Source organism: Candoia aspera, chromosome 2, assembly GCF_035149785.1.
Source record: "Candoia aspera isolate rCanAsp1 chromosome 2, rCanAsp1.hap2, whole genome shotgun sequence".
Classification (NCBI taxonomy): Eukaryota; Metazoa; Chordata; class Lepidosauria; order Squamata; family Boidae; genus Candoia; species Candoia aspera.
Genome location: NC_086154.1, coordinates 241,095,250 through 241,167,338, shown reverse-complemented (window position 1 = coordinate 241,167,338; position 72,089 = coordinate 241,095,250). Strand labels below are relative to the sequence as shown.

The 72,089-nt window shown below is 40.9% G+C and overlaps 1 protein-coding gene across 1 annotated transcript; it reads right to left on the bottom strand.

Annotated features, from left to right (window-relative positions):
- Positions 1 to 16,291: 16,291 nt before the first annotated feature.
- Positions 16,292 to 45,435, bottom strand: ANKRD55 (ankyrin repeat domain 55). The gene is made up of 11 exons (XM_063296745.1): positions 45,393 to 45,435; positions 40,650 to 40,772; positions 36,999 to 37,129; positions 36,019 to 36,128; positions 31,069 to 31,129; positions 29,509 to 29,637; positions 27,886 to 28,070; positions 25,534 to 25,701; positions 21,944 to 22,605; positions 20,818 to 20,919; positions 16,292 to 16,963 (listed from the first exon to the last, which is right to left on the bottom strand). Exons 1-11 carry the CDS (start codon positions 45,430 to 45,432, stop codon positions 16,701 to 16,703), a joined length of 1,974 nt encoding a protein of 657 aa, XP_063152815.1. The 5' UTR covers positions 45,433 to 45,435; the 3' UTR covers positions 16,292 to 16,700.
- Positions 45,436 to 72,089: the final 26,654 nt, after the last annotated feature.

The window sequence follows — 72,089 nt, the reverse complement described above, 5'->3', positions numbered from 1 at the left end:
TTAGAAAAGACAGAGGAATTAGGGACCAAATTGCCAATATCCGCTGGATCATGGAAAAAGCCAGGGAGTTTCAGAAAAACATCTATTTCTGTTTTATTGACTATTCTAAAGCCTTTGACTGTGTGGACCATAACAAATTGTGGCAAGTTCTTAGTGGTATGGGGATACCAAGTCATCTTGTCTGCCTCCTGAAGAATCTGTATAACGACCAAGTAGCAACAGTAAGAACAGACCACGGAACAACGGACTGGTTTAAGATTGGGAAAGGAGTATGGCAGGGCTGTATACTCTCACCCTACCTTTTCAGCTTGTACGCAGAACACATCATGCGACATGCTGGGCTTGAGGAATCCAAGGCTGGAGTTAAAATCTCTGGAAGAAACATTAACAATCTCAGATATGCAGATGATACCACTTTGATGGCTGAAAGCGAAGAGGAACTGAGGAGCCTTATGATGAAGGTGAAAGAAGAAAGTGCAAAAGCTGGCTTGCAGCTAAACCTCAAAAAAACCAAGATTATGGCAACCAGCTTGATTGATAACTGGCAAATAGAGGGAGAAAATGTAGAAGCAGTGAAAGACTTTGTATTTCTAGGTGCGAAGATTACTGCAGATGCTGACTGCAGTCAGGAAATCAGAAGACGCTTAATCCTTGGGAGAAGAGCAATGACAAATCTCGATAAAATAGTTAAGAGCAGAGACATCACACTGACAACAAAGGTCCGCATAGTTAAAGCAATGGTGTTCCCCGTGGTAACATACGGCTGCGAGAGCTGGACCATAAGGAAGGCTGAGAGAAGGAAGATAGATGCTTTGGAGCTGCGGTGTTGGAGGAAAATTCTGAGAGTGCCTTGGACTGCAAGAAGATCAAACCAGTCCATCCTCCAGGAAATAAAGCCAGACTGCTCACTTGAGGGAATGATATTAAAGGCAAAACTGAAATACTTTGGCCACATAATGAGAAGACAGGACACCCTGGAGAAGATGCTGATGCTAGGGAGAGTGGAGGGCAAAAGGAAGAGGGGCCGACCAAGGGCAAGATGGATGGATGATATTCTAGAGGTGACGGACTCGTCCCTGGGGGAGCTGGGGGTGTTGACGACCGACAGGAAGCTCTGGCGTGGGCTGGTCCATGAAGTCACGAAGAGTCGGAAGCGACTAAACAAATAAACAACAACAAGTAAATTCCTAAGATACTTTTCTGTGTACATCAAAATTGGGGATGTATAGGCTGCCTATGCCTCTTCCCCAGTCTTGGGTGCAGCCATCAAAGTCCCTCCAAAGGTTTTGATTGAGTTGTTATTTTACTTGGTTTATTTTATGTATATCCTTTCTAGTGAGAAGTACTAAGGACAGCTAACCAAACATATTTTTTAACGTGACAAACATTCATTAAACTCTTGGGAATGGCAGTAAACATCTTAACGATTTAATTCATTTACATTCAACAAAATTTAGATTGAAATAAAAATAAGTTTACTATTTTGGGAGTATGACCTCTGGCATGCCAATATAACCACCACAATCTATCTCAACAAAGGTTATGAAGTTTTGATTTAAACATACTTCCTCAGTTCGACTTGAACTTGGTATCTTTAGCCATCTCCGTATGGGCCACACTGTGCTTCTTTGTCTTGCTACGTGGAAGGAATCATACTAGGAACTGGCTAAGTTTCTTGGAGACAGTAGCCTTCCCTCTGCTCCTACGATACATGTACTTGAGGAGCAAGCTTCATCTCTCCCTCTTTTTGTGATTCGCTAGAAGCGACAGGGTGAGCTCCCATTGTTAGTCTCAGCTCCTGCCAACCTAGCAGTTTGAAAACATGCAAATGTGAGTAGATTAATAGGTACCACTTCGGTGGGCAGGTAACGGCGTTCCATTTAGTCATGCTGGCACATGACCACGGACGTGTCTCTTCGGCTTTGAAATGGAGATGAGCACCACCCCCTAGAGTCGGACACGACTGGACTTAATGTCGAGGGAAACCTTTACCTTTTAGAAGCAAGTTAGCTTCTAAGGAACAGACTGGAACTTAAGAGGCAAGAAGTCCAAGTAAATAGCTATACAAGAGCTAACTGAAAGCTAAAGATTACATGTCTTGCCACGACTGGCTTCAGCTTTTTACTAGACTTTCATAATTCCTGTACAGGCAGTCCTCATTTAGTGACTGACTCATTTAGTGACCATTTGCAGTTACAGCAGTGATGAAAAAGTAACTTTGTGACCAGTCCTTGCATTTATGACCTTCGTAGGTCTGTAAAGTAAAGGAAAGCTGAAGGAAGATCATAAGCTCAATCACGGTTTCATTTAGCAACTGCTTCACTTAATGACTGTTGCCAGTCCCAATTGTGGTTGCTAAACGAGGACTACATGTAGTTCAAAACATTTAAAATTGTCTATGAGCCTTCTCAGGTTTGTTCGTCCATGATGGAACGCAGCTCCCTCAGTCAGTATCATGGGAGCTAAGCCACCTCTGGAAAGTGCCAGGTTGGGGAAGGCTGCTCTAAAGCTATGGCTAGGACGGCTGAATTCAGCTGAGAACCCTTCCTTTGCAGTTTAATCGTTGCGCAGGCTGGAGTTCCTGACGTTTCCTGTTCTGCACAGCTCTTAAAGGTTGTTGCCACCTGGGCACTGCCTATAAACCACTTCAGCTGGCTTACCGTAATGCAGCGTTTCTCAACCTCAGCAACTTTTAAGATGTGTGGACTTCAAGGCTGAGAAACACTGCTGTAATGTAACTTTGGTCCCATTGGTTATACACACAAGATGCTACAAACCCCTTACGATTTTTGTGTTTTTTTCCTGTTTTCCTTGTCCATTCTCAACACTGTAGTGGCTGTGTACCCTCCCTGGACTCAAAATATAGCCCACTGTTACAGGGCTGCAACTGGGGGGTGGGGCAAGCAGGGCATGTGCCCCGGGTGCTGTGCTGGGGAGGGTGCCAAAATGAGTGCTGGGGGGCACCAAAGTGGGCGTGGAATCCATGTCTGCCCCGGGTGACACAGACCCTAGTTGCGGCCCTGCACTGTTACTTTGGTAAGGTCCCCCCTTCCTGCCTCCTTCACTTACTGGATGCTCTTGGCAGCATGCACTCCTTTTGTTTCTGTACCATTTCTAGTCCTGCCTGTTGTACTCAGATCGTTCCTGTTCTAGGTAGAGTACGCCTCCTTCAATCTCATCTCTCCTCCTGCTCTACATGGCTTGATACTCTGGTTTCCAGTTTGTTTATCAACATCTAGTTATATATTCCCGGCCAAGCAGCTATTGTCTGGAATCTGTCATTGCTATATTTCCCTTAAATCTATTTTTGTCATTATTGCCTAGGGGTTCCCACCCTATTTAGCAAGCTTTGTGGATATCAACTAGCTCTAAACCCACCGGGAAATCATTTCTTTCGACAGCACGTACTTAAGAGTTGGGCAGAAAATTTCCAAAGCTTTGGAGACAATGATGACAGTTCAGATATGTGGACAATTTGCATGCGGCCGTGCCTATCCTGATTGGTTCCCATTGATGGGATGGTGATTTTAGGGTTAATTTGAAGAAGGCAGCAGAAACCAGCTGCCCTAACTGCCCTAACCTATTTGCTTTGAACATTTCAGAGGCTAATAGATAAGACTGGAGCTCTTCCTGGCTGTATCTGTTAGCCAGGTGCAAGTAGATAAAGGCAAGAAGCTCCCCCACCAAAGAAAAGCTGGAGAAGGAAGGGAGGAGGAAGTGGTCAGTTGTGCACACAATGGGAATAGATAAATAACAGCTGACTTAGATTTCTCCACAGCAACAGCAAAAGTGCTCACCTTTTGGGAGTGTTTTGCCTATAATCATGTACCTCTTTGTTCTAAACATGGACAAAAGTGTTGATTTGCAACGTTGGGGGGACTTACGGAACTAAAGTCATGGGTGCCCTTTCTTCTGCAGAATAAACCTATGAAAGAGATGTCTACGTTGCTTGTTAATTGGTGAAGCATGCCAGGTTTTAAAGAACTCAGAGTTCCTGGGACAACACCACCCACCTCTCAGTAGAAAGAAACCAACAGCAGGAAAAAATCCTTTCATTAGAAATCCAGGTGTATGATTTTGATTCCAGTTCAGGAGATCCAGTTGTTTTCCTAGGATAGGGTGCCTCTCTACTCAGCCTTCAGAGGGCCATGACTGACAGCTTAGAAGGATGAAGGAGCAGCAGCCAAGGACTAGGCGTGAGCCAGAAATGAGCAATCCCCTCAAAGCTGGTTCTGCTTGCTGTACCCCTTACCTGCCAAGAAAATCATTGTTGCCTAATTTAGATAACGCCCGTGCATAAATTCTTGCTAGCAAGAGCAACTTGAGAGAATGACTAAAGGGTCAACATGCATGTTTTATCAGTTTAAGATCTAACTGCAATTCTGTGCTTTTATAAGAGGAACTAGGGGTCTATTCTACTGGGCTATTAAGATATCTCTGCACCTCACTACTATCACACTGAGCCACTGAATTTTAGTAGACTCCAGGTTTTAGGGGGTACTGGGAGAGGAACAAGCTATTGATTGCCTGATGTAATGGCCATATACACCACTGCATCCATGGACATTTACTTTTCTATCCAAGGCTTTTTACTTTTCTATCCCATGTAGCTTTTTATAGATGCTCCCCCCCCCACCAGAGAAGCTAACTATGGAAGGAAAGCCTTGCAATGGCCAGCATGAGCAATTCCTTCACTTTGTTTTCTCCCCTGGGACTTTAAGGCAGCCAGAAGAGCACTGCACCACACCTGGTCTCCAGTTGTAAAAGGAGAATGCAGAAAGCACACAGGTGTGTTTGGAGGAAGATTTGTGTCCTGTGGGAGAGCAGAAAGGAAAACTTCGCAGCCATCCCAACTGATGGGAAAGCAGGAGCAGGCTTGGATTTCAACAAAGTAGTAGCAGAGATGCTGAAAGGATAAGCAGAGCCCATCAGCTTCACCACTCCAGCAGCCATGCTGAGAAGCTACAACCAGCCAGCAGCTGGTAAAGCATCTTCCTTTTCTCACCCTGGCACAGACTGAGAAACTGCCAAGCCAAAGATTCAGCAGCAGCTTAGAACAGCAGCTGGCAGCAACAGAAGCCAATCCAAAGGTGGCTAAAGACTTTGCTGTAAGCTCAAACAGCAAGGAAGAATAGGCTGTTTAGGAATAACCTATACACACAGATGTTAGTATAGGTATAGTTGAAGACAGCATAGGCTTAGTAATAAGTGGCAGGGTAGAAAATAAGTAAGGTTGTTAATTTTTTATAATAAAAGCTTCCCTGGAAACACAGGGAAGATTAAAAACACTGTTTCTTGCTGGTCTGTACCATTTCCCAAAAGACAACCCCCCCCCCAATAATGTGAAGTTGTTGTGGCCTTCTCTGATGGATCTTGTAAGACTAGTGTGTGTACACTGTCATATAAGCAACAAATATCATCTCACAAATATACTCTGCTCTATAGTGTGTTGTTTGGTTGCCTGCTTCTTCTGGCTGAGAGAGAGTGATTGGCCCAAGGTCACACAGCTGGTCTTGTGCCTAAGGTGGGACTAGAACTCCATCTCCCATTTTCTAGCCTGGTGCCTTCACCACTACTCCAAACTGGCTCTTGTCGTCGTCATTGTAGAATGGTGTGCTTTATTTTGCAAACCTTACCTGACTTCTTGGGAACCCTAACCTTTGCCTGAATCTAGGATTGCTGTAGTGTTCTAAGCCATGATCCCTAGTCTAGAACTTTGTATGTCTTCGTCCTTGGATCTGGTTATGCCTTTGTCTAATAGTTTTTACTGTGAGCCCCTCTTGTACTATAGACCTTGGACTGTTTGGCTATTCTAAATCTTTTGGTATAGGACAAATGCAAAATGCTACTTTTTCGTATCATCTCCGTTTACAAGAATGCTTCTGGGTCCTGTATATTCCATAGGCATCTTTAGAAATGGCCTATTGTCCCCCTTCCCCCGTTTTGTAACTCAGACTGGCCATGCCCATTATAACAATCACTTTGTCTGCAAGCAATTTTTTTAGTCATTTTCAAAGACTATTTACAACATGTTCTCAAAATCCCATATGTGTCCACTGATCTAAAAATGTTGCCTACTCTTGTTTTAGAGTAGCCAATAGTCTGACAGCTCTGAAGTCTCCAGCATGTAAATAAAAAATTGCAAAACAGAACTGTGTGCAACAGGCACCCCTTTGGAAGTGAAGTGGGTGGATGTTGTTGACTCACAGGGCAGCAGTTGCCCTGTGCCTATAAAGCACACTATGAAATGAAAAGTGAACACATTAATATGGGTGAAGGTGAATTGTACTAGCATTAACTAATGCAGACTTCATTGGCAGTAGGAAGGAAATACGGATTGAGTCTTCTTCCTATTTTAGTGTGATGTATCGTGCTAAAGATAGATTATACCCACATAGCAATGCAGCTTCCTGCTAAGAGATTTTTTTTCTGTTTAAAACCTGATCATTTGTTCATGTTATGTACCAACCATTCCACATACATATTGTTTATTTTGCATCAAAAAGACTGTTTTTATGTTACTATTATTACTGTTAGAAATCAGACTTTTACCAGACTTTGCAGTGGTCAAAACTGGCCCAGTAAAGGAAACTCGAACAATGCACAGGATTGTTATGGCTATGCAGGGGTTTCATGATATTTCAAGGGGAAAATCGAAACTACCTGGAAATAAGGCAAAGTCTCACAGCTCTTGAACAATAGGCAGGCTTGCTCTGGCAAGTGTAACGTAAGTAGTTAATATTCCCCAATACGCCAAACTCTATGCATTTGTGTACATGTAAAAATTAAAGAGCATCTTGGAGGGAAAATGAGAGGGAGGAGCACTCTGAATTACTGTACATATGAGGATCTCCTAGCAGAACCAAGACAGGGAAGGAATTCAGCCATTTGATGTGTCCTGTAGTTGATAGGTGGGACTTATCTAATAGTTTTTTCTTGGCTACTGCTAAAAAAGGAAGGCAAAGACCACAGCCCTGAAGTTCTGCCCCACTGGAATGTCTCAGGCAGCAGCAGTTTCATGACCATGTACAATGAGTCTCAGCTGCTCTACCACAATCCCTGCATTCCTGAAGAGTTTCTGTTCTTTTTGATAAGCAGTTCTGAACCTGTTATTCCACACCGTGTAACTTTGAATTAATAACCTGAACCAGGGCTAGAAAAAAAAATCTCTCTTTTTTAGAGATAGCTTAGTATTTCTGCCCAATATTTTGTAGTATGTACTAGAGAATTTCCATCAGCCAGGAAAAAATACTGCAAAGCAAGTCTTTTATAAAACCTGATTGTCCTTAACAGTTAAATCAGATACGACAGTAAATCAGTCCCCAAGTTATTTCCTAAAGTAATAACCTTGGGTTTAATAGTGGTCAAAGGCAGTATGTTTACAGAAATAATGGTTATATGTAGAGAATTATGATCTGCCTACCCTCTTCTTTATACTGGGGACTGTGAACATTAGTCAAGTGGCTTGGATCCCTGTATTGTTTTTCCATCTTTTCTGAGATCAGTTTGGTTAGGGGGAAAGATGCCAGCAATGCCCTCCATTCTGCTGTTTAGCACTATTTTCTGGATTTTGGATAAATTGATTTAGAAGCTCTCTCATTTCCACCCATATCCCAGAAGACCCAGATTATTCTTGGCTAACCAGAAACTTGAGAATTTCTGATTTGGAGTAGAAAGGCAGAACATTCCCACTGACTCGACAAAATATATCACTAACACTTGTTTCCAAAATTATATTTGCCATATTAACAGGAAAATAAGTAGTTATGGAAGAGGTTTAACCAGAAGGATGTTTATCTCCTCACATAACATAGTTCTTTCCAGTAACTGAACCTACCCACCCCGCTTTTTCCCTTACTAGAAGCTCAACTTCTGATTTATACACTTAAAAGGCTTGATGTATTTCCAATATCATGGAACATTTGCAGGCTGGGAAAAAGCAAAATATTGCCCTGACTGTCCTTCCAGCATTATCACATTAACTTTATAACGGAAACAAGCTGAAAATCCTGTGCTCCTTCATAATAGGACTAGCCCTACTATTAGGCAGGGTGAGCAATGGGATGCTGAAGGCATAAATTGGGCATACGTACTGAAACTATCTGAGAAAGAGAGACTTCTGAGCTGTTTCTGCAGAGTTCCTAAAATGTTGCATACGATGGGTGGGCAGAGCTGCATCGATTTCATGGCTGTTTCATCACCTATCAGACCAGTTAGCTTCTGCATATGGAACAGAGAAGGTGTTTTCTAAGCCAGCTAAACATCTTGAGCTGGCTCTGCTTTGTAACTTTAATTCCATCCTTTATATCATTTATCAATGCCAAAGTCAAGGAACTAGTTAGGAAATGCAGTAGCATTTCAGGGAAAGGAGCATTCAGAAGAACGATACAATGCTTCTGAAGAAACTTTTTTAAAATAACAAAATCTACTGACCAAAAGAGTCATATATTCACAAAAATATTTTCCCATCTAACTTTCCAAATACCACTTCAGTTTACAAGCCAAACTCATCTATATTTATATCACCATTTCTCAGCAGAGCTGATGAGAAGGTCAGGGATCTTGGCAACAAAGCGCTTGCATTTCCCAGGAAATTAATCTGTGCTGGAACCAAGGACCACAATCAGCAAAGAAAAGCCACACAGCAGTCTATGCTTTGTCAGTTTACCACAGCTCAAAACATCAAGACTGGATTTAAGAACTTTGCCTTGTGGGCCAAATATTCAAATGCCAATCCACTGCTGGACTCTGGAGCTTGTGGGGCGGAAGACTGTCCTTAACTAGTAGACCTCAAATATGTTTTCAAAGCCAAATTTTGTACCGGGGCTATCATTTTTATAAATTATACTTTTAACCTACACTAAGTATCCAAGGATGGGAGAATAATTCAAGATAAAATGCATGTTTGGCCCAAGAAGTTCCCAAATTTAATTCCTGGATCTCAAGCATTTAAAAGGCTATTTCTTATGATCTAGAAGAGAAGCCACCTTAGTGCCATCAGTACTAGGATAAATGGCCTGCATTAGTGTAAAGTATTCATGTTCAGGTATCTCAAGAATAACTGGATTCATGATTTTAGAGAAATAATGTTATTAAAAGTTTAAGAGATTAACTTTTTCATATGCTTTTATATCCGTGATGAAGCTTGGAAGTCACCTGTCTTTTATACTTATCTGTCCTTGCACTGCTTTAGTTTTTTTTTTGTTTCGTTTTAGATCTGTATTCTATCTGTTTTATATTCTGTATTTTGTATTTTAATTATACTTTGAAAAATATTCTTCTCAATCTTAAAGCTTTATTAATGACTGGATTCAGCCAATCTCATACAAGGGAAGAGGAGAAAGGGTTTCCAGTCTCATTTACCTGGGTGGAAGGTTGAAATGCTTCTTTCATCAAACTAACTATTCTACATTGATGAACAATGAGGACTTGTTCCCAAACCCCATTCCATGAACACCAATGCATCCTTTTGCGTGTACAACTTTTAATTAGCCCCAGGACCATAAAGACAGGCTATATGGCTCTGAAACCCCTGTTGGCTAACTATCACTTCTTTGCTTTAACAATGGGCCTCCCGCTATTTTACTTCAGTGCTTGATTTCCTCTTGTTTTCTGCTGTTGTTGAGTCATTGAAACATTCCTGCCAATTGGAGCCTGAAACAGAGAACCTTAAAAAGGTCACTGCCGTTTTTATGCAGTATAAACAAACTATCTCCCTGTGTGCTTGTGTATGAGTATGTGAGAGAGCCAGAATGAGAGAGAGAGCATGCACATTTGTGAATATGCATACTTTTTTTGGGAGAGCAGCTGAGTCTCAAGCCAAAGCAGATATTATGGCCTGATTCGTGCAGCCCTATTGAAGATATGGGTGGGAAATGATACAGTAGAATAGACAATTTACAGCAAAGAAGGCCAGCAACTGCATTATGCCATATCCTTATACTTGATCTTGAGGCTCAGCTAGTGCAGAATGCAGCAATCAGAATGTTAATACATATTAACATAGAAGAGAATATACCATATGTAGCTCAGGGTTGAACTGTGGAGTCCTTGGTGCTCTCTGAGCTTGGTTGTTTGCTTGCAGACATTTCATTACCCAACAAAACTTACCCCCCCCCCCAAAAGCAACTTACAAAAAAGCTTGAACATCTCACAGAGGGGAGCAGATATTCTATCAATTCCCCACTACTGTGCCAAGTGCTCCACACATTAACATCAATACTGAAGCAAGTCCACTTGTTGCCTATTATGTCACAGTGTTGAACTATTGCTGTTTAAAACCCTGGAACAATTTTGGATGAGGGTATGAAGTCTACCATTTAGATCTTTGGAGGTGCCTGGCAGGTTGACCTGCAGATTGTCTTCTACCATTTAATGACTTGTTGATCCAAAGGTTCCTAATAGCTGAAAAGCAGTTAACAAGCAATTTCTTAAAGTTATTAGAAAAGGAAGTATGCAAACCCAGTGTCCTTTCAAAGGCACCAACTGTGGTTTGAGCAAGATGGCTGTTCCCTCATCTCCCAGAGTTCTAAACTCACTGGAGACTATCTTGTGGTCTCCTCACAAGAGGCAACTGTTTGGAGCACTTGTGGGTGATCTCAGGTCCTCTCCTTGTCTGGAGAGGAATTATGAAGAGCTGGTCTACTCGCTGGCTCTTCATTCCACCACAGTTGTCAGCTCCGCTTTTCGTGGACCCATCTTCAGTCTGCCATTTTTTCCCTGGAAGTCAGAAAATTTGACCTCCTTGATGCTGGAGAAATGACTTTGTTTCTTTCATTTGCAGCTACCTCAGCAACTTTAAAAAAATGTTCATAAAGCTCTAAATGATCAGGTATGCTGTAGTAATATTATGGGCAATCTTAAAATGGAAGCACGGTGGAATACTTTCTCCATCCCCTCTCTCTCTAAATGGATGCCTGAAGGCATTTTAAGTGGGTGTGTTTATTTCATGGTCCCATATAATCCATCAGATTTGGCTACATTACTAATAACAAAGTTTTCACTTTGCCCTCATTCAGAATTGGAAACAGAAATATAAACTTGTTATGAAGGTAAGATACTTTGTCTTCCTGTTTCAACAGTTTTATTTCCTTGTACTGCATTGGAACAAGATTTTGTTCCAATATAGTTCTAGAAGTACTTAAAGCACAAGTAGCTGCCACAGAATTATGAATAAATAAATGCGTAAATACAAGAAATAAGAAAATAAACTAAATATATTTTAAATATATATGGTTAAATATATTCATTTCATGTGCAGCCTTCATGGATATGAATACATATTATACATGTAGTTTATTTTGGTGGGGGGATGGCTTCAAGTCAGTGTTGACTCCTGGCGACTGCCTGGACTAGTCCCTGCAATTTTCTTGGCAACGTTTTTCGGAAGTGGTTTGCCATTGCCTCCTTCCTAGGGCTGGGAGAGATGGACTGACCCAAGGTCACCCAGCTGGCTTTGTGCCTAAGGCGGCACTAGAACTCACAGTCTCCCAGTTTCTAGCCTGATGCCTTTACCACTACATCAAACCGGCTCATATATGTAGCATATATTACATATATTACATGTACTATATCTATTACAGATATAACACTTTAGTAATACAAGTATTTCCAACTGTTGCCTTTTTCTCTTTCTGGAAATTACTTAGACTTGCATCTACTCCCTTTATATTTTCCAGAGATCAGCTTGCAAGGCATATATTTTACCATGTACAATATGAATTAACCCCAAACAGCTAATGTGTTCCTATTCTTTTCTAGTCACTTCCCAAAACTCAATGCAAAATATGAATAGTCATAATCACTCCATTTGCACAACATATTAAATCAAAGTTATAAGAATTCTGTTTAATCATAAACAAGCCACATCTGGCTACAAATTACCATTCACTCTCACTTTGTTCCTCCTGCCAGATGGAGCAGTGAAACCAATCATGAAAGCTTCTACAGGGGCTGCTTTACTAAGACCTCTGAACCAAGACCCCTAGCTTGTTTCTCACAAACAAAAGACCAGAAGCTAACAGCAAAACCTGGCTTCTAACTCTTTGTAAGAGAAGGAATAAGCCAGGGGTGTTCTTTGGTCACAATGATAAATCATAAAACAGCTTTTGCAACTTGTTATACATTTTGCTAACAAAAGTGGAACTGATTGAGTAGCTTGTTTATTTTTGTTTAAGCAGAATTCTGACATAAAATTCAACTATCAGATTATGGTATATCTAGACATGCTAGCTGAGTGAAATTCCCATATTAAGAACATGTATTTCTGAATGATCAAATCATGTAGACAAAGGGAGAAGTCTTAATGACTTCTGTATAGCCTTCTGGATGCATGGGGTTGAATGATGTAAGAAACAAGATGGAATAGATTTAATGGTGGACAATGTATGGTCTTTTAGAAGTTGCTTGATTACATGATCATTAGCTGTTCTGGCTGAGGCTGGAGGATCACCTGCTTCCATCCTTGAAAAAGACAGACCTTATGTCGAAACTTAGTAGTCAGACATGGAAAAGATACTGTAAAAAAAATCTTAGGATAGCAAAATTGTAAATAGACTTTTTTATTACAGGATGAAGGGAGCTAAGAAGTTATTGCAGGGTTCTTATATGACATTTGGGCCTTTTCCGTGTGATACTTTGGGAAAGTATCTGCAATTTCAGCAATCAAAGGTCAAGAAATAATAGCAGCTTAATATACAAAAATATTCATAATAATGGTGGAGACAAATGTCTAAATTGGGAGTGTCAAGCTATCAAACAGTTGTCTTGTTCGCCTATTAAAGTGTGGGCAGCTTATCACCCCAAGGTGGTTTCTAGCTCCTTCTTTGTGGGTGCCAGCATCTCTGGCACCATTGGTAGCATGGCTTCCAGATATTTCCCCAAATCTTGGAAAACATCTTAAAAATCTAATTGATCCTGTGTTTGTGGGTTGTGCCTGTTTTGCACTACTGCCACATACATTGTGGCCTTCTTTCCTCCTCACTTTAAATATAACTCCTTGAAGGTAAAATCTAGGTATTTGTCTATGCTGCGTAACAACAAAATTAAGGTAATTTCTGACAATCTTGGAGAAGAAAGTACTGAAGCTGACCTGCATATTTTCTAGTAGGGTTGTAGAGTGATTTAAGCTTCTGGAGCTTCTGGCTCCAGAAGGGAAAAAAGTAGAATATTCAACTCAGCTTTCCCAACCTCATCCTATCTAGATACATTAGATTATATCTAATATATCATAATCCATAGCCAATACTTAGCCACTGTTGTTGGAGATTATTGTTGTTGGAGTTCCAGCAGGTTGGAAAAGGCTGATACAAATCATGACTGTGGAGGGATAGGGATTTGTCTGTGACATAAGGGGCATCCTAACAGTCAACTATTCAGCAGTCTACCATTAAGAAAAGTCTTTACCTCTTATTAACTATAGTAAAATGCAATCTGACTTTCTTTCAAAAATGGGGAAAATTAATCATAACACAATAATTATACATACCCATACCACTGTATGCACACAAAGAAGGCAATTGCAGTAGAGGCAGAATCTTGCCAAAGCACAATCTTTTTTTATAGTAATTTTATTAAAGATTACAATTTGAAAATATACAAACTAATGCAAGCTAAAAAAAGGAATAAAAAGAAAAAATAGAAGGTGCAGAAAAGAAAAATAGAAAAGAAAGAAAAAATAATATGGTAAAGAAAAGGAAAAGAAATATATAAAAAAGTGACTTGCCCCTTCATCACAAGTGTAAACAATTTAGTAACTAATCGCCTTCTCTTCAGATAAAACAAATGATCTCTTCCTCATTCATTCAAACATGAGTGAATCCCCAGTTTTTAAAGAAAGCTGAAAACAAAATACTGTTTTGTGCTGAGCACTATATATTTTCTGAGTTGACCGTTACGAATTTAGAGGACAGGCAACATTTCCTCCTTCCTGTTGCTTTTGTTTCTTTTGCACAAGTTGTATACTTCCCCGCTGTTTTCCAATCACGGGACTCATCCCATCAGATTTCCTTTCCACTCATTCAATTATATTTGCCCCTTTGTTTCCCACACTCTGTTAGTGTATAAAAAATGATGACCATGAATTTTATGAGCACTTGTGCTGATTTTTTATTGAGTAATTTAATGTGCCCAATGCAAAACATTACCACTATTTTCTACAGTGCGCAAGGTCCTTGTGAATATGTTTCTAACTCCCACAGGATTCACTTTTAAACTTTCCTAATCAGGCTTGCTGTGCTTCAGCCAAATGGGTTTTTTTAAAAGTTCTTGTATGGTATTACTCCTAGCAGTCTGTAATCTAGATAATTCAAGTATCTCCCATTAAAACAATTTGTGTTGCTAGTCATTCACTTGCAGTATTTTAAAAAAATATTTTGGGTCCTCTTCTATGGACTGGAAGGGTGGATGGGATCTGGACACGAGCCACCTCCAGGGTCATGAGTTTCCTTCCTAGACTCTCAAAGTCTACGATGATATGGTTGTAGCTGTTCTTTGTAGTATCATTTCCCCCTAAAGTATTAGCAGGAAGGGATAATAGTGGACTTGAAGTTCTAGAAGATTTTTTGTCACTTCCCTGATCCTTGTTCCTAGCAGCACAGTTCATGAACTGTCTGTATAATTCTGAGTCACTGACTATGGTGATTTTCCCCTCTTCTTCCTTAATGGATCCACTGTCCTGTTTCCTTTTAATTCCCCCAAAGGCTCAGAGCATTTCTTCTGTTGTCAAAACTGTAGTATCAGTGATGCAAAATATCTTTTACATGGCTTGCTTTTGGTTATTACTCTTGTCCAGTGAGCTTGCTCTTTTGTTTCATTGTGTTCCTTAAGATAGTTGGATTCACTAACAATTGTTTGGTCTGAAAAAAAACCCTTCATCCTTTCTTATCAGCTGAAGCAGGGCCATTCTCCACTCCAATCCTTTGACTTTTGTTTTTTTAAGGCTTAGGATAACCATATTTACATACCATTCAAAAGAGAAAATAAAAAAGCTAAGAAAGAGAGAAAAAGACCAGAACACATCCTCTCCAGTAGCCAACACCCAGATAAACACCAGATAAACAACGAAGCAGAAAACAATACCCTAATCAAGGAACTACCAAGGAGAAAACCACACTCCCACCAACACTGGCAGGGCAAGCTAATGTGTGTAAACAGGGAGCAAAACCCACACTCACACTTACGATGTTACCTAGTTGGGTAATGAAACATCTGCAAGCAAACAACCAAGCTCAGAGAGCACCAAGGACTCCACAGTTCAACCCTGAGCTACATCTATTCTATTAGTTCTCTCTGACTATATTAGAAATAGATCACTCTAGGTTTATAAAAGATAGAAGATAAAACCTGTCTGTATGTTCTCTATTGTAGTCAGTGTAATAGCAATATCCAATTTCTTTGAATATCAGAGTACTACAGTGGAAACTTGGACATATTGCCAGCAGAACTGATGTTCTCCTATCTGTTAATATGAGTAGTATTAATCAATATGGATGAATTTTTGGTCCTAGATTTTTTCCTGCTATCTCTTCTTTCTTCTAAAGACACTAAAAGCATTTGAAAAATTAAGTATTACTGTTATTCAAGATGGCAGCTCATCAGTTTGAAATTCTGGTGTGCTTGAGGATATTGAGCATGTGCTTAGTAGTTTGTGTTACTCAACATATGGATCTTGAGAATAGTTTCAGAAACTCTTCAAATGCAGTGAATTCCTTTTATGTAGCAAAATTCCACAGGACTTAGCAATGCTGTAATAAGTTATAGGACTTTTAGCTGGTAGTAACAGATGTTTTCCTCTCACTTCTTGTGATCATCAGTTCTATTTTCAGTTGTAAGTCTACTGACAAAACTTATATCTTTGTGAGTTGAATATTGGTGTATAAATTATATACAGTATGTTTTATTATTAAGAGTGCCATGCATGTCTTTGTAGCAAAAGCAACAGTGCAGGATTATTTGATCATGAAAGTGCAGATAAGCATTAAGTAGCTATGAGTAACACCCAAGAGTAGCTGATGAGCCTTTAAAATATTTGTGTGGAAAATCTCTAAATGGGTGGATATATGCATTTGCTAATTTATGCATTTTATTTCTTTGCAATTAAAATTACTGGAAGAAGAATGTTGTTATTTGGTTTCATGTGGTCGATATTTTCAACTCATGGATGTCACAATAGCCAATAGTTCCTAGCACAAGAAGTGAAACATTAAGTCATGTTGAAGTTGGTGTTTATTTAGAATTGAGAAAATAGCAACATTCACTCTCACTATGTTACAGCACTTATTAACTCAGGTTGTGATGAGAAGAAAATAAACTTTAACCTCTACTGAAATCAGCAACACTTTAGAGGTGAAAGGGTTTTAACTGATCAGATATATGGGAATATTATATTTAGCAACTTCTTCGGCTTTCTTAGACTTGTACTGTCTGTCTACTTTGCAGCTATAGCAAAACCTAGGTAGCAAAGTAACATTGCATTTCATTTCTTTGTCCTTGTTTGTCCTTCTGTTTGCATAATGTTAGCACTTTCCCAATATAGGATGAAATTAAATGTGTCAATAAATTGCTGTAATAAATATCTGCTTTTAAAATATCAGTTTGCTAACTCTCCAGCAGTGGATTAGGAAGCAAACGTTTAGTATTTTAGTGCTTTTTATTCACTTCCACCACCTGGGGCTCATAGGCTAGTGGTCACTGATTGAGTCTCAATGTGATTGATCAAGCATCTCACTTGTGAAGCTGGATCCTTTCTGGCTTGGAATGGCTGGCAGGACTTTACTAGTTCGGAGAGGCTCGGTTGATTGCAGTGATAAGAACGAGTATGGGAAATAATTCTGGGAAAGCCCTGCTTTTGTGGACTTGGTAGCAAATGTTGGTGGCAAAACAGATGTGCCAGTTCTCAGTGGATTTAAAGAAAATAACTTCAGCTCTTTGGCACCTTGAGGAGCTTGGTTGGGTGATAGCTGGACTGGAAAAAAGGGCAAAGAGAGACATCAGAAACAAATAATAGATAATACTATAATAGATAAAACAATAATAGATAAAAGGAGGAGGGCCTTCTCTGCCATGGCCCCTGCCCTTTGGAACAAGTTACCCCCAGAGGTGAGACAGGCCCCACTCTCCCGGCCTTCAGAAAGGGGGTTAAGACTTGGTTGTGCCACCTCGCTTGGGTGGGAGGGTGGATAGTCAATCATCGGGGTGGTTGGCACCTTGATGGAGCCAGTGATAACACCGTTATTCACCATGTTGGACTGTACATTTTATATCTTGCATTTTTATATTTATGTATTTATATTTATATTGTATTTATCATAATGATATTTTAATCTTTGATTTTTAACTGTTTGTAAACTGCCCAGAGTCTTTGTAATATGAGATGGGCAGGGAAGAAATATGATAAATAAATAAATAAATAAATACAGGCTGTGTAAATTGAAGTGAACAATGATGAAGCAAGAGGCAGGGTATATTTGTGTACTAATTACATATAACATTCTTAGTTGCACCACTGCAATCACAGAATCATAGAGCTGAAGGAACCTATTTAGGCCACCAAATCCAACCCCTAAATTAAAGCCCCTCCCTAATACTTCTGCTTCAATACATCTAAAGAACCCCCCACCTTATTAGATAATTGGTTCCCATATTCTTATCTGCAAGAGTACTGCATTCTACATACTCCTATGACCCTTGCTTGCCATTGTCCTTATTTTTGTCACCAGTTTTATTTTTTGCCTTGCAGACCTACACACCTGGGGGTAGTCCTTCATTCTGCTGGCAGTAGGAAAGCCCATGGGGACTAGTTGCTGAAAATGCACAGAGGAGCTCATCTGCCATCCTTAAATACCTTAAGATAAGAGGTGCCATTACATACTGCAGCTGTCAAGTAAGTTGAATACTTACTTGCAAGCCAATAACAGAATTCTATGGTGGCCAGCTGGGCCCCTTGTCCAATTCTGCACCATTAGAACTTGAACAATCCAATTTTTTAAGGTCAGCCCTTCAAGTCCCTAATTGTGTCTCTAATGCCATCCTGCGACTAGAGGCAGGCTTCATGAAAGTGGAGGCTAGAGTGTGGGTGACCATACTCAACTATAGGCTCCCCTGTACCCAACTAATGCTCATACCCCTTCTTTTAGATTTTCACTTTTTATATATACTTTTAGTTTTTAATTCATATATCTAGCTTTTCATTATGCTTTTAGATTTTTATTTTTTACTCATGATATATTCTTTATGTTTTTTTAATGACTGTACTCCACCTTCCTTATGCTGGTCTATGACCATAATAAAGATCTAATTTGATTTGCAGACCTACAGTGGAATTTATTTTGGGAAGGTTTGATCTCTTTCTCTCATTCCTGAAAGTTAAGAATTTTGAATTTCTGAGTGAAGATCATAATTCTTGCCATTTGCATGTATATAAATACTAAAGCAACATTTTGCAAACATCTGTAGATCCACAACTGCAGCTGGTAGGTTTATTTTGCACTTGAAGATGATACAGTTATGATCAGTGTTATTTTAGAATTACTTTTATTTCTTTTAAAATCATATAATCACTAAATGAATTTCTTTTTTGGTTCTCTGAACAGAAAATGCCAGCGCGGCCCTTTTTCTTCCACTCCAGCATAATTCGCTGTGAAGCATATGAAATATTTCTGAATGCGTTCAGATTGTAACTCTGATAACAATTGTGAGTACATGCAAAGTCGGTGGTACATTTTGTCAAGCAAGTATCTGTGCTACACTTCAACTTAATATCTGCATAAAAATGCAGCTAATGAGCAATCTGAGAGATCCTGTGGGGCTCTTATCACAGATAAAAGAAAATTTCACTAACTTTTAAATGTTATTCTCTGATTCTCAGAATGAAAAAGTTTTAAGGAGATTTCAAATTATTCCTGTTTGGCTTTTTAAAGATGACCATATTTGCCCTTTACTGAAATGCAGAAATCAAACAATAGTGGAAGAAGGGCGTGGTAGTCAAAGAATACAATATATGCTCATAACATTGATAAGTGACTGGAGATAAGAAGCTGAGCACTGTGACCCTCAAGCCCAAATTCTGCTAAATTCAGTTCCTCTGAACAGGGAAAGGAAGGTCAGGAGATGTTGAGAGAAGAACAATGAGAAGTTGATGATTTAGTCTTTTAAACTCCTCCCCCAAATGGAGCAAAAAGAAATGTTGTATAAACTGGGGGTATTAAAGAATATGCCGCCAGTAGCTTCTTCTATTACAGAATCACTTAAAACTTAGTACCAGCAAAAAGTGAAGAGAAACAAGTGACTTTTAATTAATCAAACTTCATAGTTTGTAGTTTTAGTATGAATATTAATCAGAATTTATACAGAGAGATCTTAGCATTATTATGGTTTGGCACTGTATTATTAATATTTGCTACTAGGTGACCTTCATATTGTATATCATAGATTTAATAGCTATTATTGGAATGCCTCAAATGTTTATTGCTTTTATGTATCGATGATAGAAATAAAGGTTTTTCATAAAATGACATATTGTTGTACATTGCAATTACTATTAAACTAGTAAAATGTCTAGGATAGTGGTTCTTAAACTGGGGGTAATTACCCCTAAGGGGATAATTTGGGTATATCCTGGGAGTAATAGAGCAATGTGTAATTGCCTGTTTGTGAGTTTAGGATCCAGTTTCCGGCTGCCACTGCCAAGACACTTGGGTGAAACAAGAGAGACTTTTTTTTTTGAATGGGTGATGACATTATTTGAGACTGGGAAAAGGGGTAATTTAAGAACCACAGGTGTAGTATATGCACATGAAGGACATGTATTGCAACAGTCTCTGCAGAGCTTTCATTGCCCTCCTATGAATGATAAGATATTGGTAGCTGATATACATGTATGTAAAGAAAGGGAAAGAGAAGGGTAATGGAGAAAATTATTGGGAACACCTTGGAGAAATCAAAGGCCACTTAAAAAGAGCCCAACAGAAGTCGAAGTAGCTACATATATCAGTAATGACACAAGCATAAGATTACAGGAATTAAAAAAAAAATCAGCAGACAGTCTTGATGAAATGATGTCCACTGGGTCATAGGTTTCCCTTGACATTAAGTCCAGTCGTGTCCGACTCTAGGGGGCGGTGCTCATCTCCGTTTCAAAGCCAAAGAGCCAGCGTTTGTCCGTAGACACTTCCGTGGTCATGTGGCCGGCATGACTACACGGAATGCCATTACCTGCCCGCCGAAGCAGTACCTATTAATCTACTCACATTTGCATCTTTTCGAACTGCTAGGTTGGGAGGAGCTGGGACTAGCAACGGGAGCTTACCCCGTCACGCGGATTCGAACCGCCGACCTTCCGATCGGCAAGCTCAGCAGCTCAGCGGTTTAACCCGCAGCGCCACTGGGTCATAAATTGCCTTAAATTGACCGAATCAACAACAACAGTAAGTTGCTGCATATGTAGTATGCACAACTTTTGCACACAACAAAGTGCACATTGGTTCCTCTTGAGCAGTGTTTCTCAACCTTGGGAACTTTAAGATGTGTGGACTTCAACTTCCAGAATTCTGGAAGTTAAAGTCCACACATCTTAAAGTTCCCAAGGTTGAGAAACACTGCTCTTGACAGTACATAATATTAGGCTTGAGGTGGCCAGTTACTGCAGCTGATAAATGCAGAAGACCTGTCCTGTCATAGACAATTTTCTAATAATCAGAAAAATGCAGCTCTGCAAAGGTATAATATTTTGTATCATCTATATTATATATTTTTCTGCAATAAGGGAAAATCAAGCCTTTTTTTTAAAGAAAAAAAAAGTTCCTATACCATTGTTCTTACCTTTCTGATCACAGTGTTTTACTATGGGGGCCAAGTTGTTCCTTGCAGCTGTTAGGTCTTTTACTCTGGGAAGTTCTAAAGTTGTCTGCTGAAAGGTTTTCCCTAAAAAAGGAAGTAAATATTATACACATCACACTTAAATAAGTTTCCTTTGAAAAGACATATAAAACAACGTATGAACGGGACTGTGAAGAGATTGGGAGATCTCTCTCTACTTCCACCTAGCATATGATTAGTGCAAAGTATGATCTCTCTGCATAAAGAATACATACTTAATAGAGGCTGGTACAAAACATTACTTTCCTAGCAGTTGCAAAGGTTTATTTAATCCTGCCTTTGTACAATAAAACACAGGGCTGGTTTCAGAAGTTAGAATTATTGGGTTCCTGCTAAAGGTGGATTTTGTTTTTGTTTTACATTAAGCTCAATAGTTCATATTATACCCCATATAAATTAAAGAATCATATGAACCAAAATAGAGGAATCAAGGTTAATGTACAACAAAAGATACTAAAAATCTGAGAAAATTGTTTTATCTTTTACCTTGAAACCATAAAATAATAACACTAAGGTAGTCCCGTTCTCTAAATGCAGTAGGAAGAGATCGCTCACTTCTTTTCAAACAAACCTAACTATCCTATTTCTTATCAATGGACATAACTGAGTTTATGAGTTTCATGTGAAACCAACCTGCTCTCATTTTGACTCTGCTCTGAGAGGTATAGCTAGTTCATATATCCTACTAACCTATAATGCAATTTATTTAGTTCAGTGTGTTCTGTAGTTCAACTTGTTGCTTGCAAATCCATAATTTATAAACCAATCTAATAATGGTTTATTGAAAAAACCATGGTTTCTTGGTGACTTAGTGCAATTCATGGACAGGTATATGTGCTTTTAAGGACCAAAAGGGACCATGGCTGATAATTTCCTGAAAAAGAACTACTATATAAGCACCCTTGGAGGCTGAATTCATTCCTAATTCTTAAGGGAAAAGTCACTCTTCAGTGTAGAAGACTTGGATATTTCAATCTTGAAACTGCTCTATATTGTGATATAATTATTTTCAGCATAGACAGAATTCCTTTGGATCACACTAAATAAACATAGTGTGGAAAAAAATTACCTGGTGACAAATTAGGCAGATGGGGAAGATGGGGAGGATATAACACATGATGGGATCTGTTTGGGAACAATCCATCTATCAGTTTATTATCAGAAGGCAGGGTCGTCCAGACTTTATATGTGGGTGTTTGATTTTTGTCAACTTTCCAAGGGCTGTCCAAAGCTTGTTGGCTGCATCTTTGACTTGACAAATCATGTTCACTTCTGCTTTTTTGAGACCAAGTTGCAAAATTGTGAGAATCACTCTCGATATTCATGCTAGAGATTGTAGTGTGAGAACATGTTAAAAAAGAATGACTCACAGTTATGGGTGGGAGACTTTGTGTTCTGACTGGTGGAAAGTCACTGTAATCTGGTGTATTATTTTCTGAAATGAGGTACTTCTTGGTGTCTGCATTTCCTTTCTTAAGGTCAGTAGTTTTCATATACTTCTTGGATGAGCCATTATAGCTGGAATCCATTATGCAGTCAAATGTGGTGATAATCTCATCTACTTCTGAGGTTTCTTCTCTCTGGGATCTGTCTCTACTCTTCTCTTTCAAATTTGCTTTCCAATCCCATTTTTTCTTTTTAGAGGAGAAGATTTGGTTAAGCATACTGAATCTCCCTTCCTTCTTCGATAATTTGTTGTTCTGGGAGGAAATGTGATGAACTAACTCAGGTCTTTAAAAAAAGAAAACCACATTGTGTCAACATTAGGATTTTATTGCTAGGACCATAGCTTAATCTTTGGGGTTATTAGGGATGGAATTCTTTTTTCCAGAGTCTTTAGTGTCAGTTTATTTTATATTCATATACATACATACATACATACATACGTCCATAACCTGTAACGCTTTGTTATACCAATAGTGCTCAGTGGAGAAGTAGAAAAAAAAAGCATGGAAAAATATTTCCAAGTCCAATTCAAAGTGTAGTTTTGACCTATAAAGTCCTATATGGCTTGGCCTTAACTTCAGGGACTGCTTCTTCCAAATGGAATCTGTCCAGTCGATCTGTGTGTGTATGGAGGCAAGGCTTAGGATCCTATCCCTGCATCAGATCAGATCAGGACATGGGCCCAAAGTCCTTCTCTGTAGAGACCCCCATGCTTTGGAATAACCTTCTTTTATGGGTTTTGTTGAGTTGTGGATGGGCTGTCATTTATTTTTAATATTTGCTGTTGAGGTTTTGGTTATTATGACTGATTTCTATGTTTTTAGTTTTAGTTTTGTAAACTGCCTAGAGTAGTACGAACTGGGCAGTACATAAATGTTGTAAAATCAATCTATCAATAAGGTTCTTATACAGATCATGATAAGTTTCATGATCATGATATGTTTATACTGCTTACTGTACAAAAGCATCTTGAAGCACTTTACAAAATATAAAATAACTTACAGAAATAATATATTTTCACTGACATTATCAGTAAAAAGGAGAGGTAATCGAAAGGAGTAACAAAACCAGAGGCAAATCTCTTTCATCTAATGTTCATACAGAGGAAGTGTGGGCAAATAAGTCTTCAGTGTAAGCAGAACTTGGGCCTGGCTCAGTAGCTAAGTGGCTACCAGATAAAAGTAAAACTACCAACATGGCAACAGGATACAATTTTGATGCTGCATAGAGGATTACAATAACATTTTAAATTGCATCGTACCCATGTAATGCTTGCAAGGGATTCTTGTTTTATCTTTTTTTTAAAGCAATCTCACTCTAAGTAACCAAAATGTATTTTAATTAATTAATTAGATTTATATTGTGCCTTTTCACCATAAGCTGAAGGTGGCCTACATATAACACCCCTTCCTCCATTTTATTTCTTATGACAGCCTTGTAAGGTAGGAGAAAATGACTGGTCCAAAGTCACCCCCTGAGTTTCCATGGCTGAAGGTGAACTTGAACAATCCAGCACTTAAGCTCAACTCCATACTGTTGAGTCTACGCAGTGTTTTTGGAAAAGTGGCTTAAGTATTTCCACTGTTGAACTTAACAACCCAGGAAATAATGCTAATTATAGTTATTAAATGGAGGGAGACAAATTTAACATTCAGAAGATTAGGGAAACCTAATGCAAAAAGTTTATTTTTTTAGATGACTGTATATCCAAATTAGACTGCTTACTCTCATTTGCACAAAATGACCAGATTATACAAAGTATTGATTTTTAATAGAACAGTAAAGTGATTATGGTGGCTTTCATCCAGAACAAATTTCCAGTCTATTATGAAGTGAGGTTATTAATCTCATTATGTTTAGCAGATTAAATCTGAATACTCAAAACAAGAGGACAATTGCTAACCTGGATATGATAGCTTTTCAGAGAACTAGTTCTGAAATGATAAAGCATAAGGGTAGATAGTATTTTCTAGCTGCATCATTCAGTTGCCAGTTAAATAAATTTGCAAATATTTTGAAGTCCTACTAAAGGCTGATAAATCTATTTGACCAGGTACCACAGCAAAGAAAAAAGGTAATATGCATATCTACCAGCAAATATTGATGTATTTAAGTGCTGTTAATTCTTTGAAAAGCTCTGTTTTGTAAGCTGCAATTCGTTATATTTGTTCTGAACCTAATTTAAAATGTGCACTAAATAGTTATGAAATAAAATGATCAAGTGATGCTAGTTTCATATTCCCCAGTTACAGCCACTGATACTATACAGAATAGCAGGGTTTTTCAAACTGTTCTGCAGAACCTTGATGTGATTCTCTGTGAGCGTAAGGGCTGAGGGGTGGGGGGAAACAGTCAATTTTCTATCACTAGAGCTTTCCATAATGTTCTTTTTAAAACTAATGGGTTCTATGGCCTGAAAAAGTTTGAAAACCTCTGCTATATTGCACCTCAAAGCTGTAAAAAGTGGTAGTACCAACAATGGAATACAGAATAAAACAAGAAACAAACCACAGAAGGTTGGCCTTGAAAAAAGGATATAGAGATTCCAACATTCTGCACAAAGTACTTAACAGAACCTCTTCCCAAGACTTGACAGTGGAAGTTCTGTGCATGAGCTTTAGAATTCTCCTTTTGAAAGAAAAGAGTTTTATCCCTTGCCCCAGGCAGTAAAATGTTTTGGGATAGCCATGGTGGACCACCCTGGGATAGACCAGTTCAAAAACAGAAATAGGAAAACATTTAATATGCACAGATATTACATTAAGTGATAACTATATGGAATGGCCCTCAATGAAAAGCATAATCAGTCATCTGATAAATTGCAGATTGCTCATATTCAGCAATTTGGGTCTGGCTTGCTGGGAGGAGGAAGATAGGATGTTACCTGTTTTATTTATTTATTTATCTATCATAATTTTATCACCGCCCATCTCCCCCACACGGGAGACCCTGGGCGGTTCACAATAAAAACAGTTTAAAATACAGTAAAATCATAAATAATATCAATAAGCAATAAATACCAATATAAAATACAATAAAATCCAAGTGACGGCAGATTTAATTCAACCCATAAGGGGATAAGACCGGTCCTGGCAGGACTAGGGAACCAACCAACCCCAGGAATGGCTCTTCCTCTCCCCACTCCAAGCATGGTGACAAAACCAGGTTTTCAGCTGTTTTCTGAAACAAACAAACAAATAAATAAAATGTTACCTGTTTTCTTGAGAAAGCAGTGCAATGCATGCTGTGTGCCCACAAAACATGGCATAGGACAGGGGTGTATTCTCATTGATATCCCTGGGGCTGCTCTCCACCCCCAGCTGTAGCAAAGTCTTAACACAGTCAGCTTTTCCTGCTGCTGCAGCCCAATGCAAAGGTGTCCTAGTGAGGGGGGGAAAAAAAGGACAAAGTAAAGAAAAAATGCATACAGCAGTGGGAAGTTTAAATTCAGACTTGGGTAAGACAGTGGTCCTGTTTTCATAACATGCTTAACTGGGTCAGATGGGAGGTACCAAGTCATGAGAATTCTTAAAGGGGTTAATTGACCATGTGAAATCCAAGGGGATTAAATTTAGCCCTGAACAGGCTTGGGTCCTACATGGGATTTAACTCAACTCTTCCGTTCAGCCACGTCAGTTACTGTGTGGAACTTCTGACAGCTGAACTCTTTTCTTGAGTTCAAGACAAAGACTTGGAGAGGTCTTTCCCCTGAAAAAATGAGTTCTTTCTAGGTAAAGAACCATCTTTCTCCATCTTTATGTCTGTTTCAGTTTTCACCCCTCCTCCCAGTCATGCTGAATAATATGTATATTGTTTTTAAAAAGTAGAAACAGAAGATGGGAAGTTTACCAGAACCTATTCATGATGGCACTGCCCTTGACTGTAGATTTTTTATTAAAGTGGGGGTAAGGTGCAACAGCCTCCCAGCTTCCTTTCTGGTGGTTGAGAGGGGGATTGTATGAATAGCTACCATATCATGTACCAGCCAGCCCAGATCATGTACTGCTGGTGCATGATGGAAGTGTACCAGCTGGGGGATAAGATGTCTGAATTGCTTAAGTTAATCAATTGAGATGATTAAGCTCTTTCAAGGTTTGAGGCACATGGTATCAGTTCCTTTCAATGCACAGGGATGTCAGAGATAAATGGCAACAATGCAGCTTATCACAACCTTTGAAACAGGTTTTCTTAGGAGCAGTGAGGTCAAATCTTTTTAAACAATTGCATGTGAGGTGCCTCAATGATTTTCTCTGATAGTCTCCAAGTAGTTCTGATTCAAAGAGTTAAATTAAGCATACTCTGAAACCTGAAGTTTAGTAAAACAGCTTATGTTGAGAGGCTTCCCATTCTGATATAATTTGGCATTGGTTGGTAGGATTTTGTGCTAATATTAATGTTTTGCCATGCATGCAAATATTTGAACACTGAATTCTCAGTGTGAACTGAGTGAAAATTCTCAGTCTGATAAGTTAAATAAAAATATTTCCTTTTCTTATCATATACTATTCAGGGCTTCCAGTGTTTTTCTATCTAAGTGAATATCCAGGTTGATACCTGCTTAGCTTCCCAGTTTCCAAATAATTCATACTACATGTTTGAACTTTGCTAAATCATTATTTTAAAAATCAAGTATCAAACCATCCTGCATTCTTTTGTTCGAGTATTAACCTTCCTCTTATACACACATACTGTACAAAAATCCCCAATAATTTCCCTGTGATTTTTCTCTGAAAAACAGACAAAATTCACAGTTATTTTTAGTACTACAGTCCTTCAACTGACAACAAGGTTTAATTTCTAAAATGAGAATGCTGGAGCTAAAGACCACCTACAGTAGGTCAGTGTTTCTCAACCGTGGCAACTTGAAGCATGCTGGCTGGAGAATTCTGGGAATTGAAGTCCACACATCTTCAAGTTGCCAAGGTTGAGAAACACTGACCTAGACAGATGCACTACTCTGCAACATTTTTCCTATTAAGGGTGTCATTTCCTTGGAGAGAGAGATTACACGGTAAGCAGGGCTGATGCCAAAAGTGAGCAGGACCGGAGTGAAAAGTGGGTGGAGATACCTCCTTCCTTTTGACAGGCTCCTTTTCTCTCTCTTTTTCATATTCCTTTTTCATTCTTTATTTTCTGACAACTCTTCCAAGCAGCAGGATGCAGGAAAAGACTTCTTCCCAATGCTTGAACTTAAGAGGATTCTTGGAAGGGGCCTGCCAGTTGCTCACCAGTGTTAGACAATGTAGTATAAGCCCACCCCTTTCCCTGTAATCCCTGTTTGGCAAGCCTTCTTCTTCATCATGACTTAATAATAATAACTTTAATGCCATTCATTAAAAACAGGTGATCGTTTAAGGGAAGAAATCCCTCTAGATAATGTCTGATTTCTCCTGAGCTGAACATAGACTAGGGGACCCACTGGCTAGTTGCTGCTGAACAAAGAAAGATCAAGGAGAAGCTCTTTCATCAGGAGCCCTGTTGCGTTTGAAAGCAGCCAACCCTCTTTCAACTATGGGTTAAGCAAGCAAAGCCCCAGACAGCTTTTCTCTTTGTTTCCATGGTCACCTGTCATCCACATCCAGCGCCTGCAGGTTGCATTCTGGGATTTTAGCCAGTTCGCTAATAACATCGCTGTATCCTGCAGCAGCTGCAACATGAATGCAAGTCTTCCCATTCTCATCATCGTAGTTTATTATTGACGGGCCTTGATGGTGGTTCAGGATAATGGAACATAAGATCCGATTTCCACTCTGAAAACCAATCACAGGTGTAGAGAAGATGTTATTAGCAACTTTGCTAAGAGCAAATTCTAGGTCTATAGCATTTCTTCCCTCTTTATCCTAGAAAGTACTCATGTTGCTTTACATAAAAATGCTCTGTTAGGGCTATCCAGCCCTGAATGAATACTCACTAAGTTCCTGAATTTTAACCAGTTCAATAATTGGTTTAATTTAAATCAGACTTCAGCTGCAGCCATATTACTTTTCTAAAAATGCCTTTGGGCCCTGAAATAATACCATAGGAACATTACCTTGGAAGTTGGCTGAGAAGTTTAGAGATGGCAACGGCATCAGACATTTCTTTTCTTAGTGCTGGGTCCTGATTTATTAATAACATTTTTTAAAAGGGGGAAAGGAAGGTTAGTACCATTGTTAGCCTCCCTGAGCCATCTGGGGCCGTGGTGTGCTAACATCTGTGTGACAATGTCATGTGGTAATATCAGCTCAGCCTTTCCCAAGACCCACGGTTGCAATTTGGATCTCAGAGTGGTTTTAGTCAAAGCTGCATTCACGTTCCTTTCTTTTTGCAACCAGAAGCCAGCTTTTTTGCATTTCTTGAACTTAAACAGCCTTATAGTAAAGCAATCCTTAAAAGGTGAATCACCTTTTTTGCATGCTGAAGTTACCTCTGAGGATATGAATATAACTGATGTTGAAATAGTTTTACAAGAATTTTAAAAATGAGGCAAGAATGACTTGTCTCTCTACTGTGTTGGAATTATCAGGGGTCAACTCAGCATTGTCTCATAAGCATAAGGGGGTCTTTCTAGTAAACACATCTCTATTGTGCTTGTGGGATGTCACATGGGTCACCTGATTTCTACTTCCTCCTCCTTCTTGGGTTTGGGGATTAAAAATCTCCATTACCTCTTGGGCACTCCTGCAAGCAGGAGGTGCTGCAGAATGCAGCTCTCATCCTCTTATCTCGCTTGCATGCAGACATTTCTATTCCACATAGAAATGTGTCTACAAAGAACCAGTGATGAATAAGTGCTTTCTACTATGAATCTACTTGTATCCAGATCTACTGAATAAATGTAAGCTACCTTTTTTTCTCTTCATCTAACTACCGTGTGAAGACTGAATTTATTTTCTGAACGTAATTAAGCTTAATGTGCAAGTTTTGGGTTCATGCTTCTACTTTGCAAGATTGTTGTTACCTGCTTGGAGTTCTTTTATTCATCTTTAAAAACTCCATCATACTGTACCCTAGTGTGCCGTTCTCAGTGTGATGGGTGTGAGACACAGCTGGATTAGCCATTGTGTACAATTCTCCCATTGGTTTGGGCAGGTTTCAGATTCTGTTGCGACTAGGGTCATAATCCTTTTTCCTTCCCCGTCCAAGGTTTCACATTATGGAGACAAAAGGGACACTTCAGCCACTACACCGTTAGCTATTGTTCCATACCTGTACTGCCCAGTGAAGAGCTGTTTTGAAATCTTTGTCCACCAAAGTTGGATCTGCTCCTTTATGCAGCAATGTCTGAACATGCTGAGGTTGATTGTGGAACGCAGCCCAATGGAGTGATGTCATTCCCTGAAAATCACAACCCAAACCGTTAGAGCAGGGTTTCTCAACCAGGGTTCCGTGGAACCCTAGGGTTCTATGAGAGGTCACTAGGGGTTCCCTGGGAGATCACGATTTATTTAAAGAATTATTTCAGATTCAGGCAGCTTCACATTAAAGAGGTAACTTTCATTCTTTACTTTTAGTTTAAGAACACTGTTAATGCATATATAGAGGCCCACCCATGAAACGAATATAATAATTTTGTAACTTCTGGCCTATATTTGAGCCTGACTGTGCAGGGGTTCCCTGAGGCCTGAAAAATATTTCAAGGGTTCCTCCAGGGTCAAAAGGTTGAGAAAGGCTGGAGGTTAGAGCTTTTGGTAACATATGCCTTCTCTAGAAGGTAGAATTGGTCATAAAGAGAAAAAGCTTTTCTTATCTAGAATAAGATAGATAACTTATATCTTAATAAGCATAAGATGCTATCTCCTCTAGAATAAGATAGCAAAACAAACAAAACTCCCTATCTTGGCATGGCAGTTAAAGGTAAAGGTAAAGGTAAAGGTTTCCCTTGACGTAAAGTCCAGTCGTGTCCGACTCTAGGGGGCGGTGCTCATCTCCGTTTCAAAGCCTTGGAGCCGGCGTTGTCCATAGGACACTTCCGGGTCATGTGGCCAGCATGACTCACGGAACGCCGTTACCTAAATAGCTCTAGTGGGATACAGATAGAATGTGGTAGAGTTTCTCATGCTTTCTGTAGTTGCGCTGCCTTCAGAACCTTGTTTTCTCTATTACCTCTTAATGTGATGCCATTCAGTGGTCAGGGCAGAGATAATCACTGTATGCCCACTCTTCTGTGGACTCTTGTCCACTCTTCCACCTTTAAATGGGGCTAGAAGTTTCTGTCTACAGTAGAAGCTACCTTCTGATGGACAAGAGCTCACTTGAGATTTTAGGGGTGGGGGTTGAGGCCTGCAAACGGAGTGGAGACAGGTTTGGAGAAGGAATCCGAGAGAGTGTCCTTGTTGTTCTTTTTTAACTGTGATAAGCCTATTTTAATATTTACACTATGGTTTTCACATTTCCCACTTAAAAATGGTAAGAAATTGCTATCAGTTTTAGCAATCACAGTCAGAGGATTCTGCTTGCTAGAAAACGGTAAATCACCCATGATCTAAAGCAGTATTTTTCAGTGTATCTTTGCTGTCACTCATTTACCTATCAAATTCTGCTTAGGAGGAACTGAAAGGCACAATGCACATACTGCAAACTGGGCAGTTTGCTGTTTTTTTGCCTGCATGATTCATCTGGGTGTAGAAAAGAATGCTCACCCGAGTGCTAAATGGGGTGAGCTGGTTTTAGATCTCTAGTATGAATGACTGTCTCAGAGACCATGTTTTTAAATCTATCCCAATTCTACATAGTTGAATACATTCAGGTGGAGATTTGTCTGCTTACCTCATTATCCTGATGATTAACTTCAGTTAGGTCCGACTGCTGAAGCAATACAGATAAAAGCCTATGGAGAACAAGATTATATCCAATACATGATATTACATGATAATCCAAACATTATGAACCAAGTTCAATAGCACTTAAATGATCTTATTTTGACCAGATGGTATCCTTCTTTACCACCTATGGTTCTAGAATCCATGGGACCACATCAATGACAAGAATCACTTCTTTTAATCGAGATGTTTGAATTTACAAGACTGCCCTTCTCACAGTCACCCACGCCCTAGTCATCTCCCATTTGGACTACTGTAATGCTTTCTACATGGGGCTGCCCTTGAAAAGTATCCGGAAGCTTCAGTTGGTTCAAAATGCAGCAGCCCGCATAGTTTTGTTCAAGTCTAGATTTGTGCCTCTGTCACCTCTTTTGCAGGAGCTGCATTGGTTACCAATTTGCTGCGGGGTCCAGTTCAAGGTCCTGGCTATCACCTTTAAAGCGCTACATGGCTTGGGGCCAGGTTATTTGCAGGACTGCCTTTCCCCAGTTACATCCTCCTGGTTCACTAGAGCGGGGAGGCAGGGTATGTTGCAGGTACCTTCAGTTAGGGAAGTTTATCTAGTGGGGCCGAGGAAAAGGGCCTTCTCCGTGGTGGCTCCCTCCCTTTGGAACATCATCCCCCCAGAGATAAGATTGGCCCCCTCCTTGCTCCTTTTCCAGAAGGCCCTGAAGACGTGGTTCTGTCAATGGGCCTGGGGATCCCAGATCACTTCAGAGCCAATCAAGCGGCTGATATGAATGTGTTTGTTGCCACCGGGGGGGTGTCCATTGTGTTTTTATGGTTTTTAACTCTGTAAGCCCCTGGAGTTACCATGTGTGAGTTGGGCGGCCTTATAAATCTGTCAAACAAACAAACAAATAAATAAATAAATTTAATGGCTTAAGGAACATAGCCCCATTGCAAGCATTCCCTCACTTGTTAAGCTGTACTCTTGACCGTGACTCTTTTAGTCTGTTACATAAAAATCAACAAATCATTCTGTTATCCTAAAGGCTAACACATTTATTATGGCATAAACTTTCATGGATTACGATTCATTATATTAAATACCTGAGATATGCTGAATTATACAAGTATTTATGGGTGTGTGTGTTTGAGTGTGTGAATGTGCACCTGTTAAATTGCTCAGAACTTTTCAGAGGTAGATGCTCGCTGGCCACGTCCTGAGGAGGTGACTAAGATCACATCTTGCAAGGTTACCTGAGGTAAGTTGGAATCTGTGAGTCCAAAGGAAGTGGACAAGAGTTCTCTGAGGCATTGGCTCTATCACCTGTAGTTTGGATCTCTGCCCCTCCTGAATTATGAAAGCTGCCAGGGAGGTGCTGGGGGCTGGGTCAAGGCAGTGATAAATGCACCCTTGAGAGGAGGAGAATGATTGCCTGCCTCGAAGGCAGTGGTTGTGCACAGCATCCTCAAGAAGCCATCCCTTGGCCTAGAATTTCTGGATAATTATTGACCAGCCTCCAACCTTCTCCTTCTTGACAAGAGTTTTTACCAATGGGAAAATAAACCATCTGCAAGCTGTAATCCTGCAAAGAAAACACCAGAGCGAAAAAAACACTAACTTGGGTATCAAAGTGTTGTATGACTGCACAGGTTAGCGCTGGCCCTGAACTGCTGCAGAGCCCTTTTGTGGAAATAACCTTAAATATCCCCATCTGTTCTGCTCCAGGTGTGCTGGTTTTCAGTGCCTACAATCTGCAGCTGGAATGACCACATAGATTGGGAACCAAGGTGGGGAAGGCTGTCTGTGAATAACCCAAGTACTTCTCTAGTCTTTAAACTTCAATCAGATTTGCCCTGACCCTACTAGCCTTTCACAAGACATTAAAAACCTGGTTCTGCCATCAAGCCTGGGGCCCTGATCGTGTGGATTTCTTGGCTATATTGATTGTGGGACACTGTGAGTGTTCTTGGCTGCTATTTTTATGTTATTTATGTTTATAATTATTGGTTGTATTTTCATTCTTCTTTTATCCTGTTTTAACTGTCATGTACATGAGATGGGCAGCCATATAAATAAAATAATAAAATAAAATAATATAAAATAAAATAAAAAGCATTTCTTCAAGAAGGCAGTAAAAAAAATCTCCTGACTCAAGTCTGACTTAATTTACAGAAGCCAGGAAGAGGCTAAATAAGATTTCTAATGGCAAGTTATAGATTTTCTGTCTCCTTCATGACTCCCTATGATTATGAAAAACAAAATAGGCATTACAAAGTAAATATAAATAAATATATTTCCTTCAATTGAGGAATTTATACAGTTGTCAGAGGTCAGCTATTCTTGGCATTTAATCTGGGCTGTCTTAGGGCTGATTTTTACAAATTGTCATTGTTGGTATTATGACTACTACCAACCTCATCATCACCCTTATCACTGGCATACTGCTCTTGTTATTCCCTTCTGCAGTCAGATTTCCTGTCTACTTGTAATAGCAAGGTTGAGTGGAGATAAAGAGAAAAACAAATATATAGGTTGAAGAACAGTGGTACTTCAGCCTTCCAGTAAGAGAGTGCTCATATTCAGAAGGACTAATTTTGTTGACTTGGATTGATAGAAAAGGAGCTGAGCAGCTGGCCTACTTCCGTTCTGACCAAAGGTTTACCTGTTACCATGGGGATTATAGAAATTTTATTTTGCAGGGATCCCGGTGTTCTGCTGTAAAAGCAAATTACTATTTCTTTCTAAACATCACCAGTCCATTTTCTATGGACATTTTATTTAATAATAGTGCTGTTGTGGTTGTCCTGATAACCTCAAAGTATACCATTCAACTGATGTGGTAATAAAAATGAAGATGGCAGGAAATTAACAAAACAGTTGACAATAAGATAATTTGAGAGATGCGGATGCAAATGGTGAATTAAGTGTCATGCATGGCTGCACATATAATTTTCATCAGTTCATCAATCACACAGAAATGTTTCCTCAGAATCCTTATTTTTGTGCATATCTCGCAAAATTTGATGTATATACATGTACCATGTACTGTACACATCTAATTCAATTTATAATTTGCACAGAATAAAACAAATAATACCAGGCAAAGGGTACATATTGGTCTGTAATGTCTACATCTTTTGCTCTTAATCATGCTGGCTGGAGCTAAAGGGATTTCAAGTCCGAAAGATCTGGATGGCACCAAGCTCTTATCTCAAGCTAACACTGTTACTCCTTACCTGTTTCAAGAAAATCAGTAAATAATTATAGCAATTATAAATAAATTTGATTTTGGTTTTTGTTTGTGTGTATATAAATCCACTGAATTATAGGACTTGTGCAACTTTTTGATTACTTTATGAGTGATTGATTACATGCCATCAAGTCAGTGTCAAGTCTTAGTGACCACATAGATAGATTTCCTCTATGACAATCTGTCCCTAACCTGGTCCTTCAGGTCTTCCAATGGTGTATCCATCACCACTGTACCTGAGTCCATCCACCTTGCTGCTAGTTGTTGTCTTCATCTCTTTCCTTCCACCTTTCCCAGCATTAGAGCCTTCTCTAGAGAGCTAGGTCTTTGTATAATGTGTCCAAAGTATGATAATTCAAAACTGGTCATTTGTGCCAACTGAGAACTTTGGGTTGAAACTTTATGAGTAACTGCTTTATATAATCTAGTATCTTAAATATCCATCCATCCATCCACCCATCCATCCAATCTGTGTTGCCTTTGAGAGTCATGGGATAAACCCTGGCTCTGGAGTTAACATGACTGGTTTCTAAAAGCAAACTTCTTCACCCCAGAGTCTTCTGGTATGATGTTGGATTTGAAAATGTGATTTCTTCTTTGTCAGCCTAGAATAAGGTGGCTCATTATGCACTGCCCCTTGCCAAAGAGGAAATCTGCAGCAACAATAACAAAAAGTAATAAAACCCAAAACATACAAAAGTCCCAAAAAGGGAACAGATGTACATATTTATATGTAATAGTGGAAGATTGGAGACAATGGCTATACTTTAAAGAGAAGCACAAGAGAGTCCACAATAGAAGCTTGGTGCCATTCCTGTAGCTGTGCTTTTCCCAGTCATACTGGCCTTGGCAGAGAGCTTATTGTTGTGTTCTCTCATTGATCAGGTGGTGGGACCATAGCTGGAGTTAGGACAATTGCACACTTTTGCAGAAGTTTGGTGATGGATGGTGGTGATGGCGCTAGCCATTTGGAAGTACCCTACAGCTGCTATACAAAACTGCCTTTTTAAAGAGCTTCTTATTTCTAAATTAAACTTGCATTGTGTCACCCTTCAAAAACAGAAGGGTGTTTCTGTTTCTGTTCTCTACTCCAGAAAAAAAACATATAATCACTTCTGAGGCAGTGTTGAAAAAAGAGGTTTATATTTAATGAGGGTAAGTGCTTTTTGATTCTCTCTCACATAATTTTTTCCTTAGCTGGGAAAATAAGGCATTTAAAATGTATTTGTAAAAACCAGGTTTGTTACTAAATGTGACTTGTGCACATAGGCAGCATGTTGATGCAGGTTGCATACATTGCAGTTGCAAATCTCACACATTGAAGCAACAGTTGAAACAAATGGGGGTTGCACATGGATGTCTCTCGGCCGTACCCTCATTAACAGCCTCAGAGATTTCTCTGAACAAAAAGGGAGGATAAATGCCTCAGATCTGTTGCTCCAAACCCCTAGTAAATTAAGCAACACAACAGCTGTGAAATTCTGCAATTCTTTATGTGTTTAACTGACAGCTCAGGATGCTTAATAAAAAAGCAAAATGACTAACATTTTGATTGGGTAGAATCTAATGAAATTCTAATCTTATTCTAATGTATGGACTGCCTAGGGGAGATGATGTTACTCATACAATAAAAAAGGTACAAATTACAAGAAAAACATTATTAAATAATTATCTTGGAGTAGTTTCAAGAAGGATACCTGACACTGGGGTCAGCAGTGGCAGCATGTAGAGGTAATCTTCCATTTTTATCTGGGATGCTCTGTCTGGCTCCATTTCTTAGCAGGGTAACACAACCCTCAAGCCATCCCTGAAAATAGAACAAAGTTTCAATTACTCTGAAAATCTTGTGGGCTGAGTAAAGATTCTGCACTGAATTTCCATCCTTCTTCCCCAAATTAGTGGGCACTTTCATGCTACCCCATGGCCGATGTGGTGCTACACACGGCAAGCAACTAATGCATTGCCCAATGCTAGGTAACCCCACAAACCAAGACCATATCCTGTTTACTGGGTAATTGTCATCCTAGCTGATACCCTAAGCACCATTGTGGCTGTCTGTCTGTCTGTCTGATCCTTCTCATATTTTGTTCATTGTTTTTACTGTAGAATTAAAAAAATCCTATACAATCTGACTGGTCAGAGCTACTGCAGATGAGCTGGCGGAGGCTTTGTCCCTTTCTTTCCATGTAGATTTATTTAACTGATCCACAGGAGGATAGCATTGGGGCAGTGGAGGATGGAGTGGGGGGTAGTTTTTGTCATTACAGCCTCTAGGTTGTCAGTGCTGGTCACAATAGAGTACTGGTGGAAATTAACAGAATTATTTCTGCACTCAACCTAAGAGAAAGAAATGAACTGGAATATACCTGCAGCACAGCTCCATCACTAAAATAATACATTATACATATCCTGATAAATTTTCAAACATATTTCTCCTTCTCTCTTTCCTAGAAGGGGCAATGAAACTAAATATAAGGTTGAGCACTTTACTTCAAAAGATTATGTGGTTTATATTTTAAAAAAACTTGAGCTAAAATTTAACATGATTTTGTATGTCTCATTTAACTGGTAACTACTTTTGTTAGGCCTAACTACTGGCTCTAATAAAGAATGTTCACTTCTCTATTTCAGCTCAATACTTTCCCAAAACAACGTGTAAGAAAAGGAAATGCTGTACCAGATAGGTTGCCAGAGATAAACTAGTGCGCCCACGGGCATCTTGAGTGTTAATATTGGCTCCCATCTTTAGCAACAATTTCACTGTATCAAGTTGGCGTCCTGAAATGGCATGCATTAAAGGAGTACAGCCTTGGGAAGGAAAAAAAAAGATACAAACAGGAAACATTTTCTTAGTACAAACAATATAGTAGTGATGTATCAAACATTTTTTTTAAAGGGAATTTATATTGATAAAAGACTTGTTACTCATCCAGAAACTCCAACCTCAGTAATTATCTGGATTAATTTTATTATAATGCTGTTTCCAAATCTCCCTTGAAGTTTTTCAATCTACTCCAACTGCAGGGTAGAAATTAAAGGAGACCCAGTTTCAACACCACATTTCCACATTCAACCACCTAAATTGGCGGGGTGACTTGGTACCAGTCATTATAGCTCAGCCTAACCTACTTCATGGGGCTGTGGTTGTGAGGGATTAATTGGAGAAGGGAGTTCCACATATGCCACGCTGAATCCCCAGAGGAAAGGTGGGATACATATCCAATGAATTAACTGTTAAATATTCAATAAATTAAGCAAACCATAGTTTAGCATATGTGAACCTGGTTTATGTATCTGGAATTCAGATGCAGGCTATAGGCTGTGGGAGTAGATGGCTTTAATTCTTGATTGGGATCCCTCCATTCTTACTATTCAAAGTGCTGAGACAGTATTCATTGATTAAAGCTGATTTCATAGGATACATGAACTCATTTATTGTATATATTTGGTGTGTGAGTGTGTATACACACATATATACATACGTACATACTTGGATAGGCATGTAGAAAGAGAATGAGGATAAACATTTGTGAAATGCTCTGTTCACAAATATATACATACAGTCAGTTTTCAGGCTGGTTTATAGCACTGAGATGAGTTGATTGTACTCTGGTGGGCTTGGAATAGGGTGGCATATCTGTCCTGCTCCTTCTTGATCTGAAGTGATCTTTGATACCATCAGTCATGGTCTCTTCCCTGTCTGGCTTAAGAGGATATGAAGAGGGGCATGGTTTTGTGCTGGTTCTTCTCTTTCATCTGAGGCTGATTTCAGATATTTGAGGTGTGGGGGAGGTCTAGCCCCAAGCCTCTGTTTTACAGGGTTCTCAGAGCTTGACTCTCTCCCCACTCCTATTTAATATCTACATGGAGCCTCTTGGTGAGAATATTCATCAGCAGGTAGAATCTGGCATACCATTTACTCTTTCACACGGAGAATGTGATGATGGCCATTATTCTTTCCCCTCTAGAATCTCATAAACCATCCATTTGACCTAGACAGCATATCCTGTCTTATCTTTTGCCTATTGATGTTAATTTTTGCCTGTAAGGATTGCTAACTAAAAACTGTACAGAGAGTAAACAGAACAAATCAACAGCAAAACTTTGAAACGTGAGGCATGGTTATATTTATTTATGCTGTTCTAATTGCTTTCTTTTTCAGGCAGGGCTTTTAAATATGCTGACAAATCTTACACAGTAGCATTTTGTGAGCATGAGGAATTACTTATTCCGGTGCTTAGATTTTTGATCTGTCTCAGTCGTGTGGAAGTAATAAACTTACTATTTCCCCTTTTTAAACTTCCGTTTTCTTTTGTGTATCACATATGCCCTCTGAATACCAGGCAAGTCCAAAATGTGACCCAGAAGCTCAGAAGTACTCAGTGGTGTCCATGGGGTGTGGTTAAAAAAAAGTCAAAATGGTTGCTGCGGTGGTGCAATCAAAACTTTGACTGTTTTTAATGTGTGTTGTGTTTGTGACACACATAAAAAACAGGCAGAGCTTCAATCACTTCCCCACTTTCTGCTTTCTTGAATGGCCTCAAACTGTGGTATGAGAAAAGAAGCAGAAGAGCTTCTACTTTCTCCTTTTTCTTCCTAATTATTTTTACATCAAAAGACCCAGATATATTGTATATTTTTTCTTGCTGGAGAGTTGCTTCATCTATTGATAACATTTGGCTTGCCACACAACTCTGATATGTGTCTTTTCCTCATTAGTCCTGTGGCTATTTTAACTGATTAGTGTTTTTCAGCAAGCGGTGACTCAGTTGTATATGACCTTTAAACTGGATATTTTCTGCCCCATGAAACAGACTACCTTAATAATGGAGGTGTGAACTCAGGCCTAACATATCTGAACATCACAATTTCTCAACCCTAAATGCCTCAAACACTCTAGAGATCTTGGCTCCACTCATTTGTATGAAATTGTGTATCAGCACTTTGCCCACTATGGCCACAATGTTCAATGTAATTACATATGATTTCAAATGTGTCATTTGGAATTATTGACATTAAATATCATTAAATATTTAGATGTATGTTCGCCGCCTTGAGTTATTTATAAAAATAAAGGCGGGATATAAAATAAAATAAAAGAAAGAAAGAATGCCAATTGTTTTCTGGCCCTGTTTTAAAATATGCTCATTGCCAATTTCTACCCCATAAGCTTTGGTTAATCAAAAACATTTTCGTATTCACTCTCTGGAAGCAGTTGATCCAAACTAGATGCTTCCCAGCATTTCTTATGACTATTACTGCTGCTGCAATTCCTGCTTTGGTCAATAACCCATACTGTCCATTAATGTCATCAGACTATTCAGGAATGGAGTTATCTGTGATGTCACTTGCTCTCAGTTTGACAGGTGTCACTGGTATCACTGCTGCCATGTGACTACAGGTGCAGATACTCTACATGTCAGAGCCAGTCAGGAGGGGGCACCACATTTGTGATGCAAAACATGGAAGAATGTAAGCTCCTGCACTACAGTTCCTAAGGGTTCTGAAAGAACACATACCTCCCCCTACACTTTTTCAATAGTGGGGAGCCATTGCAGCATAGTGGTCAGTGTTGGAATGGGACCAGAGAGATCTAGGTTGTCTCTACTCAGTTATGGAGCTCACTGGGTGATTTGGGGCCAATCCTTTTCTCTAGCCCAATCTGAGAGAATAACAACCTGTGATTGTGATGCTAAAGACAGGATATACATATCTAAGTGCAAGTCATTATCAAACCCTTGGTTTTTTCCCCCCCACAAAGTTGTACAGAAAGCGTACAATGAATGGCCCCAATAAAACTGAATGGAGATCCATATTGCCACTAAGCAGCATCAACCTGTCTCACATACTGTCTTTTGATTGTCTTCCAGGATCAGTATGTATGATCCTGATAAATCTTTGTTATTTCAGCATATTTGCAGTGTGCAGTCACTTAAGATTTCAGATCTGTTGTACTGTTGTACTGACGACATGTTTGCTGGACAGGAAATATAGTAAATGATGGTGGAATTATCATTTGAGCTGGGGTAGTTAAGAAATCGTTAGTTTTAATGGGATTTTATTAGAATTTTATCGTATATTTATTTGAATTTTTATTGTATATTTATTCTATATTGTAAACCACCCAGAGTCCCTCCAGTTAGCGGAGATGGGCGGCGACAAATTTGATAAATAAATAAATAAATAAATAAATAAATAATGCTGTGAATAAAGACTCTCACAAGAAAAAGCACCACTTTTCTTCAGTAACGGAGAAGATGGTCTCATCAAAAGTGGTGCTAAAAACAATAAAACTGTAGGAATTAGCTACAATTTGCAGCTACCTTACCCTCACTATCACAGCATTCTAATATTGAAGGATCTTCACGGATGACAGTAGTTAAAGTATTAATATCCCCATTAGCTGCTGCTTGATACACCAGAGTTAGGTCAATTTCTTCTGCTGAATCGCCTATGAAAATTAAAGTTTGCATTAGAATGAAGAATCCTGTCTCTTGGAAAGAAGGAAATAACCACGTTTAATAGTGAAACAACAATGTTTTCCTTTCAAATTTAAGATGATTACATAACTATTGATTACTAAAGAAAAAAACCCCATACAAGTGTATTTCACAATAAAGCATCAACTTTCAATGTAGAGTTCCAGTAACTGTTGTTCCATTTCCTATGAAGACTGCCCATGCAAGTGCACTGAATCATCTACTGTAGATAGATGATGATTCTTCACTTAAGAAACCCTTTCTCTCCCATATTTAGTTCTTCTGAGTTCCTAGACTCAGAAGAAGGCTGTGCCAAAGTAGTGAGAATGAAGAAGGAGAATCCATGAAGATCATTTGGATCCAGAGATCTTCAAAACTTGGATTTCAGTACTCTATGCTGTAGTAAAGTCTGAACTGTTTTTGAGTCACTTGCTTTTCCACAAACAGGTTCTGCCTGTTTGATTATTTCAGAGAAATCTTGTCTTCATCCAAATGTTGGTTGGCTAAACAGTTTTTTTCTATTAAGTCTTTGTGTCTGTTCTCTTCTTGAGCTGTTTTACTGGTCTGTGCAAAAGAAGAAGCTTAGATGGTTGGGAGGATAGCAAACAATGGTTTGTTCCTCCTGTGGTTTTTTCCCTCTGAGATATCCCCAAATTCTATAGCACTGCATAGGGGAAACCCACAGCAAGATTGCTGAACTCTGAGATTTTAGGATAATCCTTTTTAGAACAAAGTGGCGGTATGCTTCCCTTGCTGTTAAATCAAAAGGTAACCTAGCAACTAATGTTGTTTCAGTTTAGAGAAAATCAGTCCTATGTACTGTGGTCTTTGAACAATATTCATATTCAGAGTGTACTATGTGATTATCTCTTTTCCACCTGAAAAATAAACCCATGGAAAAGGAAGGAGCAGGACTACACAATTGGCAATATTCACTGAATATGCATTTTCAGGATGCTGTCTGCAAAGGATGCCTTGGTTGTGCAGAGCTCCATGCACATTGGTGCTTTATGTGACTGGGATATTATGTAATTACAATTTATAGCTATGATTTCAGGGAGCACCTTATGTATGTTGGCTTTTCCCACTGTGTTTATGTATGTGTTAAAAACATAGGCAGTGAGATGGAACCTCATAGACCAGTGGTCACAGAATGGAACAGAAGATACCCAACACCATGTTCTGAGGCTACTTTCTTCAGCCACTTTAACAATGCATATGCCTATAATATGGAATATAAGCCCATCCACAGCTAGAAGGATTCCATGCAAATGAATGTTATGTCATCACCTCTGCTTTTTCTATGGTTTGATACTTCCCTTTCTTTAAACTAGGCTTGAACTGGATGTCTCTTCAGAAGATACTGAAATAGATTGTTTCTCTTTAAAGTGGGCCACATAGTCAACCTATTTCTTAGGCCATGTGTTCATACACATTTCTAATGTTTGCTGGATATTTCAGCACCATGAACATACTGTAATTAGCTCCTATCACTTCAGTTAACTGGACAGGAGCTTTCATTAAGCAGGCACTAGGGGCATGCTTGCACACAAGTGTCCAGCTATGCCTCACTTGGACCTTTAGGCAACAAGTGGCAATTTATTCCATCTTCAGAAATGATGGAATTATACAGAAATTTATTATAATTTACTGCTGCTGCTAGTGGACTTTATTCTTTATTTTAATTAATGCAGTTCAAAATAATTTCTAATATAGTTTAATTTTCGTGAAGTTTACAATGGAAATGATAATGACTGATTGTTTAAGTGCTATGAAATCAGTGTCAACTCTTAGTGACCACATGGATTCTCTCCAGAAATAATTATTACAATACAATAATAAAAACATATTCCTTAACAAGGAAGAAGGAAACCAGAACAAGCAAAACTGTTCATGTATAATACTTCCCCAAGGACTGCCATGCATCTATTTCCTGTTTTCCTGTTTCCCTGTCTTCCCATAACACAATTCTGGCCAGTGTTAACAGTCCGAAAGAAAAAAAAAAGGGGAGTTGCTTGCAGAAAGCTAATGTCAGCCTAGCAGGAGGAATGAGTTAAATCTGTCTTAAAAAAAGAGGGGGGTGGGAGAGGATACCAAGACACCATTAACCTTTATATTAACACTGGCTATTGGCCTTTTAAAAATAGATATGAAGGCTAGTAGAACCACAGGTAAAACTCTGAGATCAAGGGCTGTTTTGAACAAGATGTGTTCCCTATGAAAAATATCTCCTTTGTGGCATTATAGGGAAAGGGGAGCAGGATTATCTAAGGGTGACCTCACTTGACCATCAACATTTAGTATTCTTGGACACCTACCAAGATTTGAGTAACCAGAAGAGATCCATGGTGGGTGACAGCTTTAGCCCTCCCATTTTCTCAAGGGTCTGACATTTATATTTTCCACAATGACTTGGAATTATTCTCCAAGAAAAGTATAGATTGTAGTTGGCACACTGTTCAAAGCATCATTGTTACTTTTCTTTGCCACTCTACTGGTAAGTCTACCAGGCTCTCGATGAGGGTGCTATGGCAATGGCTTCCTCAATGCTCAGTCTTTTCTTGCTGCTATCATGCATAAAAAGGTTCAGAGAACTCCCTCACCATGTGTATAACTGCATGTTCAGTGGTCAGGAATCTGGATTGTATAGATAGTCTTAAACACATGTTTTGCATGCATGGGGCCCTTAATATGAATGAATGGAAATCAGATGCATAAAATCCTAACTGCTATTCATACCCCCATCACTGTCATTCCATTATTCATGTAACATCAGAAATGGAGCTTCAGGAGAACATTTGGTAATGTTGAGGATTAGCCTACCCCATTTCGGTAGAGCATGAAAATGTCTTGCTTGAGTAATATCAGTGCTTACGTTTTAAACCTTATATTTCTTGATGGATATAAGCCACAGAGAGCCTCAGGAAGCGAGTGGCATAAAAGCTATAGAAAAATCAAATAACAAAATAGGAGTGAAATTTGGTGCAATAAAAAATGCATGCAAACTGCAAGGCCACTACATGTTATTTTGTACACATTGGCTTTATTACATGTAATATGCCAAGTACTGGTGAGCCCTGGAAAAAAACACCAGCATAAAACTGGATGTGGTGAAGTAAACATTGAGGTCAATGAAGGACAACAGGACAGTGGGCCATGCAAAAGGTTGGTCTGTCTAACTTGCCTTTCTCTTGGAATACTCAGGAGGGGAGATTTATGTTTAAAGAAAACAATAACATTTACAAATGTTAATTCATGTGTCCAATTCTGGTATGTGAAGTTTTTGTTGAATAGTTGGAGAATTTATAAAATGAGAGTTTGTTTAATTGATAAAATCAAAAGTGGAGGGCTACCTGCTAATTATATCATTGGCCCAAGAACCCTTCTCTACTTTTCAATAGTGTAGGAGCTGCTTTTGATTACTTAGTGAGTTGTACTTGGTACACACTCTGCATATGGTCTTCTTTGCTAAGAATGAGGACTCTCACCTTTCTGAATGGGAATAGAGAAATCTTTGTCACGTTGTCAATTTCCTTTCAGTGTGTAACTGGCTGTATCTGGAGAGAGGGTCCTAGATGGCAAACGTTGTAGTCTATGTAATTACCTTGGTGTGATCCAGTGATTCATATGCACACTTGCTCTTCACTCTTAGCCATGCCATGCCAAGTTCAAAACCTTGCATGAAATTGCCCTTTCGATTTAATTCAAAATGGAGTAGCTTTGGAATTGGAGGATCTGTGAGGATGCATATCAGCAACTAAATTAATAGAGTCTATAAGCAATAGCACCAAAAGCAAGAATATGGATAAAATAATAAAAACAAAAAATATTGAAATGGCAGGGAGGATGGGGAAGTCTAAAGATAGTTAGGGCAATGTCAGTCTGTAATGTTATTTCACAGTAAAAATCTAAGCCTTTGATTAGTATAGGAAGTCATATGAAAAGTTAAAAAAGAAATAGAACTGAGCATTTAATATAGACAATTATAAAGATCTTCAACAGAAAATTGAAAAAAAAAATCATCTCCCACTCCCAAGAGATTATTACTCATCCATGTTAACTGGTCCAGAAAAGAAGGTATGCTTTTAAGAATTTTAAGAATCAGTGAGCTTAATTATGTATTTTAATACAAACATACCCAAACAGCCAATTTAAATAATTCTTCAAAGAAAATAATGTCTCCAGCCACAATTTTTTCTATTACTTTCATTTTGTAGTTTCATAACCATTTATCTGGATCAGGAAACACAACTGATTACTTAGGGCAAAACATAGGAGGCAGGTTTTGAATGGCACGGAAAACCATAGATCAAAGATGATAACAAATGTCAGGGACAGGCAGGTTCCTTCCCCACCAATAATTCACCTGTTTCAATTAACAATTTATGTAGCATATTTAAATGCAGAAAGAACCTGCTTTAAAAATCAACAAGTCCAGAAAACCAAACTGGGCAATTTGACTTGAAATTCATGTTACCCCAGATTTTCCCCATACAACGTAGAGTTTTCTGTGCTGTGTTCCTGAAATACAACTATAGGATAGGAGGCACGTATTCATGAATGAATCCTGGCATGAAAAACAACTATCTTACCTTTCTGATGATCAAACACCGATGAAGTGCTAAAATCCATGACTGATTGCATGTTTTCCCCTAGCCTTTGAAATCCCTTGAGTCAGAGCCCATATATTTTGTTAGTAAACAATGCATGTCTCACAATTGCTGTTGCCTGTCTCCTTCCTTGATTTAAATCTGCCTTCCTAATAAAGACGGAGAATGGGAACCTTATCCTCCACTGCTAACCGATCCAACTGAAAACAAGTCTTGCAAATAGCCTAATGCATTATAGATCCATGTAGAAAACCAAGCCTTTTATTCCTTTGCTTAAGAAGAGATCTGCGGTAGTGCAGCATCAGCTCTCAAAACGCTGTATTTAAACTGCAATCTCTGTGGATGAATGAGAATCCACAATATCAAACTGAGCATGTGCAAAGCTTTCAATGCCATTTAAATACTAATGTGGTTATTGCAGAGAGAATGGGGTATGCGTGGTGGCAAAAAGAGTAAAAAGCCTCTCTGAAGATTGCAAGCATATACCCGCTGTTCATTACTACACAGTTTACTCCAGGAACAGGCAGTTTTTTGCAGGCTGGAGGGGTACTTGTCTTTTCTTTTGGGGGAGGGCAGAGAAGGCCACAGCAAGCAAGGGGTGATGACATGAAATTGGCTAGGCTGTGTCATGTAAATGGGTGGGGATGGGACAATCCAGTGGTGGTGGCTGTCCTCACTTATCCACCTAGCAAGGAGAACAGAAGTATTTCAATGGCACAGACAGTAGTAAACAGCTGCTCCCCCAGTAGCTGCACTACAGGAATCAGATTTCATATATATGGAGAGATGTGTGCTGATCTGAGATTGTGAGGGTAGAGAGGGTGGCACCAATTCACCTGGGCTTCCAAAAGGCTTGGGAAGCTGAGTTCATAAACCATAATTTTGTTGTAAACCGCCCAGAGTCCTTCTAGTGAGAGGGGATGGGCAGTGACAAATTTGATAAATAAATAAACTTGGTTTCTTCTCTACTGGAAACATGTGGAGACAGCTACGCACCTCTCTTATGGATCTGAAGCCAAATTTGGCAGTTCCTTCTGTAAATTAAAACTCTACAATAAAAAGAAAACATTGTAAACCGCCCAGAGTCCCTCCTCAGGGGGAGATGGGCGGTGATAAATTTGATTAATAAATAATAAATAAATAAAGATAAGAATTTTGACTGAGTGAAAAACAGTATCAGTGATGTCTGCCCCAACTAGGTAGACCAGACTAGAAAATTGATTTCACAGGAAGGCTAAAACTACTTTTACTGAGATTGGCTATAATAACAAATCTTGTGGATCAGATTCTGCTGTATCTCCTCCTCCTCCTTATACGCCAGTGAATCGGGGAGGCGTCTGCCTGAGCCACTTTGGAATGTTATCTCATTGTTCTGGACTTAAAAAGTGTTTCAGCCCCTTTTGCCTAAGTAATGGTTCCTGCATATCTCCATCAAGGTCATCTCCCTTACTTTCTACAGTAATGATATAGGTTAAGAGATACTATACTATAATACAGCTCCACTAATAAAACTAAAGACAATTAAGCACTCTTGATAGGTTTAGTTATTGTCATGAGTGCCGTTGAGCTGAAGTCATCAGCGCAATGGCACACATGACAATAGCAAGGAAACAGGGGAAGGGGCTCAAGATAAGTAGCCATCAACTCACAACGACTAAAGGTCAAGAAACAATAGCTAAACGGATCACGGAGCACACCCAAGCCATTAGCGCTAATACAACGGAGATCGCCCAGCTGACAGCAATCACCGGAGGAATAGAGAAACCGATGATGGGCGATCCCGGAACGCCAGCGGGGCCTCGCAACCCCTCACCCACCGGCAGGTCAACGTGTTGGACAAAGGGGGGTGACGTGACCGCGAGTGAGGGGGCGCTGACCGGCGCGGGGTATTTAAACCCCGCACCGGCGCGCTCCTGTCACTCTCAGCTTTTTTCCCGATGCTGTACCTGCGCTGTGAATAAACCAGAGCCTGTTCCACCGAACCAGTGTCTGAGCATTAATCAGAGGTAGGCAGCGCATGACATAAAGCTGAGAGTCATAAACTCAGCCTCGCCGAGCCCCACCGGACGACAACGAGCCGCGGGAGGAATAGACGGCGAGAAGACCAGAAAGATGAAGCCGGAGCGACGCGGACAAGGAGGGCGAGCCGCACGGCAAGAAGCAGAGGAGGACCGACCGAGGCCAGAGGCACCGCGGACTCCCGGAGCCATGGACGCCCACCCGACCCGACCCGAGCCTCAGCTCCAACCCCAAGGGGAGATGGCGACGGAGACGACCCGACCGCGGGAGGGAGCAACATACCTTCCGAAACCAGCGGAGGACCCCGCGCCCCACATCGCACCCCAGCACCGGGCGTGGAGCGACAGCCCAACGGCGGTCAGCATGGAGGAGGACGATGGAGACACCCAGCAGACGGCGGAGGAAGCGGACCAACGGCAGAGGGAGGATGAACCCCGCCGGCAACCCACCCCCGCCGACACACCGACGGAACCGGCCCCAGCGGCGGCGCGGACCGTGGATGAGGAAGCACGAGCTGAACTCGCGGCCATGCGGACCCAACTGAAGGAACTCCGGACCATGCTTCAGTCGCTCATGCCCCCCGCGCCGCCCAACGACGTCCCCGCACAGGCCCACGCCCCGAGCGAAGCACCGAACCCCCACGGGCCAGATGAAGGTCAGCAGACGGCCCAGGCGGACGACACCACAGGCCGGGAAGCGAGAGGAAGGGCCGCGCAAAACGCCCGGGCCCCAAAGGACTTCCCCATCTTCTTTGATGGGAACCCCACGAAACTGTCGTTCTTTATAACGAACGCCAGGGAGTTCATGGGGAGGCACGGACACTTCTACGACTCCGAAGCGGACAAGATCGCTGCTGTGGCGATCAAATTACAAGACAGGGTGGCGGACTGGTACGTCCAACTGTACGAGTCCAGCTCCCCCGCCCTCGCCAACTTCCCCGCCTTCATCAATGAGATGAAAAACTACTTCGAAGACCCCCTAGCCAAAGTGAGGGAGAAAAGCGCACTCCAAAGACTTAAACAGGGTACACGCACTGTTCCAGACTACGCCCTGGAGTTCAAAGCCCTCGCGGGGAAGGTCAGCGACTGGTCCGAGACCACCCTGCTGGAAATGTTCAAAAGGGGGCTCAACCGCGACGTACTCCAATGGGCCCTCTACCGCGATGACCCAGAAATGCTACACGGGTGGATCCACCTCGCGGGGAAAGCCGAACACGCGCACCGCACCTTCCTCATGACAACCACGGAAGACACAAACTATACCTGCAAAAAGGTACCCGCACCACACGTGGGGACGGCCAGCCCCACATACCCAAAGAAGAAATTCAATCGGGAGCCCTGCGGGAAGTGTGGCAAACTAGGGCACAAGACGGCGGATTGCTTCGCCAACCGACCGCCGACCAGTGCGCCTAAACCCACCCCGAAAATTAGCCCCAAACCACCTAACCCGGGGCCGCCCCCTCACCGCCGAATGACCGTGGCCACAGCGACACCAGAGGAAGGCTGGGACGCCTACTGGGGGGAAGAGGACAATGTAGACCCAGACCAGCCGGCGGGAAAAGCTCCCCGCCTGCCCTGAAACGCGTTGCGAGGCAGGCGGTGGGACAGCAGCGTGAACCACCTCGACGGAACGGCGAAAGCTCCGTAATAATGGCGGCAATTAAACTCTCTGCCGGCAACGGAGCCACCACGGCCGCGGCACTAGTGGACTCGGGGTGCTCAAAAAACCTCATCCACCCCGACTTAGTCGCCAAACTCGACCTCCGCTGCTTCCCCCTCCCCACGCCGTTGGCATTCCACCAGCTGGACGGCTCTACAGCGGGAGGGAAACCAGCTACGCTGCAAACCGAGCCGGTCACCCTGCAAATGGGCACTCACACCGAACGCACATCGTTCGTCGTCACTCACATCGGACGGCCCATTGCAGTCCTGGGGATGCCATGGCTCGCGACAAACAACCCGCGCATCAACTGGGCGACCCGCACCTTCACATTTGGCGACGGCGAGTATCGGGCACCAGTTCCAGCGGGCAGAACCAACCCCACTGTGGGACGAGCGGAGGCGACTACACAGGACAACGCCGCTACCATAGCAGACCTACCGGAACAATACGCCGACTTCTCCGAGGTCTTCGGAGAGGCGGAAGCTGACCAACTACCCCCCCACCGCAAGACGGATTGCCGGATCGACCTGCTGCCCGACGTCCCCTTACCTAGACCAAAGATCTACTCGATGACCCTGAAGGAGATGGCAACCCTCCGGGAGTTCATCAATAAAAACCTAGACAGGGGATTCATAGAGCCAGCATGCTCACCGGTCGGAGCCCCCGTCTTATTCTGGGAGAAGAAAGACGGCACCCTACGGCTCTGCACCGACTACCGGGGCCTAAACGCGGCTTCCCTGTCCAACAAATACCCCTTACCCCTGGTGAAGGACATGCTCGCCCACCTGTCCACGGGCAAAGTCTTTTCCAAATTGGACCTTCGCGAGGCGTACTATCGCATCCGAATCAGGGAGGGGGACGAATGGAAGACTGCATTCAACTGCCCCCTAGGCGCCTTCCAGTATAAAGTGCTGCCGTTCGGACTCGCGGGGGCCCCTGGGGTGTTTATGCAGCTCATCAATGAGGTACTGCATGAACACCTGTTCAAAGGGGTCCTTGTCTACATAGACGACGTCCTTATCTACACAAAAACGCACGAGGAACATGTGACCCTAGTAAGGCAAGTCCTCGACAAGCTCAGAAGGGCGCAGCTCTATGCCAAGCCTACAAAGTGCGAATTTCATAAAGCGCGCCTAGACTACCTGGGGTACCGAATCTCTGGGGACGGCATAGAAATGAACCCCGCAAAAGTCGAGGCGGTGCTAAACTGGGAGCGCCCCCGCAACAGACGCCAACTCCAGAGCTTCCTCGGCTTCACGAATTTTTACAGGTCATTCGCCCGGGGGTTCGCAGAGATAGCCCTCCCCCTAACGGACCTCCTCAAAACCAAAGGGGTGGGGGACACCCGACGCGCCAAGAACCCGGGCACAGTGTTGAATTGGACTCCCGCGTGCCAGACCGCATTCAACAAGCTGAAAGCGCTGTTCACCACGGAGCCAATCCTCGCGCACCCGGACCCAGAACGGCCGTTCGTGGTCCAAGCCGACGCCTCAGACTTCTCCCTGGGGGCCATCCTACTCCAAAAGGACCCCACGGGACTCCTGAAACCATGCGCCTACCTGTCGAGGAAGTTTTCCGAGACAGAAAGGCGATGGCACGTCTGGGAGAAAGAAGCCTTCGCGGTAAAATTGGCGCTAGAAACATGGCGACACCTACTTGAGGGAGCCACCCAACCATTCGAGGTCTGGACCGACCACCGGAACCTCGAGGCCCTACGAACGCCCAGACGCCTTAGCCCAAAACAGGTCCGATGGGCCCAATTCTTCAGCCGCTTTAATTTCCAGCTGAAGTTCATGCCGGGCAAAAAGAACTTCCTGGCCGACGCCCTCTCCCGACTGCCCCAAGACGAAGAGCCCGCCCCAGACACCATTGGGACGGTCCTATCCGCCTCGCAACTGGGGATGGCCGTGACCACCCGAAGCGGCGCCCGGAGACAGCTCGACTCTACGGCGCAACCGACGGCGGGACAACCTGCGACCAGACGAAGCCAACCGCAACTACCAGGGGGAATACGCACGGACATCGCCGCTGCCCTCAAAACCGACCCCTGGTTCCTGGCAAACCCAGACAAGGTAACGATGGCACAGGACCTGGCATGGGGGGAAGGCAGAATCTATGTCCCGGACTCGCAACGGCAAGCGATCTTGCATAGGTCACACGACGCCAAGCAAGCGGGACACTTTGGGTTCCTCAAGACCCTACACCTAACACGGCGTCAATTCTGGTGGCCCGCACTCAGGCGAGACGTGAAAGCATACGTAGCGTCCTGCCCAACGTGCGCTAGGGCCAAACGGGCACCAGGCAAACCCGCGGGGCTATTACAACGGGTGGCAGAACCCTCCCGCCCATGGGAGGAAATCTCTATGGATTTTATAGTGGACCTCCCACCCAGCCAGAAGAAAACAGCCATTTGGGTGGTGAAGGATTACTTCTCAAAACAGGCCCACTTCATCCCCTGCACGTCGGTCCCGTCCGCACAACAACTAGCCAAACTCTTCCTCATCCACGTGTACAGGCTACACGGATGTCCCGCACGTGTGGTGACCGACAGGGGCACACAGTTCACCTCTAAATTCTGGCGGGCCTTCCTAAAGCTGACGGGGACCCAACAGGCCCTATCCACTGCCTGGCACCCCCAGACGGACAGAGCCACAGAGGTCCTCAATGCCACCCTAGAGCAATTCATACGCTCATATACCAACTATCACCAAGACGACTGGGCTGAACTGCTCCCGTTCGCCGAAGTCGCATACAACAACGCCGTCCACACGAGCACGGGGAGAACTCCGTTCGAGGTAGTCTCGGGGCGCGACTTCGTCCCCATACCGGAGCTACCTCAACCCCCGGAACCCCAGGTGGACGCTAGCGACTGGGGACGGAAGATCGCGGAATCATGGCCAATAATCACGGCAGCGCTGAAGGATGCACAGGCAGCCTACAAAGAGCAGGCCGACAAGCACCGGCGCCAACAACCGACGTTCCAGGCGGGGGATATGGTCTACCTATCCACCAAATTCCTAAAGTCACCCCAACCCTCGAAAAAACTGGGGCCTAAGTACATCGGGCCGTTCCGAGTCACGCAAATAGTGAACCCGGTGGCAATATGCTTGGACCTGCCACACAACCTACGGAGACTCCACCCGGTGTTCCACACCAGCCTCCTGAAACCAGCAACCACCTCTCGATGGCACCCAAGCACGCCACAGCCCTCACCGGTGATGATCGACGGCCAACATCACTTTGACGTAAGGGACATACTCGACTCCCGCAAGCAACGAGGAACTCTACACCATTTGGTCAGGTGGAAACACTTCCCCCACCCAGAATGGGTGGCGGCGCACAACGTTAACGCGCCTGACCTGACCTGGGCTTTTCACCGGGCATACCCCGACAAGCCAAAACCAAGGTTAGCAAGCCGTCCCCTGCAAAACCCCTCCCCCGCGGCCCCCCCCCGCCTACTGTGCCCCAAGGGAAAGGGCCCCCCCAAGCCCGCGACTTGGGTGGACCTCCCCCCCCGGGACTCACTCCCCCCGCCCCGGGCCCACGAGGCAGTAACAAGCGTGCGCCAGCACCCTCCCCCCGCCCCGGGCCCACGGGGGAGTGGCAAGCAAGTCAACAGGGCAACCTGGGGGCAACGCCCAGGAGCACAAATAACAAAGGCGACGCACTTTGAATAAAAAAGAAGGGCCCTACCTGGAGCTGATAAGCACCCGACCAGCCACGCCTCTCTCCTCGCCGAACTGAGCCAAACAAACAGGGTGTGGCCGGAGCATGCGCACGCCAGGGCGTGGCCTGGGCATGCGTTCTAAGGACACACCCTGGGAAGGCACGTGGTAGAGGGAGGAGCAAAGGGAGGGGCGAAAACTACTCCGGCGGGAATTTCAAAAAAAAAAAAAAAAAAAAGTGCCGTTTGACAGCTCCACAAAAAAAAAAACAAAAAAAAAAAAACCCAGAAAACCGGGGGGGAGCACTATTCGGACAGGGGGCAGTATGTCATGAGTGCCGTTGAGCTGAAGTCATCAGCGCAATGGCACACATGACAATAGCAAGGAAACAGGGGAAGGGGCTCAAGATAAGTAGCCATCAACTCACAACGACTAAAGGTCAAGAAACAATAGCTAAACGGATCACAGAGCACACCCAAGCCATTAGCGCTAATACAACGGAGATCGCCCAGCTGACAGCAATCACCGGAGGAATAGAGAAACCGATGATGGGCGATCCCGGAACGCCAGCGGGGCCTTGCAACCCCTCACCCACCGGCAGGTCAACGTGTTGGACAAAGGGGGGTGACGTGACCGCGAGTGAGGGGGCGCTGACCGGCGCGGGGTATTTAAACCCCGCACCAGCGCGCTCCTGTCACTCTCAGCTTTTTTCACGATGCTGTACCTGCGCTGTGAATAAACCAGAGCCTGTTCCACCGAACCAGTGTCTGAGCATTAATCAGAGGTAGGCAGCGCATGACAGTTATGCTTAGAATAAACCTATTAAGCTAAAAACATATTGATTTCAATTGTATACAAAAGTGTACAAGATCACACTGCATATCGGTTTGCTTTTAAATTTGTTTTGGTTTGATCTATTTAAATATTATCAACATTGTAGAAGAGCTGCAGCTCATGAAATAAATAATAAATATAAATATAGCAAGTATTGTTTCAGCAGATATATATATATATATATATATATATATATATATATATATGTAATTTAATATAATAAAATATATATTAAATATGCCTCTAGTGATAATGTAGTGATTAGAGTGCTGCCTTTGGAGCGGAAGATGGGGGTTCAAATCCTGGCTGGTACCTACCTTGCCAGTAGGGGTTCTTGGGCAAAGACCCCTTAACACTTCACTTGACTACCTCAAATATGAGAGTGACATGAACTAAGAGAGTCATGCTGGCTTGGACACTGCCCAGATTAACAAGGTCAGTGTCAGATGTTGGGGAACCAGGACAATTTGATGATAAGTGGGGTACTGGAACAAACCATACTTGGACAAGACAAGAGAACCTGGAATTGATGGACTGCTACTACAACAGCAGACCTAATAAGAAGGGATGCATGAAACACATGAGGGAACTATGGATGGACCAAAGACCTGCATCCAAACTAACTGAGAAAGAGCTAGTTACCCAACGCTTCAAAATAGTGAAGAGGAAGCTGCTCTCACAAATTGAGATAGACCAACTACACATTACGTCCCAGACTCAAGAACATCCAGAAGAACTGGAGGTGCAGCCAACACCTGAAGCTAGAACATCACTGCCACCCCCTCCATTACAGAGCACAAAACTAAGACATTATGATGGCCCCATCTCATTCCGTTTGCAGAGGCTGATGAGATTGGTGCTTATTCCAGAATTGGCCAGGAAAAGGCAACGTGCTACTTTAGAGAAGGGGAGCACTCCTGGCTGTTTTTCATTATCTCCCTACCATCCTTGCTTCCAGCATCTGGAGTCTGAAGCAGCTTCCTCCTTCCACCTTAGGACAGGACAGCCCCTACTGATTTTTCATCTGTGGTAAGAAGAGGATCAGATCCTTCTTTGTATTTTGCTTCCTAATTTTTCAACATTGTTTTGAAAGGATGTATCTGTACTGCTGAATTTCTAACATTCTGCAATCCCAGACTTCATTGCAACATTGTCCTAAGTGGATTTCATCACCCACTGATAACAGTTGGAAAAACCCTGCAACCAAAAAGTTTCTGAAAGTGCATGAAATGAACTGGGTCTATGTCAAATTCAAGGGAGATGATTTCAGGTGGTTCTGCAAGCCCACCTGTCATAAATCTCCTGGCAAGATTCTATGGACCACAGATGATGTATCTACATCCAACCTGCAATGTTGACCTAGTCATTACCGAAGCACTGGAATCATATGATGCCCATCTGTAAAGAGTTGCATGGTTTGCCCCTTGCTTTCCAGGCAGAAAGTAAGGCCTTAATAACTGTAAACATCTGAAGAGCTTAAGGGCCGGGTGGTCTTAGGGCCTGGCATCCTCTTTATGACTCTGTCCTAGGTGAGACTATTCTGATGCCTCCAATTCTGGAGGCCCATTCTTTGAGCCTCCAGGACTCTGCCTTTTCCTGTCTTGCTGGTAAGCTGCAGAATGTTCCTTGGAGTTGTGTTTGAACCCCAACTCTCTTCTTTTAGATGATCAGTAGAGATAAATCTTTTAAGCCAGGATGCTGAATATTAACAGCTTTAGAATTTCTATCTTTAAAACGTTTGTGTTGGGCCATTGTTTTATCTCAGTAGTTGGTAGCAATAATAAGTTTAATAAATAAAAAATAAGCAATTCTACTATATAGTAGAGCCAGTCTGGTCAAGTGGTTAAGACAATGGGCTGGAAACCAGGAGGCTGTGAGTTCTAGTCCTGCCTTAGGCATGAAAGCTGGCTGGGTGACCTTGGGCCGGTCACTCCCTCTCAGCCCAACCCACCTCACAGGGTTGTTGTTGTGGGGAAAACAGGAGGAGGAAGGGGTATTGGGTATGTTCACCGCCTTGAGTTATCTATAACAATAATAAAGGCGTAATAAAAATAAAATAAAATAAATATATACCAGAGGTTTTTAGAAGTGCTTTTAGCCACATGGAGTGGTCCATTGAACTAAAAACTGGGCGATACATTGAATGAAATAATGAATGAATAAAATAAGAGTTCAGGGTTGGGGAGACTTGTCAAGAAGAATTTGCTCCAAATAAAAATAGGGTTTATTTTCAAGTAAATGTGCACTGCAACACTCTGCACACACTTTTTGCTCTTTGAAATAAAAAAGTTGCTGTCTTAAATGTCTCCCATTTTTTGGCTGCCCTCCTCCCAATTCATCGCTTTCCTTTTTTTCTGGTACAACAGGGAAAACAGCTTCAAAATACTCCAGGCAGGCTTATTCCACAGAGGCTCTTCAGTTTGTCTGGGAAACAACTGCGTGCATGCTCCAGCTTTCTGACTGACTGATGGATTGAACAGTTATGCTGTCAACTACTGCGATCTTTTGACAGTTTATTATAAAACCTGCTAATATTGAAGTCAAAATTAAGATCAAAATTAAATTGATCATCAGTCAAAATCCTATATTAGAAGATACATTCTAGGGCTTTTACAAACTTGAGAAAAAGCATAGGCCCTTCAGTTCTGCAGGAGCGTATTTCTGATTGCAAGCGGCCACAGAGGAGGACTCCAGGAGTCTACGGGAACCATAAATGAATCTCCAAAGATCTCAGAGTTGGGGTGGAGGGAAGAGATTTCATATAGAAGAATGTATATAGGACTGTACCCAGAAAAAAAAATGGGCAGCAAGTATAATGCTTTCAGCAGAAAGGTGCTTTGGTTTGCCTGAGACCAACCTGACTGTGCTGTGCTTTGTACTAACTGAGGGCTAGCCCCCAAAGCTCCTAAAGCACCCTGATGTCACCAATCCCTCTGGGAAAATGTTGCAAGGCCCTAGAAGCTTGGTTTTGTGCCCAGGTCTGAAGCTTCAGAAACGTGATAGAGCCCATCTCTTGATTTTGTTGATGGTTATTTTATGATGTTCGGCTGCTATGTGTTTTTATTTTATATCACGCATTCTATTTGTTTTTATCTATTTTATTATAAGCTGCCCAGAGTCATGTATGTGAGGTGGGCAGCTATATAAATCAAATTAATCAAATCAAATCAAAATGTCATCCCATTCAGCATTAGCTGAATTTAATACTCTCATTTACCATCAACTTGGTAGTACATCCTGACAGATGTAGGAGTCAGAAGGCTAATAGTCCAGGGAAGGTCATCTGAAAAAACTGCTCCAAATTTTAGTACTCTAAAGTTGAACCAACAATTACACTGCCTGAGTTAGGGCTTTCAGGTCAGCAGATGATTAGATTGACCTTAGGGTATGTCAATGGACTTTAAGCATGCAAAATTTAGTGGTTAATGGAATCCAGATTTCTTCAGAAGCATTGTGGCCCAGTGGCTTTCAGATTTCATGTAACAAGAGGTCCATCAAAGCCTTCATCTTCAGTGCCATCCCCATTCATCAATTGCCAAGTTTCTTCTATGTAAGCAGTTCATATAAAATCTTTCAAGATCTTTAAGCTGCGTGTAATTATCTAGGCTTCCAAGAGATGGCAGAGTTCAATCAGCACAGGATTTCAGTCTTCAAGAGAAATAACAGTGACCACAAGGATTGCTCAGAATAATTTTATTACATTGGAATTCAGAGTTTCAGAGCTGAAGTTGCTCCACTGAACATTTTAGTCAAACATACAGCAAAATATCATACTGTATACTGAGAAAAGTGAAATACAGGATTAAGAAAACCCAATGCTGTAAACCTAGGTTATTGCAAGAAAGATACATGCACATGCAAGTACAGTCCTTATATATGCATTATATTTGCAGCAACTTCAAACCCTGAAAATGGGCAGTTCTTAAATACTAACATTTACAAGTTTCTTAAGCCTCAAAGATCTTGAGTAATAATGAATGAGGTTTTTATTTATTATTTGTCACACTGATAACCTGCTTGCTCCCAGAAAAACCAGCCTCTGGTGGTTTGAGGACAAATAGTCCATCTATGCATCCTGGTTTTATTAGATGTCTTCTCAATAAACCAGGTTTGCTTCTCATCTGAAACAAGGGTTGACCACTGCAGTCCCTGACCAAAACAACCTCTAACTGCATCAGGAAATGTGGATTTTCTGCCATTTTCAGTGCGAACCCCACTTTTTATCTCTATCCCCAGGACAAAATCTCTTTTTGATATCTTTGAAAACTCTCTCACTGGACCACATAATTTCACTTTCTTACCATTTTGAAAGGCATGATAGCTTTGTGTAAGCCTAAAATACACTTATCATAGTTTAAAATGCAAAGAAAAAACTTACTTCCTCTTCTAACCCAATATAATTGCTATTTATATATTGTGGCATGTTGAATTGACACCTGATAGGGTTGGAACTGAAGCTGTGCATGGAGACCCTATGCATCTATCAAAACCCTGGGATTATTTATTTTTTATCCTGCCTTTATTATTTTATAAATAACTCAAGATGGCGAACATACCCAATACTCCTTCCTCCTCATATTTTCCCCACAATAACAACCCTGTGAGGTGAGTTGGGCTGAGAGAGAATGACTAGCCCAAGGTCACCCAGCTGTCTTTCATGCCTAAGGCAGGACTAGAACTCACAGGCTCCTGGTTTCTAGCCCAGCACCTTAACCACTAGACCAAACTGGGTCTCTTTATTATGCCTTTGCCAAAGAGGAGAATTGTGTTGATTCTTCATCTGAGACTTTGAATGTATATAGTATGCATGTCTACTATCCAATGCATGTAGGAACAGTTCACAAAACGTTTTGGAGTGTCCTGGATCATTGACAGGGTTAGTGGGTACAATCAAAACCTCCTTACCCACACTCACTCCATAGTTTTTTGCCAAGTGTTTTTTTCCTAGGAAGCAAACATATGCAATAAATAATACCTTTAAATGTTACTGAGATAATAATTTGTAATGTAGAAATAATTATTCCATTTTGGATTGGGTTGCTTGTCGAAATACAAAAAGAGTGAGCAGTTCACACTGTCTCTCAGGACTGCATGTGGCTCCTGTGTGTGTGTGTTTTTTTATGTTTTGTACCCATCCGGGATCTTTCCAAGATTCAGCTGTTGTTGAAAATTGGAAGAGGTATTTCTTACCTTTTGAGAAAGTATAATCCCCAACATAAACTTGATACATTTTAAAACAAGACAAAACAAAAACCTCAACTGCCTGTTCTTCAAAAAATGGGTGGAAAGAAATGAAAAATTCCAGCTGGCCCACATATATGACAAGATCATACCCATTTTGCATTATCATCCTACAAACTGTGATGCTCACTCCCACTAAAATTCTTAGTAGGGTCCCTGAGCCAGCAAAACATTGTCCATCCAACTGTCCTGAATTACAAGAAGCATCATGCTAAACCATAATGATGTTTGTTTTTCACTAGCATAGTATGTGAACCATGGTTTGTCCTTTCTGCTTTGTAGGAACCTAGTGAACTGTGGTTTATTTTTTAAAAATTATGGTTCAAAAAACAATGTCTTACTGCTATATGAGAACTCAGCCACTTACAGTATGGGATAGATTGGAGCCCCTTTAACATTGTCCTTTGCAGGATGCTTCAGTGGCCAGATGATGTCAGAGAAAGCCTACTTTTGACCAAGAATTCTAATTTTATGAAGCATTTTCTCTCATCTGGTGATTAATCTGAGTTTTGAAATCTGAAGTTCTGTTGTCAGCAAAATATCTAATAGATATTCCCAATTTCCTACTGATTGTTATGTACAGTATTAGGCAGGAAGATTATAAGAGTATTATGGGGCAGAGAGACATATAGTCAAACATTTAATCGTGATTAAAGGTTTGTCTGATGCTGAGTGAGAACGACTGTGGCTGTTTGTGGGAAAGAAAAAGCACTTTGTATCTGCATCATTATTTATGCATTACCTTTATATCATACCATTTCTTCAGAGTAGCAAACATTATGTTCTTTCTCCCACAGAAGAATCCTGTGGGCAGTTTAGGGAAAGAGATAATGATTGATTCAACATCACCCAGTGAGTTTTATGGCTGAGTGGAGATTTGAATTCTGGGAGTTGAAGTCCACACATCTTAAAGTTGCTGAGGTTGAGAAACACTGGTCTAATGTTACTACACTACATTGCTACTTTGTATTTAACACAATTCAAAGGTCTGAGGCAGTGTTTCTCAACCTTGGCAAGTTGCTGGCTGGGGAATTCTGGGAGCTGAAGTCGATACATCTTAAACTGGCCAAAGTTGAGAAACACTGGTCTAAGAAGTATCAAAATAATTCTGGGTGGGGAACTGGAATAATTTATTCCCTGAAGACCAGTTTCCCCATCATAGTATGTGTGTGTATATATATATAAAAACATTTAAAAAGAACCTATAGCAATATGGAGTCCTTGAGTTCAGGATTCCTGATAGTCATGCATTGCCTAAGGTATTCAGTTCCACTCCTATCTTTCTTAATTTTTCATTTTTCCCCATCAGACTCTCTCTAGCACCTAAGTCATAGCCAGATACGGCTTCAGAGCCACATGGGAAACAAACTGAGCCCTCCACTGCCAACCAGGAAAATACCCCTAGATGCCATCACTGATAAGTGGTGTGGCTTCAGTTCACTGACAGCATAACTCTGAAACCAGGTTTAGAAATGGCTGGGGTATCTTTATTACTCATTAAGTTGTTCTGAGATGGTTGAGGTTGGTTTAACTTCTTTAGGTTCAGATTACCCTCCTACAAGCATTTCTGAGTTTAGTTTGTTGTTAAAAGAAATGATTAAACAGAAGGCCAAGAAGTTTACAAACATTCTGAATAAAAATTATATTACACAAATATGTATTGTTGTTTGTTCATATTCTATATCTATGTATCATCTGTATCTATATTTATATCATCTACAATCCGTATCTGTATCTACCTTCTTATATTTATTAATGGAACTTTTCTTGTCATTCAATTAAATATGCAAGGAAGGTTACACTAAGAATAACCTTAAAAAGACTATACTAGCTTTCTCCAAATTGATCTTCTCTAGATGTATGGAGATTATGATTCCTAGAATTTGCAGCCCACAAACCTACTGAGAATATGAATTCTCAGCAATCATAACTAGAAGCCAAACACATATGGATGCCCATTAATAGCGTTTAAGAATGCAGAGCATATCACAAGTCTTTGACTATGATGAATGAAAAATGATACAACACTTGTCTGCTCCCAAATAACATACACCAAACATCCGGAATGTGAGGCTATTTTACTTAATGCAGTTCTTAGTTTCACATCTGCTAGGATTTTCTGCAGCAATATAATAACTAGAGTGTGGGGAATAATTACTGAATGTTTAGGGCTTTTCTTGTCAAGAGACTGGGAATAATGGCAGTCTTTTTCCCTGACTGCCCAGCACTATCTTTTTATCTGTATCTGTATCTGTATCTATTTGATTTATAGAGTTTCCCATCTCACAAAACCAGTGACTCTGGGCAGCGTACAAGAGAGCTAAAACAGTTAATGAATACCTAAAACCATTACCACAATTATACTCTCACTAGGCACAGAATTCACCAGGCAGTCTGCATATCTACCACAGTTACTGGTCTGCATCTTTACATAACAAATTGCCCAGAACAGGGATCCTTTGGCCCCTTTAGGCACATTCTCAAAGTGAAAAATGTTCAACTCTCCCCTGATAATTAAGGATGACTAAATCTCAGTGTTTGGCTAATACCGCTTAGACTTTTTTTTCAAGTATACATTTGTTCCATGCTGTTTCTGTAGCTAAAAGCAAATAGCAGGAAAATGCGGAAAAAACAGTCAAAATGGTCACCATGACAATATGATCAGAGCTCTGCCTGTTTATTATTTGCATCTCCATCTTGGCTGTATTTGCCCATACTCTGTGGACCCTCCTGAATGGAGCAGAGGAAATCTGGGGCCTTGAACGAGACATCCCAAGTATGGATGTGGTTAGGATAGGAGGGTTCATCATCTGAGACAATAGGTGTCTAATCCAGTTTGAAAGGAAAGAGGAATTGATACATCATTTAGAAACCTTTGGGGAAAACCAAGGCAAAACATTTATTTAAAACCAAGCAGGAACGTGTGGCCAATAAATATACTGCAAAGAAATTTCACAAATCAGCCAAGACAGAACTGGCCTTCCCCCAGATTTTCTGCAATTTAAGCAATAACTCACAGAAGGAAGTGTATCCAAGATGGGATATACTCTGAATTAAAAACACTGGAACATGAAGTTTAGATTAAAGTTCAAGCAGTGTGTAATTGCCGAGACTCAGCGTCTAAGAGCTGGCCAAGTCAGGGTCCAATAGCTGGAGAATGTATAGGTAGCCAGAAGCCAGGGAGTCAAGCCAGGCTGGTATACTAGGCTAGCAGGAAAATAAAGTGAAGAAATCAGCTACAAGGAGAACTGTGAACAGAGTGGCAGACAGGCAGGGCAGAATAGAAACCTAATGGCCAGTGGACTAAACTGAAGCCGGTTCCACATAGCCACTTTGCATCAGAAGCAGCTTCAGGCCTCTGTGTTCTCATTGTGTCAAATATATTGGATGCCTGAGTTGATTTATTAATTAGCTGAGGTGTAATACAAATCAGGGGGAAAAACCAATATTTTTTTCTTGCAAATTTCTTGCTTTGCAGAGTTTCTGGACAATTTGTTTTCCCATTGCTGGAACTCTGCCTCAAGAGTCCACCCGGTTCCTGAGTTTCAGCTGGTCACACACTCTTTACAGGTCTTTGAAGGAGAAAGTAGCTTGAGAGATAACCCTCATTGCAAGTGCTCCAGATTTGGGGAAATAAAATCAGACCAATGCACAACACCCTGCAGAAGTCTTCTTAAAATGCAACCATCCAGCCCTGATCTGGGCAGTTGCAACTGCTTTGCAGATCCTTGCAACTGTTTGCATAGACACAGGAGGAACACAAGCAAAGGGAACTGGAGTGAAACTGACCGCTTTCCCTTTCTTTCAGCAGGAGGCAAGCTGGTATTGGGCTGTCTGCTGCTGGTTTTTGAAAGTCTGCTTCATGGAGAAGGGCAGGGCAAGGGCAGGGTCTAATAATTCATTTTCTTTTCCCTCTAGGGTAGAGAGGGGAGGAGATTTTTGTTTGCAATCTTATTCGGATATCCAACTTCAGAAATACTCAGACTGAATCTCCTCATCTCTTCCACTCCATTCAGCATTTATACTTGCAGCTCTTAGGAAATTCCCCATTTGCAAAGCTGATGGCAGGACACCTTATCATCACTCTAACTTGAAAGGCCTTTTAAATAATACTAATAGAAAGAATGTCACTTTCACAAGGAGGGGGACTTCTTCTGGAAACAACCACTCAGAGCATTTTGGAAGCTGCAAGGCAGACAAAAGCACACATGCCAGGACCCTCCTAGCTTCTCTGGGATGATCCTCTCCAGCTCCAGTTTACTTCTCTCTCCTCTTTTTTGTGCTCAGAGGGTCACACTTCCCAAAAAAGCATGTTTAACAATTATTTTTGAAAAATACTCATGGACTTGTGATTTTTGTTTTTTGAAGTTTTGCTCTTTTCATATGACCTACTTGGATGACCCAGCAAGAGAGAGTGAATGGGTAGAGGGGATCAAGATTAGTACCAGTCCCTGTCCTAAGTGGAAAACAAAACAAACTACCTTTGTTGCCATATAGTGTACAATAGCAGAGAATATCTTTAGCTCAGGGTTGACCTGTGGAGTCCTTGGAGCTCTCTGAGCTTGCTTGTTTGCTTGCAAGCAAACAACCAAGCTCAGAGAACACCAAGGACGCCATACAAATAATCCTCGCTTAACAATCATCCATTTAGCAACAATTTGGACTTATAATGGCATTAAAACCTGACTTGCGACCTGTCCTCGCACTTATGACTGTTGCAGTGTTCCTGTGGTCATGTGATCGCGATTTGGGTGCTTGGTAACCGGTTCACATTTATGACCATTGCAACATCCTGCGGTCACATGACCACCAGTTTTGACCTTCCCATTGGCTTCTGGCAAGCAAAATCAATGGGGAACCATGTGGTTCGCTTAACATCCATGTAATTTGCTTAATGACTATGGTGGTTTGCTTAACGACCGCCACAAAAATGGTCATAAAATCGGGTTGGATTTGCTTAACTACTGCATTGCTTAGTGACCAAAATTCCAGTCCCAATTGTGGTTGTTAAGCGAGGACTACCTGTATAGTAAACATCCAGACTCTTGCAGCCCAGAAATGATACTCCTAAACATAGTCATTGGCTTTTTTAGAGAATAACAATCATTCTTGAAGAACTGTTTGATGCTGTTATTTATAGTAGCTTCACACATTGTGGTAAGCAATACTCATGGTTTGTTGGTTTTAGCTTACTGTGTTGTGTAAAAGTGCTTAAGTATGTTTTATTTGTTCAACCAAGATTAAATGAATCATGGCATAGCATGGTATGTGAATTTAGTCACTGCCTTCCTGTGAATCTATGAATTATTGTTGTCTTTATGGTTCTTGTTAAGTTTAAATTATCACTGTGAACTGCTCTGGATTTTATTTTCTACTCAAAAGGGAAGATAGAAATTTATATATATATATTTTAAAAAAGGAGTCATTGTTTCCCTTTGATATGTTCCTTTTTTCAATTCATCATTGCTTACTACTGTATCTCCCCCGCTCCCCCGGCACTCTTCAGGGAAGTGTGGCAGAAGCTGTTTTGACTGGATTACAACAAACCCAGATGGTGCGGTAATACTCATCGCCTGCTGCAGTTCCTTTAGGTCTTGTTATCTCTGAATCAGCTTTACATGCTTTTTAGCAGTTTGTTCAACAGAGAGTGGGTAAGGAGACATTTCTCTGAACAGCTTTAAGTACACATTTGCTGAGTGGGGCAATTTCTTAAGTTAATGACTGCCTGCCACCTAAACTTAAGCTATACCTGCAGTTTTTTTACATGTTACTAAACTACAGTTTGGGGAAGCCAAAGCCAGCTTGGTCAATGGTGAGGGATGCTGTAGCTTTAGCATTTAGCAACATCTGGAAGACCACTGGTTCCTGATCTGACAGAGAGCATGTTGCTATTTTCCCCACTTACTATTCAAACAAAAGAGAAGCTGCCAGGTGGCACTAGGAAGAGAGTTCTTCCCAAAAGCAGAAGTGATTTCAAATATTTCCCATTTTTTTTTCAGTTTCAGCAATAATTAAACTCTTTTTTAAAAACAGACAAGATTGTGAAAAGGATTTTTTTGTTTTGTTTTAAAGGATGATGGGGAAGAAAACATGCAATAAATACTCCAAGGAGCTTGGCCAAGATATGGGTTTTCTTTTCCAGCTCCAGTTCTTTCCTATTCATATTAAAGCATTTATTACAACCCTCTGTTTGTTCAAAGTAGATTAGTGGCACTGCTTTTTTTTTTTAAAAGAGGTAAACTTTTTTTTAATCTTGTGTGAATCATGAAGGTACTGATCTAGCTGTCCTATCTGCAAGTTTAAAGATTTTTTAAAAATAAACTTTGACATAAACCAACCACCATAAAGACCCATTTGATATAATTGATGTATTTAGCCTTGTAGGTATAGACCAGCCTTTCTCAACTTTTTGACCCCAGAGGAACCCTTGAAAGATTTTTCAGTCCTGGGGAAACCCCGGCACATTCAGGCTCAAATATAGGCCAGAAGTTACAAAATTATTATATTCGTTTCATGGGTAGGCCTGTATATGTGCATTAACTCTTAAACTAAAAATAAAGAATGAAACTTACCTTTTTAATGTGAAATTGCCTGAATTTGAAATAATTTTTAAATAAATCGTGATCTCCCAGGGAACTCCTAGTGACCTCTCATGAAACCCTAGGGTTCCATGGAACCCTGGTTGAGAAACCCTGGTATAGACACAGAGCTCTATGGATTAAAAACAGAACTGTTTTGAGCTTTTCCTCTTTTCTCTGAAAAATACCTTACATTTTGTTGTGCTGGTAACCTTCTCCCCATAATACAGATTAAAGCCTGTTTTCAGAAGGTCATCACTGAAAGGGGAGTAATTCTGCTGGTATTTTATGAAAGGTTTTGATAGATGTTTAATTGTGATGCAGAGAATTTCAACTTTTGGATATTTTCACTTTGCATTTCTGGAACCAATGTACCAGGGATGGGCAACATGTGGCCCTTATAACATTATTGAACTTCAGCTCATTAATGTTGAGAGATGTTAGGAGGACTTAAAGTCTTCTGTTATAAGTCATGATTTCATAATGTTCATCATGATATCATTGCTCAGATGGTGGAAATTATGTAATTCATGTCATTTGTATGGAATGTCACTTGCTCCCCTTGTCTCCTCTGTGGGCACCCATGGCATCCTGCAAATCAGGATGGCTCTGATTGAGAACCAGTTTCTCAGGACACAGATTTATTTATTTATTTATTAGATTTATATTACTGCCCCTCTCCCCCAATGGGGGACTCTAGGCGGTTTACAATAAAAAGGATAGTAAAAACATCTAAGCCTCAGTCACAGTTTAAAAACATAAATAAGATAATAAATATAAAATCCAAGAGGAGGTGGAATCCCAATCAATAGGGGGTGCTATGGCACCAACCACCCCTAGGTGGAGCTGTTACCCTCCTTGTCCCAAGCAAGGGGGCAGAACCAGGTCTTCAATTTCTTCTGGAAGATGGGGAGTGAGGAAACCCGTCTCAACTCTGTCTCAACTCCAGGGGCATGGTATTCCAAAGGGCGGGCGCCGCTGCAGAGAAGGCCCGCCTCCTGGACCCTGCCAGATGCAATTCCTTTGTTGATGCGGTCCATAGCATACCCTCTCTGCCTGACGGGGTGGGGCAGGTTGATGTTATGGGGATGAAACTGACATGAGAGATGTCAGTTATGTGAACAAGTAACAGTCATCTAGCTTTTGAGGCTGAACATCTCAAGACAAAAAGTCTGTTAAACTATGGGAAGAATGGGAAAAAGAATCACCAGAAATAAACCACAGTGGGAATAAGAAAGACCCAAATTCATTTCAATAGAGGGCAATCGACAATTTTAAGTGACTTCATCCTAGTTTGCAATAAATATTCTTATCTAGCCATGCTATCTTGTGTGTTTGAGAGTCTTCTATTGAGTTTAAGTCTATGAGTCCAATCAAGCCAGACCAAGTCAACTGACTAGGAGCTACTGAAAAGTTTTTGTGAAGATACCTGATACCTGAACACTAATCAGAATACACTTATAAGCCCAAATCCATATTTTCAGAACTTCCAATTCAACTTCCATTCCAATTCAGATCATAGTTTGAAAACCTCTTCCCTAGAATGAGACTTCCTGTTGGGAGTCCACCAATGGAATACAAGGCTTGTTACATGAAATCTAATGTATGTGTGAGACATAAAGTGAGGTCTGATTACAGTAGCTTGCCAACTCTCTTTTCCTTAATGTTTGGCCAATTACTTTTCCTTCATGAATTTTCTCTCTGTCATATTCATTTTCACTGCCAGAATCTCTATCTGTTTTTACTGGGTTTATCTTGGATTTGGGCCTAGTCTAAGCAAGTTTTTTCTTTTAAAACAAACTTCTGAAATTGGACACTTGTTCTGTATTGGACCCAGCTGATGCTAGAATTAATGTTACATTGCATTTAACAGCACATAAACATACTGTATTTTACTCACTTCTTAAGCATCAGGCCTTAGCAAAAACAATGTTTTCTGGAAATCGTATTATCAGAGAAGATTAACAACAAGCATATGTCAAATGAAGAACCATGTGAAATGGAGATGGGCATGGGACTGTTTTCACTGGTGTTCATGAGAACTTTATGTGCATCTTCAGAAAAGTGCATTTAGACAGTGAGCTATTTCCTTGCATAAGGTCTTTTGAGGACAAGCATAATGTGCTCGCCCACAACCAAGTCAGCTGTTGTAGACACAACTGAATCCATTACACAAAGGCATCAGTCAACATAAATGACCAAACCCTTCATTTACTGTTGGGCCTCAACTCCAAACCATCTGAAATGTGCAGTTGATTTTAGGGATCTTTTCTCAGCCTTCAGCATTTTCTTTCAGTGGGTTTCCATATGCACACACAAAGTAGAAGCAAAGAAAATAAATGTTAGAGGGACTTCAGGATTGCTTTGTTGGGCTATATAAACGCCATTTTGTAATAGAGAATGCTATTACACACTGCTAAGAAGAAAATTCCCACACATTAATGCAGAACTCTTTCTAACATTGCATATAGTTCTCAGAATAATGTGTCTGATTTGGGTAGTTCTTTTAATTAAACAAATAAATGCACTGTACTTTATTAATTTACAGGGCAATAAATCTGGTCACATCTTCTTATTTCTCTACTTAACTATTTTTGCACCATGACCTGTTTAAGTTGAAATGTCATAAGAGAAGTTCAAATTCCCAAAGATATGAATGCTCCAGTTGCTGTGCCTACAGTAGACGCTCAGTTAACCAGCACCCATGGGGATTGGTAGATGCGGGATAAATGTAGTTTCTGGCTGCTTGAGAGCTACTATTAAACCCGAATACCCACTAGATGGCAGCAAAGAGATACAGATTATTTTTTCTGATTTCTTGAGAGTGCTGGTTTTTTTCTGGTTTGATTTTTGTGCCGGTTGCTTGAGTTCCAGTTAACTGAGAGTCTACTGTATATGCAAAGGTGTTTCTAGAACTTGCTTCTGAGTTTTCAAACTAGAATGGGCAATCCATGGCCTATGGATTACATGGGATGCCCAAATCCCTCTTACTAATTAATTTAATTTTTATTAATTAACTTTTATAGGGATACTGCCTAGATTAAAATATAATAATTTTATTCATATTCAGTATTGCTTCCAAGTTGTGCTTTGATCTATTTCATTTTTGTGTTCATGGAATAAATTATAACTGGATTAGTTCTGAAAAAAAAAATATCATAATTTATTCAGTTATGATTCCAGGGCTGGTTTCATACAACATTTAACTAGGTCAGTTGAAGGAGTTTTATTTGCAGAACATACTGAGCTTGATTGATTTTAGTGTTGGTTACTTTTCTGAGATTTAATATGTGGTATAAATCCAGCCTATTTGCCTATGATTCTATACAAGGGGCTAATCCATAACCAAGTTAAGTATGCTGTGTAAGCCAGTACACAACAAATTTCCTGCAATACTTTCTGCCATCTAGTACTACTGCTGTTGCAAAATCAAAAAGGAGTAGGGAGAAGTATAGAAAGTTGTCTGATGGAACCATTTTGCCTGCCTAGGTGCTATAAATGTCAAGATATAATTTGGATTCAGAGATTAAGACATGCAAAAGAATCATTTCTGAAAACAACGCCAAGAAAGTTCCTGCAGCTGCTGCAATGTGGGGCAATATTTTATTAATCTTGGAGCTTTTTGTGCCTTACCTTTTTAATAACTTTAAGTCTTTAATGTATTATTTTGTTCATGCACTATCAAGAATTTCCCAAATAATTAAAAATGGAGGTCAAAAGAAGATACAGAATCACAGAACACATGCATGGATTAATGAAGTGTAAAGAAAGATGCACAATCTCAGTTTAGCAGAAATGCAAAACATCTTTCCGATATTGAGATGTTAATTGTAGTCAAGGTCCCTAACTTTGTTCTTATGCTATTTTTATGTTGGGCTAGATAGTCCTGCCAGTGCAGGATGCCATGAGAAGGAAGGCTCTTGGAGGACTACCTTTTGTAAAGGATCCAGAGCCAGGCTAGCAGCCATATTTATCCCTGGTTGCAACAACCCTTGCAGGAGGATCTTCAAACAGGTATGTTCCCTTTTGCTGCCCACCAAGCTTTGCAATGGGATGTTCCCACACATTGTTTTTCTTGTTCATTTCATCTGCTGGACATGTCATAAAGATGAAACAGATAAGAATTAAAGATGGAGTTCTCTAGGGATGCTCTCTTTGTAGCTAGGCAACAATGTTCTCCCCTCCCATCTCCTAACCATAAGTTTATCTTAAGACAATTATTGGACTTTTCTGCTTGTTTTGTCAGTAAACAGTAAGGAAACATCACTACCCTCTTTTGTATGAATTGAATCTATCAAGTAAACTTTATACATAAATTCTGACACAGTTAATATCTTCGCCATATAGAAATACTGATTTTCATCGTTTCTTTTTGCTTACTCAGTTGAAGGGAATGGCTGCCACTTCCAAAAGCCTGTTCCTCTAGAGTAGAGCAGCCTTTTCAAGTCCTGTGTGCACATCATTGTCCTGTTTTGCAGGTTGCACAGATAATCCCCCTGTCCTTTAAAACCAAGTCTGCCCTTGTGCAAAAATTTGACATCCTGTCCTGCAATCACACAGATTTTGGAGCAAAAACTTTGCAATATCATGAATTTGGTAACTTTAGCTATTTTAAGAAAAAAAGTGTTAAAGATTTTAAGTTTTATTTTGTGGGTCTTTTAAATGCCAGCTGGAGTGTCAAAGGTAATATGACATCCATAGATACTATGTTGCCAGCCCTTTCTCTAGATGTTCTTTAGATGAGCTAACCACAGTGCAAAGCTAACAAACCAATGTGTAGGTTAAGTTCTCCTGAGATCAGGGTCTCAGAAACCTTCCCTTCTCATCCAGCCCATCTTTCTCATTCTGCTATGTATCTGCTTTCCACTCCTATCTTCTGTTTTTTCTCATGACATGTGCTAAGCAGAAAATTAGCTGACATCTTTAGCCTACTTGCCTTCTTAGCAACTTCACTTAGGCAAAAGTGATGCTGGCTAGGAATGATGGAAGCTGCAGTCCAGCACCTCTGGAGTACACAGGAATGGAGGAAAGTGCCTTTGGGCAATACTTTTCTTAGGAGCAACCAAATACATAAAAGTATGCAAATCTGTGATATCTCCAAAAGAGGGTTGTTGTGGCCATGAAGTCTTCATTTTAGGGCCAGTTTCAAGTTAGAGACTTGAACATAGTTGATGTTAGTCAATACTAGCTTTGCAGATATTAGATTATACCTAACATTCTGGTTCAAAGCACCCAAAAGTAGTGTGTATTTCAGATGTGTTACCTGCCTTGGAAAACAGCAGAAACCTGGATATTTTGCTGAAGACAAGAGAGAGTAGATCTGAAACCATTACATTCACTCTGATTTAAAACATCACCTCCTATCGTGCAAAGACATCCAAAATACAAACTGTTTTGTAAGCTATAAGGTTGTGGGGATTCAGTAGACTTCATGAGGTATGCAGAAAAATGGTATGATTCAAGAGGTTGAGATTTTTCCATCAATCCTATATGAACACATCTAAATTACAAGTTCCCTGCCACTTCTTCTAATTAAAAGCAACAGTAATAACTCTAGATTCTTAAAATAGCAGCCATCACACATTAGCTCCACTGAAAACCCTCCCATAATAAAAGAGTGTAAAAAAATCTTTCCATTCTAATCATTCCAGTACATAGGAAAACTACGTTCCACTAGATCCACTGAGGAGCACTGCAGAGTTCATGGTCCTTAATTTTACTTCCTAAAATAAACCATGTTTACATTAAAATGCAAGGCATTCCCATGCCAGAAAAAGACAGAGACCATTAAAATATTTTGTTATTGCCAAATTATATGTCAACTGCCTTATTTCATTCTATACTACTTTCCATATTTAGTAAGGTCTACAAAAGAAATATTCAATTTAGTTTCCATTTGTTTTCTAAAATTTCTTGAGATACCTTTTAGGGAGTAATTATTCCAGTTTTTCACCACTTGGTGTTCTCCAAATGTGTTAGATTAAAATCTCCATCCAGCAAATCTATGTTCTCCAGAAATTCCAACATCTAGAGAATGTTAGGTTAAGGAAGACAGAGGTATATAGTCCCAAAGCTTCCAAATTTATTCTATAGTAATGCCATAACTATTCTCTGCTTGGGAACTGCATAACTAGATGTGAAGTACTCATACCAAGAAATAGTCTATGAAGAAAAAAAAAAGGGCTTTGTAGGGGTTGGTATTTCATATAGATATATAAGAACCACACAGTGTGTTCCATAAAAAAATCATCAGGGAAAGACTTAAAATTCCCAGTGTGTTGCAAGTAATCAGTACATTCAAACTTGGCAGCTTTAATATATGTGGACTTCAACTCCCAGAATTCCTCAGCCAGCTGTTCTTGTCTTGATTGTCTTCTTGGTGCCTTCTCCCCATTAAAATACAATGGAACTATGAAATCTTGGTTTGTTATAAGCCAATTAACAATTACTTTGGCTGTTTGCTGCCCTATGATCCTGGCTGGGCCTTTAGGGCTATCTATGCCCAGTGACCTAAATGCAAGATCAGGATGGGAACTGAGCTCTGAAACACACAGCTACTCTTTCAAAGCCACATTGTTCTGTTCCAGTCCCCATTTTGTAGAAGACAAACTTATGTGACTCAGGAAAAAGCCAAGAAGCTGAGTGCAGGGCAGAGGCAGAATCTGCATCTCCAAGGCCAG

Coding starts and splice junctions, on each gene's coding strand:
- ANKRD55 (XM_063296745.1), bottom strand. CDS start 45,432: ATGGATTTTAGCACTTCATCGGTGTTTGATCATCAGAAAG. Junction 31,130..36,018: donor ACTGCTGACCCCAGTGTCAG/GTATCCTTCTTG, acceptor TGTTCTCCATAG/GCTTTTATCTGTATTGCTTC. Junction 29,638..31,068: donor TTAATCATCAGGATAATGAG/GTAAGCAGACAA, acceptor TGTGATTTTCAG/GGAATGACATCACTCCATTG.